Genomic DNA, 72,089 nt, shown 5'->3' on the forward strand with positions numbered 1-72,089 from the left:
CGTTCAGAATGTAAATGTATTAGATTTCTATACTTTTTTTGAAAAAGTGTACTAAAAAACTGCAAGATATTGTTGAAACACTTGTTGAATATTTTTCTCATCGTCATCCCGTTCATTGCATCGTAGCACAAATTTCTTTATGCCCTCCTAGAAGAACTCTCGCACCAGCTTCTTCCCTCCCTTCAGAACTTCTTTCTGCACCTACTCGTCCGTTGAAAGATTAATTCCATTAGTGTCTGCCTTCAGGAAGATGAAAAGATGATGATCTGAGGGCGCCAGGTCAGGAGAACATAGGGCGGTTCAAGTCATCCCAACCAAATGAGTCCAAGAGCGACTTGTTGGCTAAGGCTGTGTGGGGCGGGGTTCGTCGTGCAACAATCACACTCCTCTAGTCAGCCTTCCCCTATTTTGTTTTGAATGCTCCTTTTCAGATTTTAGGCTTTGGTGATGTAACTCTGAGGGATAAATTCTAACAAAATTATGCGTTTTTGTGCCAAAACATGGAGGCCATGACCATTTTGCGCGAATTTGTGATTTGGAACGTTTTGGCAGATGGGAAATTGATGTAAAAAAAGACTGCCTTTTTGTCTCCTCAGGGGTGTAATGAGGTACCCACATTTCATCTCCTGTCATAAGAGAGCTCAGAATATCATCTTTCAATTAAAGTCGCCCAAGAAACTTGGTGTCGCTATTGCCCTCATTTTTCTTGTGCTGCTTTATCAGCTGTTTTGGTAGCCATCTTGCGCACAGTTTCCTGTATCCCAGCGAGCTTCGTATAATAGATTTCTTAATCGGAGACCTTCAAAAATAGGTTCCTCGATATTTTCGCACCAACTCATCAGTCTAAATGGAAAGTTCTTCTCTGTTCGTCATGAAAATTTGTTCTGCCTCCATTAAACACCCTATGCGAGTTAAACACACACACTCTATTCACTTTCCCCACAGACCGTTTTTATTCGCGAAAAAAAAAATCGGTTTGTGTTATTCCTTCCGCGAGTAGAAATCAGATCACAGTACATGGTTCGCACTTCGCCAAATTTCTTCCCGAGACCTTTCATGCAGCTATACAGTACAACGTGAGGTTACGTACTATCGTGATCCTGCGATTCTGGTCCTGATCAGCCAATCCTCAAAACCCAAATAACCACAACCGTTATGGTCACAGTACACTTACTTTCTGAACATGCCTCGTACTATTCTCTTCGTGTTTATGAAACTTTGAATTTAATATTTAACAATAGTTCTATCATCTTGGTATTTTTTCTGTATTTTCAGAACTATGACGATGACTTGTGAGCTGTCGAATCTGGTCAGCTTTGCGATCAAGGTAATTATAATAGAATATGTTGTAAAAGTGTCTTTTGTCCACCTAATAAGCAACAATAAAACTCTAATGAACTCTGTTTAGGCAGCATAACATATTACCTGCAGAGAACTGCCCCCGATTTAGCACCAAGTTCATCCTAGCGTGTTCGCCGGACGTGATTAACGGAACTGCTCCAGAACAACAGATGTAGCCTGCAGTATTCACGTGACGCAAACAGCTGCCCTGCGGAGGGGGACAGCGGTAACGGCTGTCGTTAGTGTCGATTGTCAGTCTTGATTGCCGCCACAGCCGCGGCTGTCTGGGGAAAACGTTCTGAATATTCAGCCAAGTGCGCTCGCTGCAGTTGCCGCGTAATGCCGGCAACGGGCCGCCAACGCGGGTGGAATCATGCAAAGCAGGGGAATAACGCCATTACGCAACTCCGTTAATTCGTCCGCTCTGCATATGGAGGCAGCCATTCGTCACATCCCGCCCTAGTCAAACTAGGACTCGTACTGCTTGTCAAGTCCTCCGCTAGCTAGGGCAGCTAAACGAAGCCCGTGAGCCACGTTTAGCAACGAGCAAAACGATCACTGACTTCCTCGACTCGGTTTCCGCACTGACTACAGCAGTTCAACCTTCAAATCATACTCAATGTTCTTTTAGGCAGAACTATCTGGCGCTAGGATGAATAATACTTGTGGCAAAATAAATTTTAAAAAATTAAATTTCTTGATTTTTTGAAAAGAGAAAAATTTATGGATATGGAACTGTAACTTTAGAATTTTTGAAAGGCTTTTTTACGGACTGTATTGACCGGCTTGAATGTGGACAAATTCAATGGTGCGTGAAATTTGCCTGTAATAAAATTTACAATTCCATTTAACTACATTTTTGAATTCCAAGTCATTGTTGATTTAATCAGAGTTCTCACCATAGACGTAGAATGAGTCCTTCTGCCACAATATTAATCAATTAGTCGCCATCGATGTTCTTCTCTTTGTTGACCGTTTGTATCCTCCTAGGTCGGCATCGGTTCGCTTCACGAAGACGGTGGAAACCAAGGAATACAATGCTACGTCGCTTTAAATAATTCTCGTAAAACTTAGATACTTCTCAGTACTTTTTATTCACAAGACAATAAGACTTGCTCTGCTCGTCGTACAAACCATAAATACTAACAAGATGGCTGCCTTTCCGTACACACCAAAAATTACGTCCATCCCCTACAAGATAACAATCGAAAGTGTATCTTAACTCCTTCTTGGAGTATGAAACAAAAGAGAATCCAATATGAACATTAGAGAGATTTTATTCTACATCCCTCTCAATTTAATCTTTGGTGCTGCCTTTAAGGTATTGTATGTTTCTGCGTCGGCATGTGTCATTACATACTGCATCTGGTTACAAAATACGTCGTTTTTTCCCAGATATAAAATCGATATTTATTAACCTACATTACCTTGTCAATATACTGAGAATGATGATGCGTTTTCACTATATGTGGAGCTTTATTGAGGTTGGATTCTAGTGGAAATCAAGTGCTCAACGACCACAATATTAGAATTGTACACAAGAAAGTGGGCAGGATCGGTCACGACAGGTTTACAATTATTTATTACAGTAATTTGATTTCAGTCACTTAGTGATCATCTTCAGTACAAAGATTAGTGTCTTGAAGACACATGTAATAAAACCGATTATTACAAATTCAGCATGGTGTCAGTAGAGAGGGATATAGCCGCTAACGAACAACTTTTTAGTTCAAACTTTGTTCGTTAGTTGCTGTGGCCTTCTGTAATGTCATCAGGTTCACTTGTAATACGTGCCTTTATTACAGTAGTCTTTAAGCCTTTAATATTTGCACTGAATTTTATTTATTTTTTATTAATGTGTGAAATCTTATGGGACTTAACTGCTAAGGTCATCAGTCCCTAAGCTTACACACTACTTAACCTATGTTATCCGAAGGACAAACACACACACAAACCCATGCCCTAGGGAGGACTCGAACCTCCGCCGGGACCAGCCAAACAGTCCATGACTGTAGCGCCTAAGACCACTCGTCTAATCCCGCGCGGCATTTGCGCTGAAAATGGTCACACAGTGACTAAAATCAAACTGCTGTAATAAACGATTTTAGCCTTCTTACGACCAATGTTGCCAATTTTGTTGTTTGCAATACCAACCTTTAATATTTTTATTTTCCGTGATACCTTCTTCTAGATGACGAAGGAGGCCAGCGTTTTTGGTCCTGTCTGCCATCCTCCGATTTTAACTTGTGAGATACCCGAAACTGTCCGAGGAAGACTGGACAGTGGATAGGAGCTTTTCAATCTGTCCTACAGATCAATATTACGTTCAGACCCAAACGGTATTTGTTTCGAAATTTACAAGCGAGCTGGATAACTACCTTCGCATGGAAGAGTGCAAACCATAGTTCAACCCTTACCCACTTACATCGAATAGTCATCAAGTATAACACTTTCTGCAACTGTCAGAAGAAAGAAGAAATAGTAGATGTAAACCACTTACGGTTTTCCTGCAGTTTCTACCAAGCACAGTAATACCGTTTACGGCAAAACATTGAGAAATTAGTGGTGACCCATCCAGCAATCGTTCCTGTTTTATTGTGTCATGAAGATCCTCAAATGCACGAGACGTTTTTGATTTTCAACAGGATAGTAACTTGTATACATGAAATTCGGTGATGTAAGCGTGTTTGCGTAATGCAGCCATATGATTCCCAATGTCTTTCCAGCTCTCTTTTTTTATAATTTGTCCATAGTTGATATGGCAAGACCAGATGTGAAGATTCCTTAGGTACAAATATTAGATCTATGTGGAAATCGGGCAACATTAAAAAATAATTTTTCAGACTATTTACATTGTGGTTTCACTGTATACCTGGTGTCGCACCTAACCTTGCCAGCTCATATATTTTCGAAATGAAACACAATGTAGAAAGGGCAGATGGCCAGAAAAGCGCCTATCTCAGGGGCTACCACCATGTACAGGAGTGCACAACCCTTAGAAATAGCAAACATCACTTTTAACGCAAAGCTACGTTTTTCAAAAGGTACTTGTAAGTGCTTTCTGCCTAAATGAAAACTTGAGGCACAATTAGTGAATGTCTGCTCTGTCCTGAAGCCTGCTACCGGCAGCCCATGTCTGCACATTACGGCAGAAGTTGTGGCGCCGCTGCCATCCGTCAAAAGTCTACGTATTTCACAAAGTACGAGGTTTACAACAGTGAAAACAAGTCTGTTGTCACTAATTGTGCCTCCAGTTTTTATTTCTGTAGAAGAAAACATATAAACCACAGCAGCGAGTAGTTAGTTGCTGTGGTTTAGCGCGAAAGTTCCTAGTGATGATGGAACGAACATATGTTTGTACAGACTGTGCTGTTGTACGATATATGGACATGTGTGCTCGCACTACTTAGCAGCGTTACGAATGTATATAACAGCAAATGACAACGACATATAAATGTGTCAGCTTGTATAAAGTAGACATGGCTTAAAGTCAAAACATCTGCACTTGAAAATGGCCTAAGGCTCAAATTGCAATAATGGAAATAAGAAGTTTAACAGTCACTGGCGTAAACATGATGTCTTTCAATAAATTTCACACGACTGCGAATCCCAGTTATGAAAAGTTAATTACACTGGAATACGTTCAGGAAGTAATTGAGGACGTAGGTTGCATGTGCTACTCTGAGATGAAAAATTTGGTACAGGTGAGGAATTAGTGGCGTGCTGTCTACCTCAACCTTGACGACTAATAAGCCAACCCTGAGATACCAACATAGATACAGTCCAGCACTAGACCACTGTCACATCCACACGCATTCCTTTCCTAAGCCACAACCTCTTCATCTCAAAGTAGCACTTGCAACCTATGTCCTCAATTATGTGCTGGTTGTATTCCAGTCTCTGCCTTCCTCTACCTAATTTTCAACATTGTTTGTAGCACCACATCTTAGGTGCTTCGATTCTCCCCTGGCCCGGTTTTCCCACAGTCCATATTTCAATAACATATTATGCTGTGCTCCAAACACACACTCAGAAATTTCTTACTCAAATTAAGGTCTTTTTTGATACTCGTAGAATTTTCTTGGCCAGAAATGCCCTCTTTGCTGCTACTAGCTTGCTTTTTATGTCCATCTTGCTCCACCCACAATGGGTTATTTTACTGCCAGAGAAGCAGAATATTTTAACTTGGTCTACTTCGTGATCCCCAATTCTGATTATATACTTCTCGCAGTTCTCATCTTTGCTACTCCTTATTACTTTCGTCTTTCCTCTATTTACTGTAAATTCATACTCTGTACAAATTAGATTGTTCATTCCGTTCAGCAGATCGTGTAATTCTTCTTTACGTTCACTGGGGATAGCAACGCCATCAGGAAATCTTATTCTTTGACAACGAATTTTAATTAAACTCTTGAATCTTTCTTTTCTTTCCATTATTGCTCCTGCAATGTACAGTTTGAACAGTAGAGGCGGAAAACTACATCCCGGTCATACAAATTTTTTAATCTGAGCATTTCGTTTTTTGTCTTCCAGTCTTATTGGTTCCTCTTGGTTCTTCTACATATTGCATATTACGCATCTTTCTCTATAGCTTACCCCTATTTTTCCCAGAATTTCGAACACCTAGCACCATTTTACATTGCTTTTTCCTGATCGAAAAATCGTATGAACGCGTCTTGATTTTTCTTCGGTCTTATTTTCATTATCAATCGCAACGTCAGAATAGACTCTCTGTTGCTTCTAGCGTTTCTAAATGCAAATTGGTCGCCATCTAAGACATCATCAGTTTTCTAATCCATTCTTCTGTACATTACCATTGTCAGAAACTTCGATGCTCGGGCTGCTAAGCTGACATGCTATAATATTCACGGGATAAGGAGGCACCATTCAACCCCTGTCAAGTACTGATAACGCTCACACGAATATACGGCGTTTCCGTGTTCATCACAGTGTTCACTCATCATCTCAAGCTATTCTCCAACTTTAAATACTATAGGTGGCCTGGTAACGGCAATAATCACGAACTGCCCAATACTCTCCAGGGGCCGTTCTACCTGTCACAGGGAGCTGCAACTCTTAATCAGTCACACACCCACAGATGGTGTGTAAGAGTGAGGAGTTACATTGACATCCCACCATGTCTTCAGGGAGCTTCATTTTATCTGTGAGTCGGTATACATTGGCAGAAAGCTTATTCTCTTTATTAGTTCAAACCACGAATTATGCATAAAAGTGGCATAACCATCGCTTGTAGAACACAGAATGATAGGGTCTCTGAACAGTGGAATTTCTACAACTCCAATTCCCAAGATGGAAGGTGGTGACAGGTTTGTATGTTCCCGAATGAACAAGTTGAGAAGTCGTGATTGCAGAATGGTGACACGAACTGTTTACAGAAGAATGGAAACTCTGGTATAAGCCAACTTGCCAGAGGAAGGGATCGGGTGATTGAACACATGCTGAGGAGCTGAAGAAATCGTCAGTTCCTTTATAAAGGAATTTGTGTGTGTGTGTGTGTGTGTGTGTGTGTGTGTTTGTGTGTGCGTGTGTGTGTCTGTGTCTGTGTATGTTTGTGTCTGTGTTCAAAATGGTTCAAATGGCTCTGAGCACCATGGGACTTAACATCTTGGTCATCAGTCCCCTAGAACTTAGAACTACTTAAACCTAATTTACCTGCCCGAGGCAGGATTCGAACCTGCGACTGTAGCGGTGGAGCGGTTGCAGACTGAAGCGCCTAGAACCGCTCGGCCACACCGGCCGGCTGTGTGTGTGTCTAAGGGTGAGGAAGAGGGGGAATTATACAGGGAGCCCGAGGTATAAATATAGTAAAGAGGTGGGAAAGGATATGGATTGCAGTATCTATTCGCTGAGAGCGGCATCAAACCAGTCTTGGGACTGAAGGCCACAACAACAGACTGATTCTTCTCCTAGCTTGTATATCGCCCGTGTTAGTGATATGTTAAATGATGTTCAAATCGAAGAAAGCCATGGCCTGTTATGAATAAATGAATAGAAACACTTTTCACTGGCTGTTTGGCGATTTTCTATTAAATATCAAAAAGAGGGAATACGGTCGTCTCTGCCGGGAAGTTGAAGTAATATATTTTATCGTTTCCTTCCCTAATTGTAATGCACAATGCCTTTTACTCATCTGGTGATTCTTCAATAACCGGCAGTTACACCGTACGTGAGGAACCATGAGGACATCAAAACGTCAGGTACACCGTCAGGGTTGCTTATATACGGTAGTAACTGCCTGGGTTTTATATATCAATTGTCCTGTTACCCTGGTGTTGTATAATTTAGTAACTTTCTTTTGATTTCTAAGTTCAAAAAGCAGTGATGCTTCGAGAATATCGTGTTTTTAGTAGGTCTATTCGAAATTGGTTTCATATCTGAACTGGCCTTAGTGGTGCAAACTCTGTTTCCTATTTTCAGTAAAAATACAGATCTGGAAAAATAATATGGTCTTTCAACTAGGTCGTCAAACACTCAGAACAGATGACGTACTTGATCGTACACTCGTATGAGTGATGATAACAATGTAAAGTAACAGTGACACCTGAATTCGCGCATCGTTATATATGCAAAATTGATGTACAAGAACTGCGGTGAATTAAAAATTGGTTCAATTAATAAAATCATCGCAGTTGTCAGTGATAGGATTGCTTATGTACTGTGGTAACTTCTTGGTTTTTGGATGTCGTGTATTTTTTCGCCGGCCGGTGTGGCCGAGCGGTTCTAGGTGCTTCAGTCTGGACCCGCGTGGACGCTAAGCTCGCAGGTTCGAATCCTGCCTCGGGCATGGATGTGTGTGATGTCTTTAGGTTAGTTAGGTTTAAGTAGTTCTAAGTTCTAGGGGACTGATGACCTCAGATGTTAAGTCCCATAGTGCTCAGAGCCATTTGAACCATTTTGTGTTTTTTCACCCTGGTCTTGTATAAATCAGTAACTTTCTTTTGACCCTAAATTCATGCGACTTCGATGCTCTGAGAATATCGTGTCAACCTAATACATGCTGATATTTTGTGAGGACAGCCGACATTGGTCTTGCTGGTGTAAATCCTATGTTCTAATCACAGTAACAATATAGACCTGGTAAAATAATATCGCCTTTCAAATCGGTCGTTATACGTTCATAATATACGACATACTTGATCATATACTCGTATGAGTGACGACACGGTGTAAAACAACAGTTGTATATGAATTGGTGCGTCGTTATGTATACAAAATTGCTGTGTAAGAACTGCCTTGAAGGAAAAATCGTTTCATTTATAAATTCTTCGCGATTAGTAGCCCATGAAGGATCCCCACAACTGACCAGTCACTAGATCATTATTAATTTCAAGTGCACCATTTCTCACACGACTGGACGATGAAGCACGTTGCTTTAAAACATATTACATGACCATCGTAAAATTTCGAGAGTATACATGACTGAGGTTCATTCTTCTGAGTAAGTCGAAATAGGCCCATCACGTCATACAACACCAATTTACTGACGTGACAGACATAGATATAGGTATTGGGATTGGTTATAAACAACAGTTTCATTTTTAAAGTTCGATTCTGCAGGGTTTCTCAGTGACTGTTGGTGGTACCTACACCGTTAGAGCCGAATCGCTCTAAATGCACTAGAGAAGTGGACAGTGACAACGCATAAAGCAGCCACATGTTGTGGAGTCTCTGAGCTCTTCGTCCTCTTTACCCATACGGTTACAGGTTGACCGTAGCGCCACGGTTCACATTTAAATCCGAGAGGAGCTTATACGCAGCAGTTAAGCTGTAGCTGAAGTGATGAGTCTTATCCTGAGCGAACAGACCAAGCATAAACCGTATGGTACGTGAGGGACCCGGTCGGCTGTTGTGATGCAAATGATGTTCTCCGAATGAAATTAAATCCATATACAGGCCTGTCTGTGAAGCTGTGGTGTTACACATTCATGCTCGAGGAAGCAGCAAACATCCTACAAGAATTTGACATTACATTTTCCCAATAGCTCAAATAAGGCGTCAGATATATGCAGCATTAAATACTTCTACGAAAATTCATCTGAACAGAGTTTGCATTATGAATTTTTTAATATTTATAATAATTAAACAAAAGTAAATTTAGAAACAAATAATAGAAAGATAGTAAAACTGAGGGGATACAAAATTCTGGGTTCGGTAATAAGAAGATTGAGAAACGTAACATTTAAACATTTTTCATAAAAACTGGTGAATTTGATTTTTAAATAAATACAAGACGCAATGGTTAAGCCTTACCGGCCTCTAGACAGATGCCCACATATGCTTCCGCCGAAAGCCTTGCGTCTTTGTGATAAAATAAAACGAGTGAGAAACTGTTAAAACAGCGGAATTGTGCGTAATATTTGAACACGTATAACATGACCTGAAGAAAGACCACTGCATCAGAAACTGTGAGAAGTTCAGTAGTAAATATTGGGTGCAAAAGCACTAATACAGAATAAGACAAAATAATTTCACTTAAAATGCAGAAATATGTATGGATGAGGCAAAAGTAACGAAAATGTGTTTTGTAATACATCGGAAATTACTTCTAATTGTTAATAATGTGTGAAATTGTGCCGTATAGGCTCTCTTTTGAGTGAGGAGATGAAGTGTTGAAAAGAGTACAAATGTTTCTCCAGTACCGATGACAATTTTTTCAACGACTACTTTCTTCCTGTGCTGTACAGCATTATTGCGAATGTACAATCACTCATATCACAGATGGCAATACCGACTGACTCGTAAAACCATTGTAAACACAACTAAAACATTCGGTTGAAATTCCAGGTGTCTAGTAGTGATGACTTGAAATATCCGTATTCGTGTTTCGTACCAAAACTGTGAGCGGTGTAGTGGTTTCATCTTCGGTCATCTTTAAAGAACGTCGTTCTGGACCTTTGCTAACTTCACAGACACTATTCATGAAGATGGTGTCACGTTTTTTTCCTTGAGTCATAAACTATTCCAGAATGAAATTATTATTATTACATGTAGTGACATACACTGCGAAATGAAGATTTAAAAAATCTGACGAAAGAGTAAAAGAAAGAGTGTTCCCAGGACCTTACCAACGTTTGGATTTGGAAAGGACATTCTACCGCAATGCCGGCCGCGGAGGCCGAGCGGTTCTAGGCGCTACAGTCTGGAACCGCGCGACCCCTACGGTCGCAGGTTCGAATCCGGCTTCGGGCATGGATGTGTGTGATGTCCTTAGGTTGGTTAGGTTTAAGTAGTTCTAAGTTTTAGGGGACTGATGACCTGAGAAGTTAAGTCCCATAGTGCTCAGAGCCATTTGAACCATTTTTTTACCGCAATGCCTGGAATGCCTAAACTAGAGAGTTATTTCAAACGGTGGCGAGTATTGTATTTTTATTTACTGTAGTCGGAAGCCGTACAAAACTCTGCATGGCACAGTTGTACAGTTTGTGGGATGTACGTAATTTACATTTCACATTCACTAAGGTGACAAAAGTCATTGGACAGCGATATGCTCATATATAATTGGCGCAAGTATCGTGTACAAAAGGCATAAAAAGGCAGTGCATTGACGGCACTATCATTTTTATTCAGGTGATACATGTGAAAATGTTTCCGACATGAAAATGGCCGTATGACGGGAATTCACACACTTCTAACGTGGAGTGGTAGCTGAAATTAGAGGAATGGGCACTTTCATTTCGAAAGTCATTAGGTAATTCAGTATTCCGAGACCCACAGTGCCAAGAGTATGGTCCTGAGACCGGAGCAGGTGATACGTGTCATGGGTGGGTAACTGTTAATGTAATTGTGCCGCTTCGTCGTCGAAGACGTGGCACTCATACACGACGTGTTCCGGGGTGCGTGGTGTGGCCCCGCAGTCACATGCTGGTGTAGCCCGCTTCCCGAACCGGCATAAGTATGCCGGGTAGGGTCCATGACCCGTAAGAAAGTGCAGCAGTCCTCTTGAAGGTTTGAAATATTTTAATTTCGGTCGCTCCCTGATACTGGGCAGTAATTCGTGTGTTCTGCGACCGGTTTCTTCATTGTCCCACTGTTCTTGTCAAAGCTCCTCCCCCCCTAATTCTGATTTCTAGTTTGTTCCGCACGTGAATCCCCATTAGTTCAATTATTTTGTCCCTATTTCCCTTTTTGACCCAGTACCATGCCGCTTGTTCTCTAATCTTCATGTCGAGTGGACAAAGCCCCCATTAGTACTGTTAGTGCTCCCGCCGGAGTTGTTCTATATGCCCCTACTGATCTCAGGAGCATGTTTCGCTGCACTCTCCTTACAGCCATGGCAGGCATGACCCTCGTGAGCCTGTGGGCCCAGGCTCCTGACCCGTATCATACAATTGATGTTAAAATACTGTTGAGATATAGTTTTATTAATTCTGGTGGCAAATGGAATCGTTTGTGTCCGATCGCTATTAGATTGTTGAGTGTTTCTAAAGATCTTTGTGTTACGGTGTCAATGTGCGATCTATAATTCCATCTCTCATCGACGACTACTCCCAAGTATCGCGCCTCGTGGCGTCGAAGAACTGGTGAGCCGTCTATTCTCACGGTCGGATTTCTAGCTAGTTGTCCCTTCAGTAGTAAGTATGTGGATTTGCTTGTTGAGATCTTCATTTTGGCCGTGTGGCACCATGTACTCAAGATTGATATGGCCCTCTCAGTTTTTGGTTCTAGGTCTTCGCGGCTACGACCGCCAACCAGCAGGGGGAGGTCGTCAGCGTAGCCTATGCCCTCCAGCACATCATCGTTGTTCTGCAGGTTGTTCAAGAGTAGTTCCTTGTTAATATCCCAGTAGAGTTGCCTCAGGACACATCCCTGTGGACACTCCTTGGTAATCTTTTTACTTATTCTCCCGCTAGGGGACGATAGCCAGACCCCCCTGTTCTCACAATAGCTCCTAAGACATACATATAGCGACCATGGGCACTCCTTCTCTCGCAACATACACAATTGTTTATGTTGAGGGCCCAATGCCACTCCCTGAACCAACCGCCGATCCTATATAGGTCTCCCCGCATTTCGCTACAATTTTCTAGCGTCGCGACTTCTCTGGAGACCACAGAATCATCTGCAAAACGACTCATGGAACTTTCGACGTTATCTACTAGTTCATTTATGTATATTGTGAAAAGTGATGTTTCCGTAACAGGTCCCCTGGGGCACGTGAAACGTTACTTTTACGTCTGAAGTCTTCCTTCCCTCCGTTCAGAAGGACATGCTGTGTTCCGTTCGAAAGGACTCTTCAGTCCAGTCACACAACTGGTCTCACACTCCATACGCTCGTATTTTGTTCATTTGGCTGCCGTGCGAGACTGTATCGAATGCTTCCTCGAAAGTCAGAGAAAGAAGCGTCTACGTGGGCACCCGTATCTACCATTTTTGGGTCTCGTGTACGAACAGAGCGCTCTGAGTTTTACATGATCGTTGTTTTCGGAACCCAGGTCCGGCAGAAGAGATTTTTTGGTCTCCAGAAACGTCATAGCACGTGAGAGATATAGGTCTGTAGTTCTGTACGTCCGTTCGTCGACCCTGTTTTAATATGGAACGCTCCTCTAGAGATCAACGATACACTGATGCTAGAAGAGAGGCACGTTTTTCGCACACTGTGTGTAGAACTGAAGCGGTATCTCATCTGGCCCAATGGCTTTTTCTCTGTTGAGCGTTTTCAGCTGATTTTCTGTATTTGCTTTCTGCCCAGATCTCTTCACAATATCCATTCGGAAACTAATGTGTTGGACCTGTATTGACTGATAATAGTAATTCTTCTTTTGTGTGAAACCGCTTATCATCATTGACAAGGTATGACACTCGTCTCCCGTTGCTCCTTATTACGACTTCTTCACAAACGCAAGTCTTGCGGCGAATTTCATGGGCACTCTTTTTGACTTGTTGGAGAGTCCTCGTTGATACACCAGTAAATCTGGTAACTTCATTGATGGTGGTGCTGATGGGCATCCCTACACGCGCAATGTCCTTACAACCATTCTGTTACGTCTCTTCGTCGAACCATCTTACTGTGCAGATACAATAAAACCGACTGGCACATACATACATACCAATTCACTGCCCCAGCTTAAATCACCTGCGGGAGGCCATGTGACCGTCTGTTACAATTTCTACACTTCCACAACGCTCTAAGCGAGCAGTGAACTCTCGTAGGGAGTGACTATTGTTTTCTTCCGCAGACGTGCACAATTTATGGGCGAGTTAGCTCGGTAGAAGTGTGGAAGCATGTTGCAAAAGGTCTCTCCTTGTTGTGCACAGAAGCTGGACGTCACATGGCTGGAGATCGGAATGAAATTTGGCTTGTCCCACAACTCGAGACAGTTACGGGAACGGTTAAAGAGAGATTGCGCTGTTCCGGTGCACTGTGATGGTCGTCTTCTTTACGAAATGGTCTGAAGACAGCATTTTGAAGATGTCACACATTGCAGAGTCATCGAGAAGCTGGAAGAAGGGCGAAGTCTGACGGAACTAACCAAGTACCGTGGGACTGCTCACAGCATTGTTTCATGCGCATGGGAGCGTTCCGAACCACAGCCACTACTGCTCAAGGAAGAGGTGCAGATAATGTAGCAGCAGAGCACCACTGCGTTGTACAACAGGCAAGAAGGCAGGCATGTGAATCTTCAGGTGCACTTGCAATCACATTAAACAGGTCTTGCAAGGCAAGCTGTCACACCCTCCACAGTGGCGCAGCTGCAGCGTGGGGGTGGTCTCTTTGTCTGACGATCAGTATGTTGTTTTTCATTGCCACCTACAGATTTGTGGCACCATTTGCGATGGTGGCAAAAGTAGAGGGACTGGTACAACCCATAGTCAGTCCGCGTGCTCTTCTGGGATGATAGGAGATTCAGTCGGAGTAGTGATGGTGGACATCGCTTGATCGGTTTGGTGGTACAGGTATCATCGAGTGGGAAGGCAAATTGTTTCATGGGTATACTGCCCACCGAATCTTTGAATGTAGCATGCTTACTTCTCAAATTTATGCTGACTCTGTTGACCTTTGTCATGAGCATCTTCAGAGGTGCATTCGGCTTTGACATCATTATTATGTATGACAACGAGTGAGTGCATTGAACAGCGGAAGTGGAGGAGCTCGTAGAACTAGAATATATTTGGTGAATGGACTGGCCTTCTCGTTTCCACAACTTAAATTCCACCGATCACGTGTGGGATGCCATGGAAGATGTACCGCAGCACTTCCACATGCACTAATGACCATCCAGCACTTAACCACGCTGGTGGAGGAATGGAACGCCCTTATACAAAAACTCTTTATCAACCATGTGGCCAACACGGGAAAACATTGCAGAGTATGCATTCATTGCCGTCTGTGGTAATTACACAACCCTCTTAAAACCCATGTTCCACCTTTATAATATCTAGGGTACCATCACAAATTGAGGTGGCCTCGTTATACACTACTGGCCATCAAAATTGCTACACCACGAAGATGACGTGCTACAGACGCGAAATTTAACCGACAGAAAGAAGATGTTCTGATATGCAAATGATTAGCTTTTCAGAACATTCACACAAGGGTGGCGCCGGTGGCGACACCTACAACGTGCTGGAATGAGAAAAGTTTCCTACCGATTTCTCATTCACAAACAGTAGTTGACCGGCGTTGCCTGGTGAAACGTTGTGATGCCTCGTTTAAGAAGCAGAAATGCGTACCTTCGTATTTCCGACTTTGATAAAGGCGGATTGTAGCCTATCGCGATTGCGGTTTATCGTATCGCGACAAGGCTGCTCGCGTTGGTCGAGATCCAGTGACTGTTAGCAGAATATGGAATCGGTGGGTTCAGGATGGTAATACGGAACGCTGTGCTGGATCCCAAAGGTCTCGTATCACTAGCAGTCGAGATGACAGGCATCTTATCCGCATGGCTGTAACGGATCGTGCAGCCACGTCTCGATCCCTGAGTCAACAGATGGGGACGTTTGCAAGACAACAACCATGTGCACGAACAGTTCGACGACGTTAGCAGCAGCATGGACTATCAGCTTGGTCACCTCTTGCCCGCATTGACGGCACATTGAACAGTGGATGTTACATTTCAGATGTGTTACGACCCGTGGCTCTACCCTTCATTCGATCCCTGCGAAACCCACATGTCAGCAGGATAATGCACGACCGCATGTTGCAGGTCCTGTACGGGCCTTTCTGGATACAGAAAATGTTCGACTGCTGCCCTGCCCAGCACATTCTCCGGATCTCTCACCAATTGGGAACGTCTGGTCAATGGTGGCTGAGCAACTGGCTCGTCACAATACGCCAGTCACTACTCTTGATGAACTGTGGTATCGTGATGAAGCTGCATCGGCAGCTGTACCTGTACACGCCATCCTATCTCTGTTTGACTCAATGCCCAGGCGTATCAAGGCCGGTATTACGGCCGGAGGTAGTTGTTCTGGGTACTGATTGCTCAAAATCTATGCACCCAAAGTGCGTGAAAATGTAATCACATGTCAGTTCTAGTATAATAGATTTGTCCAATGAATACCCGTTTATCAATTGCATTTTTTCTCGGTGTAGCAATTTTAATGGCCAGTAATGTATTGACTGTCATTGAGTAAAGGTGTCACAGCTGTTCGCGTAACTGTATATTGTAGCAGTTGCTTTCTGGACTATACCGTAGCAGTCCTATTTGTGGTCCAAGTTTTATTGAGCTATGCTACTTGGCAGTGTCACTGTATGTGAAAAATACTTTCACCCTTAAGTTCTGAAACCAGTGTACCTTTTTTCCTTCAATCTAAAACTGATACAAAATTGAAAAATGTTAGAAATAGCGGAAGGTGTCTTGGTTACTCAGGTGAAACCAACTTACGTATTTTATCACGTTGTGTGCTCTAATAGTATTCCCAAAGTCAATGAACATAATGAATGTGTAACTGATATGTTCCTTTCATAATTCGTGTTACTACTTGCAGAATGCTAATATAATTGCATATGTCATCTACGATGAAGCTAGGAACCGAATTAGGTGTTTTGTTTGCTGTTTGTGAGAAGCAGTATTTTTCTGTTTATTCAGCATAGCAGCCTATCAGAGAGAGACGTTGGAGGGACACAAGCATTCGACCTTCGCCACTGTCATAAACGTGTAGGTTCAAGTGGTCTTCAGAGTCGGTGCAGCCATCAATCTTCCCCTGACTTCCCCTGACTCAAGACTGGCCATGTTAACGTGATGGGAGGTAGAGCGCCGGACAGCGTAAATGCGCTTGTGCAGAGACGTGTGGCTTACGTGGAGGAATGCCTCCTTCACTTAAAAAAGGGGCTGTTGCAAGAACCGCAAGATACAGCGTCTCAACGGCTGCTCTCTAACGTGCCTAGAAAGACGGTTAGTTTCTGCCCATGTCCCCACCCCATGCTCTGTCGAAATCTTGAAATTTCATTGGAGGTGTTGTCGCAATCTCGGCAAAACCTGGCTAGAGACTGAATGGCGCTCGGAATCGTTACCGTCTCTGGTGGATGATTTGGAGCTTTTTCGAAAACTTGAGAGGTAAGTTAGAATTTCTGCTTAGTCGCTCTGCCTCTTGCCTCCACGAACGACGGTCGTGAAGCACCTAGCGGGCCGCTCACGTGAAGAATGCTCGTTAACGGAAAAAAATACATCTTTTATAAGCGTGCATTTTCATTCGATAGTTAGGTGCCTCCCTTAACTGAAATGTGCTGTTATGTGGTGGTTGACCTGTGTATTTCATGCATGATTGATAACTTTTAAGATTGGGTCTACCCCTGTTAAATTCAAATTTAATAAGGTGTTGTCGGTTGCACGAATGTTTCATTACCTTTTGAAAGTGACTTCACGTCATTGCATAGGAGGCTTCATTTTGTTTTATCATGGGCCAATTTAATTTTTTATCTCAGGGTTTCGGACTACTGCAACCACAACCAGCTCACAGTATGCTTCTGATATAGGAGAACTCATTGAATTAGATCAAAATTTAGGTATGTACCGACCATTCATAACACAAGAGATTTTTTTATGATTACTGGTGTATCTGCCAAGTGAACTTGCGAGCAAATGACCGTTTTGTAGAAGAGATTCACTTTGCACTTGTCACACGGATTCATTTCAGTCTCTAGCGTTGCTGTAGTGACAGATTAGTTACTAAGTCACAGTGTGTCAAAATCTTAGCAGAATGAGACCGTCCGATCCAAGTCTCGAAACAAACACAATCAGGTGATCAGAGCGGCTATCCTTTGTGCAGGGACGCAAAATCGCAATAAGTCCAAAAATGTGATATTTTCTATCAAATACATTGAAGCGCTCCCTAAATTTAACTTGTGCAAATACTCGTCACATCTGCCTTTTTCAAGGTCTCAGAACATAATGTAAGGCATAAATAATATGACTTGCCTGGAAGAAAACAAGCATTTCTCACAGAATCACTATGGAATTAAGGAAAAACCACTCCTTCGATGTATAATATATCTTGCAGACAACAGGTGAAAGTGTACAAGTAGAGTCCATCTTCCTAGGTTTCTGAAGGGCATGTACTGTACCACACAGTCACCTATTAATCATGCCGCTCGGGATTAGCCGAGCGGTCTTAGGCGCTGCAATCATGGACTGTGCGGCTGGTCCTGGCGGAGGTTCGAATCCTCCCTCGGGCATGGGTGTGTGTGTTTGTCCTTACGATAATTTAGGTTAATTAGTGTGTAAGCTTAGGGACTGATGACCTTAGCAGTTGAGTCCCATAAGATTTCACACACATTTGAACATTTTTTTTTTTTTTTTTTTTTTTTTATGAATCAAGACGCGATCAAATGGAGTATTTTCAGAAGGTGATGCGCTATCGATCGTAAACATTTGAAGAGTCATTCTTTACCACCAAGAGATGCTGATAAAACTTCTTTATTGAACTAGCAGTTTCGGCCCCTGGACCATCATCAGGTTCGTTAAATGCATTCACATCATCACACCAGAGGATATAAATCAGTGATACATATAGCACGTAGAACGCGTATGTTCGTAGCGTTAACGACTGTTGATATGGCATGAAGGAGTGTACTGTCTGGCACATTTTATGGATGACAATGAAAATTATATTACTATGTGACAACAGTGAAAAATTCATTGATTTTATTATCTGACTCCATCGTCTTTATATCCCCTCGTATGAACATGTAAACGCTTTTATTATCATGATGATAGTCCGTGGAGCGAAATTGGTTGTTCAATAAAGGAATTTTATCAGCATATCTTGCCGGTAAAGCACGACAGTCTTTGTGAGGAGCATATTATGAAATATCTGAATACCTTAAGTAATATTTGATTAATATAAATCCAGTTCATTCTACTGGATGGGAAATAAGTTGTGCAACGAAGGGCAGCCGAAGGAAGTTTGTTAGGAGCTCTAACGATCTTAATATTAAAAAAATCTCGTAGGTTTTGCAATAGTACAAGATGTTCGCTGACGATGATGTTGCTTAAGTGGTTAAATGTAACGCCAATAACAAGGAGATGGCACTCCATACTATCTGATGACAAGATAAAAGTTCAGCGTCAAGTCGTATGTATGCGAGATCTGCTCAGTTAAAGAATTATCATTTTTTTATAATATACCAGCACATTTCTTCACAATTTTGATGATACTTCTAGAAGATGCCTGCTTTGGATGCTATGTGCTTGTCCCATGTTTTCAGCCAATCTGCAAAGGTACGAGAGAAACCAATCTGCGTCTTCGTAGCCATCACTATTCCTTCAGTTGATGGAACATGTCTCACAAGAAAATGTTTCTCGAGATTATAAAATAGAAAAAAGGCACAGGACGAGAATACGGACTATAGGGAGAGGGCAGAATACGGAATGTAGGGAGGGTGTGGGATGCACTTTGCGTTTATTTTTGCAAGATATTCAGTAACATTTGCTATAAGCGGCCCTGCATTATCGTCGTGCTGTATGCAACCTGTTTCACGGATATGTGGTCTTCTGCGGCTGATATGGATTTACAAAGTTTTCAGGACATCCGCAAAATGTTGTCCAGATATTAATGCGAGTGCAGGTACATCATACTGATAAACAATTCTACGAATATAAAAAAATAGCATGATTATAGCTTTTCCCGGCAGAAACAACGTATTGCTGTTGTGGGCTTGGTTATGAAGGAAATTTCCACACTGGGCTTCGCTATTTGCTCTCAGGATCAAAATGACATAGCTACTGTCATTACCTTTGAAGGGAAATTCAGATCGTCCACTAACGTCAGCTGCAACTGTATTAAGACCTGCACATGAATATGTTCGAAAATCAGCAGTCTTGTGACCCACAGCTCACAAAAACGTCCGATCTGCAAATTTTCTTTTACCAACGTATGGATGACACCCAATGACAATTCCAGTACTTTAGATAAAGTTCCTATGATTATTCGTTGATCTTGTCTAAAACTGATCGCAATGGTGTAGATGTATACTTCCATAAAAGCAGTAACTGAAACGCCGATTCCACCTTCTTTTGAAACTGATCGTCTCCCCTCCTTAAACAACTTAAACCATCTTCGAACTGTACTGCAGGTACTAAAAAAAGCTCCACAAACCTCTTGTAACACTGCATTCGCCACAGATGCACATTTGTTCAGACGAAAGTAGAATTTCAAAGTGGCACGTTATTCATAACATGTCTCCTTCATTGTTGTGGTAGGTGATACTTAACATGTCCCAGCTTGCCCACCTCTCACAGGCAGGAATCAGGACTACCAGGAACGAAACTAGAAAATTGCACAGCGTGTTCGTTACACAGCAGGCTAATAGAACATCGTAGGATTATTTCTAGAGCAAGAAATTATGAAGTAAAAAATTTATAATCATTCCTTACTGAGAAGCCCCCTAATTTATGATCATTCTTTATTGAGAAGTACTCAAATTTAAGCTTAGTAATAACATATGATATGAAATCGATCACGCAAAATACGTAAGTATTAGGGCAGTCGATGGATAGCCTTATGTTTGTTGGAAAGGTTCTAGGAAAACGCATTGCAACTGAAACGAAATCGTTAACAAGACACAGTCCGACGAATGTAGAGTATTGTTCCATTGTTCACAGTTCTTATGCCGCAGTCATGACTTCTGATACCGAACGAATGCAAGAGCGCTTTGACGGGACCACAGGTTCGCAACAGGTTGGTATACCTTATGTGAAAATGTAACAGGAACACTCCGGGTATTTAAAGGGAAAGCCTTGGAAGGAGGAAGACGTTTTTCTTGCAAAACTTGTGTAAACTTTCAGAACCCATATTTGAAGAAGACTGTGTGAAGACTGTGCTGTTACTGTCGTATACATCGTGTAGTGATCGTGAGAAAAATACACGAGAGATTTGCAAACGTACAAAGATACACAGAAAGTATTTTTTTCTTCGCTCACCGCACGATGGCAGTGGGAAAGGAAATCGTTAATGCTGGTACGTTGTACCGTCCTTTGTGCCCTGTACAGTGGTTAACGACTATAAGTTTATTCGCTTCAGTTTTTAGGTGCTGGCGATGGCCTGTCTGGCCGCCCAGACGCCATTTTGCTTCGGTCTGTGTTCGGAGTATGAAAGGTTTCCGTCATTACACCGCACTTTGCGGTTCCTCCCACTGCAATGTCGCCATTGGCGCGCTGTGAGCTTGAAACAGTAGGAGGGGGCGGTGCTCGGTGTAGCCTAGCCTCCCCTCCCCCTTCTCCCTCCCATCCCCTCCGTGTCAGGTTACGGTAACCGAACCTCTCTCCTATCTGGCGAATGTGGGGCGAGATGCTTACCCGCATTTCGCAGCTGCTTTCGGAATCCAGTTACCAACATTTTCGTATTTTCCACTCCAGACTCACACTAACAAATTTTCGAATGACTGTGAAATGGTCATTTTATACCATATCTGTGCCTAAGATAGTAGATGTTTGCAACATTTTCATCAAATCGAACACGGGCTAAATACTTAAAACAGGATGTACATAAAGTCCGGGAACACTTTCGATTATTTATTGCACAAGAACTAAACATTGTACAGATGTCATACGTATTGCATATTGAAGAGAAACCCTGAAAGTTTTTTTTTTTTTCATATATATCACCACAGCGTAGTTTGGTAATTTGCTGATAGTCAGCACTTGTCGCAAACATGGCAAGTTCAGGTGCGCAGCGAGCTTTCTGTGTGTTGGAGTTCGACAAAAACAAGTGTGCTACAGAATGTTTAGAACCAAGTACGGTAAGAAGCCACCAACAAGGAAGACGATTTACCACTGGCACAACAAATTCGTTACGACGGGTTGCTTGTGCCGGGCAAAGAGAAACAGACGTCCCAGTGTGAGTGAAGTGAATGTGGAGCGCACGAGAGACTGGCACTGTAAATTCCTACCTGGATATGTTGCAGCAATGGCTGATGACTCAAATCCCATCGGAAGCTGCGTTCATCTTTCCGCAGGATGAGGCTCCATCCCAATTTCATCGTGAAGTTCGTGGGTACTTGATCACGGAGCTGCCGCGTCGATGGATCGGCAATGCTACAGAAGGGGACAGCCGTTTCATGAAATGTCCTCCCCGAACACCAGATCTCACACTGTGCGACTTATTTCTGTGGGAACACATTAAAGATCTGGTGTATGTACCGCCTCTACCACGTGATATAGCAGAGCTCCAGGAGAGAATACGGGAAGCGTCGACGATGCCATGCTGGGACGGGTATGGCAAGAATTCGATTACCGTATTGATGTCTGCCGGGTAACTCTTGGTTAGCATATCTAATGTTTGTAAGAACCTATCAGAGTTTCTCTTCAAAATGCAATATGTATGGCATCTGTAGAATGTTTAGTTCTTGTACAATAAATAATTGAAAGTATTTCGGACTATAAATAAAACTTAGCAAGTACGTTTATAGGTTTTCCCGGTGAATACTTCGCATGATAGTCTCTCTAGCATGCAGCCTGTTTTATTGGTCATTTCAGAAACACATCGATGAATCAACCCTGCTGCGTGTGCAACATACTTTCAAGGAAAACTTACAGTCATAAGGACCTTATTTACGCCAATTTAACTATTTCTTCACCCATTAAAAATTTAAGTATCCGCTTTCTTTCATAATGTAACGTATTTTGATGTGTAGCGCATTTAAATCTCCTAGAGAGTTAAATTGACGATACGTAGAAAATCTTAAGTTGGAACGAAATATTCTATCTTTCGGGAATAACTGGCTTGGTTTCTTGTTTTCGCGACCTTGTCAGTTCGAATACCTGAAGCACGCCAATATTGTTCGCACTAGCAAACTAAACTTCTTAAAATTAAAAAGCAAACAGATCCTGAATAATTACCACAATTCATAGCGATCTCAGTGAGACAGCCAAAATGATGGCTGAACAAACATCGCCCAAGCCGGTTATTCGCCTTCATACAATCAGACTAACCCGCACTTACTCTGTAATACCTGTCAATAACGTGTCAAGGGTACCAGTGGTACAAAATAAAATGATATGACACAATATTTGAACAAAAATAGGTGACAACCTTCACTAAAAGGAACTTACATTGATATATGCGTGTTAGCAGATCGCGACTAAGAGGAAAGGTGAAGACGGGAGTAACAACTGATTACTCCACAGTTCTTCCATGAAAGGCGTTATCAATTACATACCTCACCAAACTCAAATCCCAGCTTTCACTCGGTATTTAATGATTTTTTTCGTGTACTAGACGATAAAATCTATTTTCTCCATTACTACGTCAGTCGTTATAAGGGAAGATGAAGTGGTTTAACTCTTCGCAATTCATACTTGTACGCCTCGTAGTGTCAGATTAATTGCCTACCACAAGCAACAAATACCCGGACTCTTACCCTTCCTACACTTGTTAAAAGTACATTTCGAAAAATCTTCACACATTGTCTTCATAGATGGAGAGGTAACCAAGACGAACAAGGAAGATCATACAGTAACTGAATTGTTAGAGTTGGGATTACTTTAGCAGTGTTAAATTTTGGGATAGCATTTTTCTGTTTAGAAGAGTTCTTGGAGTTGTATTTATACTCTTATTCGCGTTAAATAATGGTCAAGATCAATATTAGCCCCCTTCCTAACTTCGACATTCGACATTTCTTTCAAGTTAGGGTATGAAACACCTCCATGATCGATTTGTAATTCCTCTATAAATGTACTGGGTGCCCGCCAATTACTTTATATAGAAGGGTTCCTTTTAAAATGTGTGATATGATTTTAACGTTAAAATTTTTGCACGTTTCAGTAAGTCTTTGATCACTTTGGTTTGTCCATTTATGCTCAGGAAATCCACCCATAGTTCTCCTTTTTTTTTTCTATTTGCCTAATTGAGCATTAAATTCGCCCATCAAAATTTTAACATGGTCTAAGGGAATTTTCCAGATGATGCTTTCTAATATTTCCCAAGATTCATTACCTTCTTTAGGTTTCTTACGGTTATCCTCGTTGCTTAGCATGTGGCCGTTACTTAAAGTGTATGCTTTATTTGCGCATTCAAGAGACATTGTCATTAGTCTATTATTAATGGGTTTCTACCCCCGTTATTAAATTTAAAATATTTCTGGAGACTTCAAAAGCTACTCTCAGATGTAGTATATTATTAATTATTCCCTTATCAGCTTTACTTTTAAAAAGACGATATTTGTCGAGATCCATGGCGTTATTGTCCGTTATTCGTGTTTCTTGAAGTGCCAACATCTGAATCTTCTGTTCTTTTAACGTATTTTCCAATTTATGAAGTATAGTTGATTGATAAGGTGTTTGTATGTTAAGTGTTGCAAAACATGAATTTGTTTACGTTTTAAGTTGGCCGGGCGACTTCGACTTCCTCGAAGTACGGTTGAATCCGATGCCTTCATTGCTGACAACTTCGCATCAACACCACGGATCATGCATCTTGTACTGCGTCATCGTTTTTGGGGACTGTAGAAAAGAGCAGGAAAAAGGACAAGGGGCACCTTGGGTTCTTGTGAAGTACTTCTAACCACTTTACCATTTAATCACATCAGTGTACAGGATCGCTGTGATAATTCTTAAGATGTCTTAGACGCAATTCCCAAAATTCGCACACTCATATATTAAAGTATTGTACGGCACGAGCTGGTACAAACGTCAAACCTGCTCTTCACATTCTGTTGCTTGCAGAAAAGTATAATTTCATTTCCGAAAATTTCAAAATTGTATTTTGTTTGCCTTTTTGCATCTTCTGACCTTCTCACGAATTACAGGTGAGATTTCTACATGCCTTCACGGCTGATGCGAATTCAGCATAAAAAAATCCCAAGTTACCCAAAAGATCTATAGGTGCAATATGTATCACTGATCCGGACGATCTTCTGAAGTCGAAGATAAATGGTTATTGTTCTTCCAGGCGTGATACAGAAACTTTGCCCTACTGAAAAAATAACTGTTTATACGCAGTGAGTTTCAATTGAAACACTTTATGTTCTGTTTCTGAAATCCTTCTCCACTAGTGCAGACATTGTTATTGTCTTTCTGAATATCCCACATTCATCACCACGTACATGAAAGTGGCCGACAAATTACGCACTCCTCCTTTGATGGATGACACAATATAAAATTTTAATTGCATCTCCCAACTTACAACTGATTCACCACTTTCTTGGAGCTAAACATGTCGCGCTTTAACAGAATCGATCTTAAATTGGCTCAGATGTTAACGCAGCTGGTAGTCACCTAAATATTAAAAAATATACGCAATGTTTCTAGCAGCTTAAAAACTTTTTCTCTATTTTTATACAGCGACCACACTTATTTAGCTTTAATCCAGCTTTGCATATTCAGTGGTACACGTAATTTAACTAGGATGTTTGTTGTTACGAAAATTCCAAAATAATGGCAAAGCTTATTGTGTGTGTTTCTAAAATTCGATGACATATGATTTTCATTATTACAGACTATAATTCAGTTCAGCTTCAACAGCTTTAACAGAACCAATAAAGCATTTTGTATACTCTACATCCTAAACTCTGCATTTAGATATATAATATAGAAAGGTAACATTTTTTGTTAATATGTATAATCTGAATTCACGTGATTCACAAGATATTGAAAGGACAATACTGGGGCGCACTTACATGTGCCACCAGAATAAGATTAGTAATAAATGAAAATTAAACTAGTGTACTATACGCAATGAAAGTCTCTGATAGGGCTGATAATTTGGATCGCTAACTGTGCACGACCACAGAGCCAAAGATACTGTACTACTATGTTGGAGTAAGAGCGCGCTGGGCATTCAGTTGTAGGTAGCTGTCTGTAAGGGAAAGACGGTGGAGTAGGCAGGCTTTGGGGTTTGGTGCGTGAAGCCACCAAGAGTTAGATTAATTTAGGTATGTCAATATTGTTGAACATGGAGGCAGAAGTCTTTATGTGAACAAGGTAAAGATTTAAATAGTTATGGTTTGTGTTTTTGCCAACGCGTTAGTGTAGATGGGTTGGCTGATAATTTGTAGTTTCTGAGTAACCCCAGAATGTACGTGAACGGTTTTGACAAAAAGGCTAGTTAGATATTTCATTTTTGTAATGCTTTTAAGATTTGTTAACAGAGCTATGTGGAATTTGATGATTTGCATCTATGTTGGGTTAATGAAGTTACTGTTTAAATCTCACTGTTTGTGACTCAATTGTGAGTAATGTAACTTCAACTGTCAGATGTTTTTGAAAAAGCCAAACTTAACTTGCAATATAATTTTGCTAAAAAAAAAAAAAGAGAAAAACTGAAAGTAATTCACCATAATCAGTACAGCCTTCCAGTCCAGGTCGTATATTTTTCAAAGTTGGATTTTCTTAAAGGTTCTCATTTATCAGCCAAATGAATTTCGTATGCATTTCAAATATTATGGAAAGCATTGCACACCGCTGAGCCTGTAGCTAGCATTCACATTTTTCAGGAGAGACCAGAATATATCACATTACTACTTTGCTGCTTTAGAGGTAAGACAATTCAATTTATTGTTACGTGCGCAGGGACCAACGTCATCGGTTTTGAACAGCGTCAGACGATTCAGTGCCTGAGGGGCTGAATGTATTTTGCGGTGCCTGTATTTCTTTATTGGTATTGGGAGTTGCATTGCCCAATCGATTCTTAAAGTTTTGCTAACGATAACACAGAGTAAGCACACCACTTGCAGTTACAACACGCCACATGACAGTTCGAGTTCTGTATCCTTTCCACAGTTCATACATTCATTTAACATAATCGTAAAGTTTATTATTACATTATGTTAAAGTAATTTACAATATTACAAATATTCCTATCTTCTACGAATTTAATTAGTATTTCACTAATTAGACAAGATGTAGTAATCGTTTAAGATTTACAAGCCTTAGCGACAAATAGTTTTTTAAGCTTTTTAAAATTTGAGATTTGATTATAGTTATGATCGCAGACAAGTTTGTAACTGTCATGCGGAAGACAACATTTCTCTTTCGAAAATATTCAGAAAAAGTATTCACCTGTCAATGAATATATGCCGCAAGGATGATGTGTTTTTACGTATTTTCTAATATTTAAGCATAAAAGACATTTTAAACTGGCCGATATCCAGCCTATTTCGTCATAATCGTCAAAAATGCTTGACAACTATATCTAAACACGTGTTGTGTATTCCCAGTGGTATCCTCGATACGACGAAACATATACTTCCGTACCTGACTTTGGTAAACTTGTACAATGTGTGATTGATAGGTCAGTAATTCAAATAAATTTTCACAGTTTCCTCTCCTGATACTGATGACGCTTCTGTCGAGAAAGATGAATATGTAGTTAATAAGTGTGCTTCAAAGCCTGTACAGGCAGTCTGATTTTGTTAGGTGTCCATGTTACCCAAAATTTGCCAGATGGTACCGTCAACTGGTTCGAATCTCCACAATATATGTGCACTGTCAAAAATGGGGATGGATTATAAGGTTAAGACTCAACCCGTCCAAAACCTAAGCGGTGCTGATTGGTCATTATAGTCTCATTAGCCCGAATTATACAGAATCCCTACCACCTTTAATCCTAAACGGTACAAAAATCAACTTTTCTTCTCAGCTAAGAGTCTTGGAATAACACTAGACTGGGCTGAGCATGTCACTGCAATGTGCAAGAACGAACTCCCCACGCCCTACAAAAACATAAAAAGCTCTTCCTTCTTGTCCCGAAGAAGAAACTTGTGGAAACACTTGTACTTCCAATTGTCGGCCACAGCTATGTTACCCTGCAAGGCTATTCTCAGGAAAGCGCAAGGCGCAATGTCTATATTCTTTATACCTGTGTTGTTCGACTCTTTGATCATATTTTATAATCATATGCACAGCTATCCTAGATGCGTGCGGAAAACCGTGGAGATTTCCATATCCTCTGTCTTCTCTGCCATCTTATCAACGTACACTGTCCCCCTATATCCCCCCCGACCTTAATATTCTTGTCAGAACAACATGGCAGACACACCCGTTTCCATCAGGTCAAAATCCTTTCCGTCCCACTCCATCGCTCAACGGCTCTCTCGAATGCCTCCTCAGCAGCTTCATTAAGAGGTAATGGGGAGACAAAGCGGTAAAGACGCTAAACTTGCGTTCAGAACGAGAGCCGTTCTGTTACTAGTCAGGACGCTGGAATAACCTCCAGTATACTATTATAGAACAGAGTAACATCACCAGATTCATTATACATTTAGTGACATACCTGCTAAGGCAACGATACGGATTACCACTGTCCCTGTACACACTCGTTACCCCAGTACATCCTTTTTTCCAACTTATATCTTCCACACTTTCCAATATTCTTAGTTGGTGCAGTCTCCTGAAATATCCTGTCCCCGGAACTCGCTGTATCAGAAAACATCTATCACGTAAACCTAAAAATTCTTTTTATATCTGCCACTATCATCATCATTATTGTTGTTGTTGTTTTTGTCATTATTATTATTACTATTAGTGGCAGCAGCAGCAGTAGTGGAAATACAGCTACTATTAACTTTATTAGTTCGCAGACAGTATTATGTACTAACGTTGTCTCTATAGACACTAAAATCATTTTAATACAATTTATCATACTAAAACTGTTATTTCTTAGGTAACCATAAAGTAAAGAAGGTACCGTATGTGAGAAATCCTGGTCCAATGTAAGAGAGGGTCAGAAGGACCCAATCAGAGATTAAGTAAATAACTAAATAGATTTGTAACCTAACGCTGTCTATCGTTGGTTTTTTAGGAGCTTGCTGTGTTCAGAGTTTTCACTGAATTGTGATCTGTCAAATCATTCAAAAAATCCTTAATGATACGCTTAAGACTCAAAAATATTTCCAACTTTTCAAATCAGTTCGGTAGCCGCTGTGTATTGTTAGCACCTATTCCGTAAGGCAATCATAATTAAAACGAAATTTATGAAGAACAGAAGGTAAGACAGATAGATTTCGAACGACAGACGTATCTTTTGGCCAAAATGGAACCATTTAGAGCTCATAACGTTTGAATCAACAACAGTTTCTTAAGTCACACTAACTTTGTACGTGACAGAAAATTATTAGCATATGCAGGAATCCAATGTAATTAAGCCCAAGGAAGGAAGCTGTATTAAGTACAGCACCTATCGGCGATGTTGAGCATTGTGATGTCTCAATCACCCGTTTAAATACTGCAGAATGTGTGACAGAAAATCATTACTCATCTTAACCTACAAATTTATGTTTTATGTATCACTCATTTTTTTGTGAAGATAGATAAACTACTTATCGTCAGACATATAAAAAGCTTGAGTCGTTGTGACGCGGTAATAGTTAATACTGTTCCAGAATAACAACGGATATTCCTAAAACAAGATCCATTGGGCTCAGATAAAATAACGCTAAGGAGATTTGATGTAAATAGCAGATTATGTATCATTGAGGATTTAATTAATTACTCAGTAAGAGCGCTCTACTTTTTTTTTGCGATCCTTAGGATGTAATGAGGAGGCACAGCGGTAATGACGCTGAATTTGCGTTGTTCAGAAGGAGAGCCGTTCTGTTCCTCGTCAGGTAGTCCCTATACAGTATAGGTTGACCTGTGCATTCCTTAAATTACTTCAGGCTTTAACTTGATGATTTTCCCTACAAGGCTTACGGTTATATTTTATAGATAAAGCTATGCTAACCAGTAGTGGAAAAGCTATGCTGATTTCGCGTTCAAGATGTCCAGCGGAGATACGGGTAGTGAAATACACAGAAGAGTCAAAGAAACAGGTAAACCCGCGTAATATCGTGGTGAGCCCCGGCGAGCACGCCGAAGTACCGCAGCAGGACGTGTCATGGACTCAGCTAATGTCTGAAGTAGTGCTGGAGGAAACTGACACCATGAATTCTGCAGCACTGTCCATAGATCCGTAAGTTTACGAGGGATGGAAGTATCTTCTGAACAGCACGGTTGCAAGGCATCCCAGATATGCACAATAATATGCTGGGGAGTTTGGTGGCCAGCAGAAGTTTTTAAAATCAGAAGAGTGTTCTTGAAGCCACTCTGCAGCAATTCTAAAGTGTGGGGTGTCGCATTGCCCTTCTGGAGTTGACCAAGTCCGCCGGAGTGCACAACGGTCATGAATGGATGCAGGTGATCAGGCAGGATGATTACGTACGTTTCATCTGTCAGAGTCGTATCTAGATATGTCAGGTGTCCTATATCACTGCAACTGCACACGCCCCACACCATTACAGAGCCTCCACCAGCTTGAACAGTGCCCTGCTGACATGCTGAGTTCATGGATTCATGAGGCTGTCTCCGTACCCGTACAAGTCCATCCGCTCAATACAATTTGAAACGAGACACTCCGACCAGGCAACATGTTTCCAGTCATCAATAGTCCACTTTCGGTGTTGACGCGCCCAGGCGAGACTTAAAGCTTTGTGTTGTGCAGCCGTCAAGAGTGTACGAGTTGGCCTTCGGCTCCGAGAGTCCATATCGATGATGTTTCGTTGAATGGTCAGCACGCTGACACTTATTGATGGTCCATCATTGAAATCTGCAGCAGTCTGCGGAAGTGTTCAACTTTTGTCACGTTGAACTATTCTCCACAATCGTCGTTGGTCCCGTTCTTGCAGGATCATTTTCCGGCCGCAGCGATGTCGGAGATTTGAAGTTTCACCGGATTCCTGATATTCAGGGCACACTCTTGAAATGGTCGTACAAGAAAATGCCCACTTCATCGCTTCCCCGGAGGTGCTGTGCTCCATCGCTCGTGCGCCTACTGTAACACCACGTTCACACTCACTTAAATCTTGATAATCTGCCATTCTAGCTGTAGTAACCGATCTAACAGCTGCGCCAGACACTTGTTGTCGTACGTAGGCGTTGGGAACCGCAGCGCCGTATTCTACCTGTATTTCAATACGCATGCCTATACCAGTTTCTTTGGCGTTTCAGTTTCTGAGTATCTGCTTGAGAAATCGATGGCGGCTGACATCACTAATTTTATGCATGTGTTCCACAAAAGAAAGAGTTAACGAACAATGGTTAATGAATCTTTGCATTCATGTAAAGGCAATTGCTGAAATTCTGTCCTATGTTGTGGACGCTGTGCATTATTTGTTTATTATGATTGGTAAAATTTGATGTTCTGGTCTCTGAAAACGCCAGTTTCAGAAGTAATTTTTGTGCACCTCATCTGTATGCAATGTCAGTGTGTGAGGGACAGCTGTCAAGCGCGTCCAGTTCATACACATAAAACAAGTAGCTGTCGCTGAGTGTACAGGCACCTGCCACTGGCTGTCGGTTGGGGGAGACGACAGTCCGAAAATTCGGTAAATATGCGACGGTATTTTTGAACATGTAGGGAGTGTCTTCCAGCTGACCCTGTATGTTGCATGAATGTCGCGAGATACACGAACTCCACAGACACAATGATGGATATGTTTTAGTGTAAACCAATCGTGAGCATGTAAGACAAGCGCACACGTCACTGTACACTTGCTGTTTCTCCTATAGTGTTTTTGATATGATTTCAAGTAGCAACAAACATTTCAAACTGTAAAACTACTTAATTTGGATAATCTGACTGTGAACGATATGTTACCACTGGTACGTTGTTTACGTTATGTAGATTAACATATGCGTTGTGTAATTAATATTGTAAGGTTGTCACGTCATTTGGTTTTTGTATGTCACCGATGTGCTCATCAGAGAGAGGGAGCAACTCATGTTACCGTTAATCAGTCTTTGCTCTGGTCGTGGTACAGTCTTTGTCTCTGCGCAGCGTGATACATTTTTAGTTGAAGTGTGTTAGGTGATGGACGTATTTAGCAGTGCTATGTGGATTTGAGATTGTATCCGTTTGATGAAGAAACGACAGCAAGGGTGAATGTCGTGTACTCATTAAAATGTGAAAGGAATATTTATTCTGAATACTGTCATTATTTTGTAAGAAAAGAAGTTTGAGGTAAAACTGCAGCACTGCGCAGCTGGAAGTGACAATTGTGACCTAGTTAACTTGCTCGGAGCTGAGAGGAAGACCGCCCCACTTCCCTGAGTGATGGATTTGGGTATTAATTAATTAAGCTGTTTTATTTTTATAGATATTGTCTGTTCACTTTGTACCCTTGTTAAATCATTGTTCATTTTTTAAGCATAGCATCGTTCAGGCCATTGTTGTGAGGGAAGATATACCGAAGTTTTACGCTGTCTTTCTGAATACATACTTCATTCTAAAATCGTTGTCTTGCAATATCATTTCTTAGGAATAGTAACTCTCCCTACCCCCTGTTTATCATTACGCATTACCACATCCAACAGTTTGAACATGTATTTAGAAGCAGAAATCTAGTTTAACCCCTGCCTGCCAGTCATTCGCTGTTGTGCTTTCGAGAAATCTGCAACAATGTTTTCAAGACGCGAGGCAAGTGGAAATTTTAATTAGGGCCAGATGATTGTTTTACTTCCGTTGCGCATTTGACACAAAGTCAAGCTGCATTCAGATCAGTTATACTTCAATTCATATTAGGTTCTGTAAAAGTGGGCTACATTTCAGGCAGAAACATATATAGAGAGCAACTTATAATGTCTAAGAGGCAAACTAGGCAGATTAGGGGTAGCACTTACTTGAGGAGAAGTTGGAAAGATGCAATAAGTAGGTAGTATACAAGAAAGGGAGAGACACCTAGCTTCTCAGCAGGATAGGTATCTATGACGCAGTCATGAGGGGACTGAAAAGAAATGGTTCAATATGTAGGGTGTCTCCCCTAAGAGTTGTGAGGCGCATTTTCGCCAGTTTTTCCGCAGATATTTGCAATTCCGTTTTTGTAATGTGTAGCTGGAGTCATCCCAAACAACTGTTCAGCACGTCTTCACAACCTCTTTCATACTACGCCGAGCGTCGACGGAAAGCGTCGGTTTGTTTCTCGTTACAAACAAAATGAGATTCTTAGTGGAATTTTACGTGCCCATTCGACGGAACAGTCCCACATTAGTCTAGGGCGCTACCCATTTGGTCGGTGTGTATAAACAGGGACAATAAAACACGAAGAATAACCAGTACTACAGCAGCGTCAGCAGCTGCATGGCACGCCCTGCTGCCGCCATGCCGAAGCGCAGTTCGGTCACTGCCCGGCATTCTTCGTGTTTTACTGTTCCTGCTAAAACACATCGATAAAACGATTAACACACTGGACCAATTTGTGGGCCGCTCTGTCGAATGGCCACGTAAAATTACGATTTAAAATTCATTTTGTTCATAATGAGAAACAAACCGACGCTTTCCGTCGATGCTGGGCGTTGTATGCAAGACATGACGGGCAGAATTTTGTTTGGCTGATTCCAGGTATCTATTGCAAAAACGAAATGACAAACACCCACCTAAACGCCAAAGAAAATGCGCATGACATCCCACTGGAAAGACGCCCATTATATTGGCTTTCTTAATTTCCTATTACCATGCTGTCATTTTGAAACTTCTATGTCGCCACCAATTGCATGTGTGTCTGAGGGAATGGCAAATGCAACAAACGTTGGTCACCCTCTTAGTATGCTTACGACCATCGGCTGTACATCAACACAGATAATCGTACAGTCAGTTATGTTAGTTTCTTAAAAGGAAAAGACGAGAGAAAAGTTGCGGCAGTACACCAGTTAAGTGGACTTGTGAATTTCATTTCTTAGCCTGATTCGCATTACCTGTGTTACTTTCCTTGCACGGTCCTTAAGTGAACTGAGAATGCTACAATTTAATATTTCTGATGAACGGAAACTATTTCGACGGTTTTGTTCAGAGTGATTCATTTGCTGATTGAAGTAGTGCGACACTACCGTAATGATACTATCATACAGTACATTAAATGTATGCAGTATGTACGTGTACCGGTTTCCGGTTCAGGAGCGAAATGGCGTACTATCAGCACCATTTATTTTTTTCTCAAAAGTTGGTATTATTACTCCTGAGTCGATATTATTATTGCTCAGGATGTTTCGTATGAGATGATGTGCAGGCTAACAGCAAAATACAGAATACTGTGAAGTAGCATAGAACTGATTTGAATGTTTATCTCACTAATAACACAGAAAATACGATACTAATCTCAAAAGTAAGATCTCCTATTTTTTACAAGTACATACACCTGTTTATTTCTACAATGGTTTACATGAGTTTACAGCTTGAACATTTAGCTATTTTTCGACGTAATCACCATTTCTGTTGATGCCTTTTTATTGACGCTGTGGCAGTTTTTGTATGCCCATGACATACCAACTCGCCGCCATGTTGTTCAGAAAGTTATGAACCTCTTATTTCACCTCGTCGTCGGAGCAGAGTCGCTTTCCGGCCAAATGCTCTCTTAACTTAGGGAACAGGTGATAGTCACTGGGCGCCAAGCTGGGTGGGGTTGCAGGAGAGCAACGGTTTGCCGAGCGATGTGTGGGCGTGCGTTTTCATGGAGAATGTGTACGCCCTTGGTCAACATTCTTCTTCTCCTGTTCTGAATTGCCCGTTTGAGTTTTTTCAGAGTCTCACAGTACCTGTCAGCGTTAATTGTGGTCCCAGTGGACATAAAGTCGACCAACAATTCCCCTTCCCGATCCGAAAAACGGTTGTCCTGACTTTACCGGCAGACTGTGTTTGTTTGAATTTCCGTGGCTTTGGCGAAGAAAGATGCCGGCTCTGGCGTGATTGTTGCTTGGTTTCAGGTGTAAAGTGGTGTGCCCAGGTTTCGTCACCCATGAAAACTGTGTCCAGAAAGTTGTCCTGTACGGCTGCAAGGCGGTGAAGAAATGCGCGGGAAGCATCAACTCGTTTGCGCATGTGGTCCTGAGTCAGCATGCGTGGCACCCATCTTGCGCACACCTTCCGGTAGTTCAATGATTCCATTAAAATTCTGTGAGCGGTGCTTCGGGAAACTTCATGAACCAACGTGCGGAGATCATCCAGAGTGACCCGCCGATCTTCACGCGTGCTTTGCTCAACCTTCAACACTGTCTCCTAAGAAACTTACGGTCTTCCGCTCCTTTGTTCGTCGTGAATTTCGGTCCCACCAGCTGCAAACTGTCTACACCACTTAGGAACATTTTTGACATATATGGACGACTCACCATATACTTCAGTCAATTGGCAATGGATTTCAATCGGCGCAGTACCCTTTACGTTCAAAAACCGAATAACTGCGCACAATTCGCACTTGGCGGTAACATCCAACGGGAGCTCCATTCTCAACGGCTGCCAAGCCAAGACTGAGCGCCTCAGCGCGGCGTGCGCGTGTGTAAACAGAGAACGTGAAGCACTCTTCATAACAGTGTGACCAACTGCCACACAGAGTTCTGTACTTATGAACAAATAGGAGACCTTACTTTTAGGATTACCCTCGTACATACTTCTTCCAAATTGATAGAACAATATTTTCTTTTATGTGAAGATTTCTGCTAGCTACTTAGTCTCACTGGTTAGGCAGCATCAGTTAAGAACATTATTGTTAGCTTTATTTGATCCTTTTGGTAAGAGAAGTTGCAGCAACGTTGACTACAGAATAGTTTAAATTATTTTTAAGTTCCTATTTTTGATTGGTGACATACTGTGTTAAGTAACATATAGTCCAGAGCTTATGTTTTGCTTCTGTGTGACTGTAACATTGATTAAGCCTTGTCTGTTTTCAATGAAATATCATAACAGTCATGTGGTATAAAACGGGAAGGGTAAATTCATGTTGAAAAATCTGGTTCACTAACAGCGTTACTGAACTCAGAGTGCTATAAAATCGATCTATAAATTTTGGTAGTCCATAGACTCTCCTGATGATACAAAGCAATAAAGAAAAACAAGTAAGTTACTAGACCATGAACTATAAAAACTTAGAAAGTAAGAGAAATACAGCGTCTCACTCAGTATCACGCATGCGCTCTATCGTTGGCGCTTGTCAGTATTAGCGTGTTAGGGTGCTGAACAGTATGGTAAATCAACCTTTGTTGACACGAGAGAAAAAGGAATAATGCTTTACTCGGTGACAGATAACCAGTGAAACAAAATATAAGTGTGAAACAAGACTTGAATGATAGTGAAACCTTCCAAGTGTGCATTCCCGTTCAGCATAGCTCGATGTGTCTTTCACTTGCTGCCCTACACGGGCTAGTTCTTCTCACAAACGTGTAAGGTCATATGGTGTAACAGAGTGAATAACGTCTGTGATCCTGTATTTAAAACAATCACTGTCGTTCATACGTTCACTTCACGTAATCCCAAAAGTGAAAGCCTAGTGTCGTTCTAGTCCGGGGAATGTGCTGGCCAAGACTTGAAACCAACCCTTCCTGTCCATCATTGGAGAATTCTGTGTTCAGAAACTCGCAAACATTGCTGGAGTAGTGTTGAGGAGCTCCGTCTTGTTGAAAGATGACGCGTTCTGGTAATATTGGCACTGCTTACAATTGCTGCACGTCGAGGTAGCTGTTTGTCGTCCAGGTTTGATTGTGCAGCTTAAGGTAGCTGTTTGTCGTCAAGGTTTGATTGTGCAGCTTACGGGTGTTACGTTCATACTCACTGTAGCCACAAGGATTTTCAGAATCCCGTAGCGATGATCACGACCGCAGACATGGAATGTGGTCACATCGCTAAAAACTATCATTTTCCACAAATCGTTCGTCATAGTCGATTTCATTAAGCATATTAGTTCCAACCCGAATCTTTTGGGCCTATCAGTTAGCAGCGTGTATCAACTGCAACTTTAAACCCCGAAAACCGTAGACGTTTAGTTTAAACGTTATAAACTATAGGCTCTCTTAGGCCTAATTGTCGAGCACTCGCAGGCTCTGATTTTTTAGGGCTCCTTAGGTAGCTACACCGTATAGCTTCTACAGACTCACCACATATCAAAGGCTTACCAGAAATGGCGTTTGCTAACAAACTGCAGGTATGCTTTAACTACTTATTCACCAGTTAATGTTATTTCCATGTTGCTGCCTCTTTGTTGAACGTGCGACGGTACTGACGTCGACCACTGGCCACGGATTCGGATTAGCAAGCCACAGAACACATGGTATTTTCCTCTGTACCGTCCATATCTCGACTGACGTGGCCTGATATGCTACTGCTGCACGGTTCGTTGTGTTGCGTGATCACCTGCACGTGCACACCATTGAACATCATACTACAGAAGCTCTTTGTGATAATGTCCCACGTAGTCCCAGTTTCAACCTTTCGTTTCGTTTCTGTTAGCCACAGGAAGCGTTCATAGCTGCACCTTGATTCATTGTATGTATTCACTACGGTCTGATCTAAATCGTGTTGTGAGCGCCAAAGTCGAACTTTGTCCATGTAGGCCTGCCGAGGTTCTAGGCGCTACAGTCTAGAACCACGCGACCGCTACGGTCGTAGGTTCGAATCCAGCAGCGGGCATGGATGTGTGTGATGTCCTTAGGTTAGTTAGGTTTAAGTAGTCCTAAGTTCTAGGGGACTGATGACCTCAGAAGTTAAGTCCCATAGTGCTCAGAACCATTTGAACCATTTTGTCCAGGTATGTTCTGCATACTTTCTCTAAAGATTATCTCATCGGAAAAAAATATTAGCCATCGCATTAAAAGAGCACAGCAGTCACTTGCTGTTGCAGATCTAGAACAGGTATCAGGAGCTCATGTGACATTCCAGCGCTGACGCAAATCATGACAGTGAAGTAGTACGAACGTACCGTCCGATGGCTTGGAAACAACTCTTTAAGTCTGATTGTATGGAGACGTGGCACAATGGCACACATAAACTGTGTGTACAACTCAGACTGTACAACAAGTCTACAACGAAAAGTGTATCATTGCTGTCATGTAACAAGGCACAAAAACAGTAGTCGTGAAAAGATCCTACCCGATAGTGACCGAAGCCGAATTTTACGCTTGATCACTGAATTGTCGTTTTCAAAGCAGACATTAGCCCCATCTCAATCATTTTACTACTGAGCGTTCGGAAGAGTATTGCTTGCAGTCGGCGTTTCAAGTTGAGTACATTGCAAAACCCTCTTCGTTTCTATTGACATAATTTAAATAAAAAGATACTAACAATTTTGGAATTCTCTGCCTTATTTAACACATTTTTGACGTTCCAGCTGTAATAGCACTGCCCAACACACCTCGCGAATTATTGTAGTTTACGATACATCAAACGGTAAAGTATTTACTTTCTTAATACATCATTTACATAGCAGTTTGGTTTCTTATGATCACTCAAAGCGATAATTCATAATGAAATGTTGAGTGTGTCTGTATCTCTTTGGAAATAATAATTTTTATCATCTAGATACTGTGAAGAAGCATTCGTAACATGAAAGGTCTATGTATTCAAATATCACTGAACTGTAACGGCACGTAGCACTTCACTTGTTGATTTGTGTGTGTAGCAAGCAGTTGTGAGTTGTTGGTAGTGATGTGGCGGCGTAGTAGATTGGACTCTGTGATCTGGTGCCGTCTAGTTACGGTCGAATGAGATGCAAACAGTCATGATGCGCTGTACAGAATACTGGTTTTTGTAAATCTTTTCTCCGAACTGTGCAAAATGTTTTGAGCACCGTGATGTGAATGAATCGACACAACATTACGAAAGTAAAGTGAAATCTGTTGTGTACTAATTTGTGGTGGTGGTGGTAAATTCCGAGGGACCAAACTGCTGAGTTCATCAGTCCCTTGGCTTACGCACTACTTAGTCTAACGTAAACTGAGTTGCGCTAAGGAGCACACTCACACCCATGCCCGATGGAGGCCTCGAGCCTCCGACGGGGGAAGCTGCGCGAACCGTGCAAGGCGCCCTACGCCGCGCGGCTACAGTTCGTACACAATGGTAAGGAGAGTTGGACTACAGAATGGTGCAGCAGCTGTCGTTGTAGGGAAGCAGGACAGGAGCAGAAATGATTAGCAAACACGTATATTCAGTAAACAGAAGTTTCACTTCACTTGTAGCTTTCTACAAGCGTTGTGAAGAAACTTTACAAAACAACAATAAAGCCCAGGTATTACAGGAAGCGAAGGAGCGAGCAAACTGGCGAAGACTGACTCACACTGAAGACTGTCGAAGACTGCGATTGAGACTGGGCCATGTAGCAGCCGCCGGTCATCCTGTATGGCGTCGGCAGGGGGCGCTCCTAGTGGGAGCAACTGGGAGCGTGACTCAGCAGGCGCGCATCGTCGAATCCGCCAGGTGCCAACCCGGCCGCGATCGGCGTCTGTCGGAAACGTGCGTTTCCTTAGCCAGCTGTGAGAAGCCAGTGCCGGTGGTATCGATCTATGACACCGCTCCTATACGAAAGCAACAAGCTTAAGAAGGGAAGACCATCGAACTGGACAATCTGTCAACGAAGAATTCCAAGTCACTTGGACCAAAGTTAAGTAATTAACAGTTTTTAATAAGCATTCGGTCATTTTATAATTATTACTCGAAATAGACGCATTGTTAATAAATGCACTGCTTTCCAACTCTTTGTTGGTTATACGATAAGTGAAGCCAACAGAGCCGCGCGGGATTAGCCGAGCGGTCTCATGCGCCGCAGTCATGGACGGTGCAGCTGGTCGCGGCGGAGGTTCGAATCCTCCCTCGGGCATGGGGGTGTGTGTTTGTCCTTAGGATAATTTAGGTTAAGTAGTGTGTAAGCTTAGGGACCGATGACCTTAGCAGTTAAGTCCCATAAGATTTCACACACATTTGAACATTTTTTTGAAGCCAACATAGCGGGAAGACATAAGAAGCAGTCCATTCATTCCCATCAACAAACTGAGAGCCGGCCGCTGTGGCCGCGCAGTTGTAGGCGCTTCAGTCCAGAACCATGCGGCTGCTGCGGTCGCAGGGTCGAATCCTGCCTCGGTCATGGATGTATGTGATGTCCTTAGGTTAGTTAGGTTTAAGTAGTTCTAAGTCGAGGGGACTGATGACCTCAGATGCTAAGTCCCATAGTACTTACAGCCATTTGAGCTATTTTGAACAAACTGAGATCTGAGAAGGTTGAAGCACAATCAGTAACTAAATTTTTGCTATATAACCACTCTACAACCATCGTCGTTTCTGTATCGTGCACCTCTGTGCATACACAGTCATTTTCCGACCTGATGTTTGTATAGTCAAGAACCCTCCCCGCCCCCCTCGCCTATTTCAGCCAAAATTATTAGTGTGGTTTTCTTCAATGTTCAACTGCAGTTTCAACGCTGAAAATATATGTTGCTGTAACTTGGTTAGCTACCTGTTCTGTACATCATTTGAACGATTCTTCTATCGGAATGAGTGGAACGAGACAGTCTACAGTATATATTGTTGATGTCTCTCCAGATCGCCAAGCGCATTTTCTCCGATGTTTTGGCAGATTTTATAGTTTCTGTGCATGTAGCGGGTGTCAGTCCAAACAAATTCTGCTCATCAAGCTTTTCATAAGACACCCAGCGTGGACGGAATGCGTCGTTTTTTTTTCCCTGTTTCAAACAAAATGATTTTTGAATCGGTATTTGAAGTGCCCATTCGATAGACCACCACCAGATCTGGTCAACATACTTATGCCTGCTAGCTGCAGTGAGCGCGGGCCATGGCGGTCCTGTCGTTGCTGGAGTTCCGGTTGTTCTTCTCGTTGTTCTGTCCCATTTACTGCATATGGATACTATGAAAAAGACGCTAGACTAATTTTGCTCCGCTTTGACGAACGGGCACGTGAAATGCACTTCAAAAATCGTTTTGTTTGTAAACGAAAACAAACTGGCGCGTTCCATCGACGCTAGTCGCCGTATGAAATACGTGATGAGCAGCATTTGTTTGGGCTGACTCCTGCCACACGTTGCAAAACACAAAGTTGGAAATATCTGCCAAAACACCAGAGGAAATGCTCCTGTCGACTCTTGAGAGAGGCGCAATGAAAGCTGGCCGTTTTCATTTGTTTTCCTGGGTTAAAGCTGTTTGGTTGGTTGGTTGGTTGACTTGGCGGAGGGGACCAAAGAACGAAGTTATCGGTCCTTTCGGATTAGGCAAGGATGGGGAAGAAATTCAGCCGTGCCATTTCAAAGAAAACATCCCTGCATTTGCCTGAAGCAGTTTAGAGAACACAACACGAAAAACAAAAATCAGGATGGCCGGACGCAAATCTGAACGCCGTCCTCACGAATACGAGTCCAGTGTGCAAACCACTGCGTCACATCGCTCGGTGTAAAAGTTAAAGATGATCTAATAAGAAACCTGAATCTCTAGCTTGCTAAATGCTAACTGTTGGGAACAAAAATTCACCTGCGAGAGTGCAGATATAAATCTATGTGCGACAATCTTAAGTAAATAATACGCTTGGAAATATCGGTCAGGGAACACAACACGGAAAACAAAAATCAGGATGGCCGGACGCAAATCTGAACGCCGTCCTCCCGAATGCGAGTCCAGTGTGCAAGCCACTGCGCCACATCTCTCGGTGTGAAAGCTAAAGATGATCTAAAAAAAAATCTGAATATATAGGTAGCTAAACGCAAACTGTTGGTAACAAAAATTCAGCTGCGACATTGCAGAGTGCAGAGATAAATCTATCTGCGAGAATCTGAAGTAAATAATACGCTTGTAAGTAATAGATTTCAGCTATCAGTCGTCCTTTTTAAATTTTATTGGCAGATCTAGATTTCAGTTGGAAACGAGTCCCTGAATTTACTGCCCTCCAGGAAGCGTGTGGCGCGCAAATTATTCTCGGGACTGAGAACTGGCTGAACCCTGAGATAGGAAGTTCTGAAATATTTAGTGAGGGTTAGAACGTGTATCGGAAAGACAGATTAGACACCGTAGGAGGTGGTGTCTTAATTGCAGTTAACAAAAATATTGTGTCTACTGAGGTTGAAGTAGAGTGTCATTGTGCACTTATCAGGACACGTTTAACAGGGCTAGGGGAAATAAAGTTAATTGTGGGGTATTATTACCGCCCACCAGGTTCCCCCGTGAAAGTTCTAGAATCATTCAAAGGGAGTCTACATTCTGTATCGCAGAAGTAGCCGGATCATGCTGTATTAGTCGGAGGCGACTTCAACCTACCTAGTATAGACTGGGATGTCTATGGATTCGTTACAGGTGGTACAGACAAGCCGTCGTGTGAATTACTTTTGAACACATTATCCGAAAACTCTCTTGAGCAGCTAAATCGACAGTCAACGCGTAATGGAAATATTTTAGATCTGGTAGCCATGAACAGACCAGACCTCATCGACGGTGTCAGTGTTGACACAGGGATTAGTGATTATGATGTTGTCATTACGACTATGGTTACGAAAGTTAAAAAGTCGGTGAAGAAGGCTAGGAGAGTACTGTTACTAGAAAGAGCAGATAAGCAGTTGTTAGCATCCCACTTAGTAAACGAATCGACTTCATTTACTTCCGGTACGGTGGACATGGAACAATTATGGGCAAATTTTAAACACATTGTAAATCACGCATTGTACAAGTCTGTGCCGAAAAAGTGGGTTACGGACAGAAAAGACAAACCGTGGTTTAACAGCGCAATTCGGAGAATGCTCGGGAAGCAAAGGCAGTCGCACTCGCGGTACAAGGAAGACCGGGAGAATGAGGACAGGCAAAAGTTAGTAGAGATTCGTGCTGCTGTAAAAAGAGCGATGCACGAAGCATTCAACCACTACCACCGTCATTCGTTAGCAAAAGATCTTGCTGAATACCCAAGGAAATTCTGGTCTTACGTAAATTCGGTAAGCGGGTCGAGGGCTTCTATCCAGTCACTCACTGATCAGTCTGGCCTGGCAACGGAAGACAGCAAAACGAATGCTGAAATTTTAAATTTAGCATTTGAGAAACCTTTCACGCTGGAGGATCGTACAAACATACCGCCGTTTGAGTCTCGTACAGATTCCCGTATGTAGGACATAGTGATAGACATCCCTGGGGTTATGAAGCAGCTGAATGGGTTGAAAATAAATAAATCGCCAGGTCCTGATGGGATTCCAATTCGGTTTTACAGAGAGTACTCTACTGCATTGGCTCCTAACTTAGCTTACATTTATCGCGAATCTCTTGCCAATGTAAAGTCCCGAGCGACTGGAAAAAAGCGCAGCTGTATATAAGAAGAGTGGAAGGACGGATCCTCAGAATTACAGACCTAGATTCTTAACATCGGTTTGTTGGAGGATTCTCGAACACATTCTCAGTTCGAATATAATGAATTTCCTTGAGACAGAGAAGTTGCTGTCCATGCATCAGCACGGGTTTAGAAAGCATCGCTCCTGCGAAACGCAACTCGCCCTTTTTTCACATGATATCTTGCGAACCATGGATGAAGGCTATCAGACGGATGCCATATTCCTTGACTTCCGGAAATCGTTTGACTCCGTGCCCCACTGCAGACTCCTAACTAAGGCACGAGCATATGGTATTGGCTCCCAAGTATGTGAGTGGCTCGAAGACTACTTAAGTAATAGAACCCAGTACGTTGTCGTCGATGGTGAGTGTTCATCGGAGGTGAGGGTATCATCTGGAGTGCCCCAGGGAAGTGTGATAGGTCTGCTGTTGCTTTCTATCTACATAAATGATCTTTTGGATAGGGTGGATAGCAATGTGCGGCTGTTTGCTGATGATGGTGTGGTGTACGGGAAGGTGTCGTCGTTGAGTGAGTGGAGGAGGATACAAGATGACTTGGACAGGATTTGTGATTGGTGTAAAGAATGGCATCTAACTCTAAATATAGATAAATGTAAATTAATGCAGATGAATAGGAAAAAGAATCCTGTAATATTTGAATACTCCATTAGTAGTGTAGCGCTTGACACAGTCACGTAGATTAAATATTTGCGCGTAACATTGCAGAGCGATATGAAGAATATTGGGAAGATTTGGTTCATCTGTAAAGGAGACCGCTTCTAAAACACTAATACGACCTATTCTTGAGTACTACTCTAGCGTTTGGGATCCCTATCAGATCGGATTCTGGGAAGACGTAGAAGCAATTCAGAGGCGGACTGCTAGATTTGTTACTGGTAGGTTTGATGATCACACGAGAGTTACGGAAATGCTTCAGGAAGTCGGGTGGGAGTCTCTAGAGGAAAGGAGGCGTTCTTTTCGTGAATCGCTACTGAGGAAATTTAGAGAACCAGCATTTGAGGCTGACTGCAGTACAATTTTACTGCCGCCGACTTACATATCGCGGAAAGACCACAAAGATAAGATAAGAGAGATTACGGCTCGTACAGAGGCATATAGGCAGTCGTTTCTCCCTCGTTCTGTTTGGGAGTGGAACAGGGAGAGAAGATGCTGGTTGTGGTACTAGGTACCCTCCGCCACGCACCGTATGGTGGATTGCGGAGTATGTATGTAGATGTATATGTAGATGTAGATTCTCAATGCACTATCATTTTTGATCGATGCATGTAATGCATGTTGGTTGGGCTTCAGCCACAGTTCATTCATGAAATTGAAACCGGCTCTCGTAAAATTTAGTTAAGTGATGAATCAATTCTCTACACAGTTTGTCTCACCTCGGTGCAAACTGCTCTCGTACCTGTAGAGCTCTCGATAACATAGTTACACGATCTACCTACAGAGATACGAAGAGGTACAATGCGCACTCTAAAAGCATTGCTCCCATTCCTTGTTCATAATTTTTTGATAATGGCTTGTAAACAAATTGAAAATTAACTGACTCTTGGAATGTGGACAATGACTCTGGTTTAAATGAACTCAAATTCAGTTTCATATTCATTGACTTAGTAACATCTAACGAAATTTCCAAAAGCAGTTAAGCTTTCTATGAAATCACCTAACAATTACTCAAGAATTTCAAATATTGAACTTCACAGGTATAGTCTAGCCGTAAACAAAATTCCAAAATTTATATCTTAAATCCATTTATCTCTCAGTGATCGATGAATCCTAACAAAAAATCAGAAGCAAAAAGATATCTGATATTGGTATCTGACGAATCAAGAATGCTGCATTATCAAACCTCTGCCGCAAATTAAACAAACTTAATCACTACCTGTAACACGTTCTTGAAAAACATAATCGCATCAACGTGATATCAATTATTTCTACTGATTCATATCAAAATTCCAAAAATGTCCATTGTTTATCCATTGCTGCTACTCGTATATTTAATTGATCCAAATACAACTTACTTTATACTGTGACAGCTGTTACAAATTTTATGTTGATTAGAGCCCCTACCAGTGCGCCTTTACTGTGGGCATTTATTCTGAAGTACGCTAAATGTAATCTGGCTGTTACCAAAAGCCATTGCACGTGATAATTCTCATTTTTATGTCAGTTGTTATGTATGACAAGAGTCGCTCGGCTTCAGCTAATCTTAAGTACCAACATGTGAAGTAACAATGCCCACTCCTTCTGAAGAAGATATTTTTACAAATATTGAAACATAAGTCAAGGGCTAGTAAACCTGCCAACTGGTTGGCTGATTTTTTCGACCTCTTCATAAATCTGGCGCTCATCCTCGCAGAGCAAAGGTCAGTCTGACTCATCTCTGTGCGGCGCAGAATCTCTGTCGAGGCTGCGAGCGTGTCTCTAAGCAATTCAAACCTTACGAGCGTGATTCCAGACAGCTGAAATAAGCAAAAATTTTACGTACACCTTTCAGCCTCATCTACATTATTAACGTTCATAATAATGAACACACTTCTTGGTTGTGCTCATGCAACAACACTTAAAAATATTTTTTGTAGGTTATCAATCCATGGAATACGAGTTGTAAATGGAGAAATGATTTTAGGTTAAATCTAAAGTTTTCCTTGTTACCTGTCAGATACTTCACATTATTGTCCAGGTGATCAAAGATTTTTGTTGCTGCATATTAAATATCTGTCTGAGCCACTGACAACTTCAATAAAAATGGTTCAAATGGCTCTGAGGACTATGGGACTTAATGGGGTCATCAGTCCCCTAGAACGTAGAACTACTTAAACCTAACTAACCTAAGAACATATCCAAGACCGAGGCAGGATTAGAAACTGCGACCGTAGCAGAAGCGCGGTTCCGGACTGAAGCGCCTAGAACCGCTCGGCCACCGCGGTCGGTCAACTTTAATAGATGGTAATAAAGGTCATTTTCCCTCCAGTGTTGTAGGTATGGATCTCACTCACTGTTCGTCTCAATATGTCTAACTCCTTGAACAGTTAGCTACATAACGTCTGTGGGTGAACATCGCGTAGTATTATGTAAAGCATTCTCTGACTTCTTGCTGCGTCAATTAAGGAAAAAGCTTCGAGCTTTCGGCGATTACCTCGACCGCCTTCGTCAGGAACAGCTGACTGTCAAAGCTCCTGCTGTGGTGGTCTTGTACAGCCCAAAGACAGCTTCTGATTGGTCGGTCACTATGTCATGCTGTCACATATGGTGTCGACGTCTGCGGTGGTGGCGCCAACGTTCACACTGTAGCGTAAACATTGCGACGAATATTTCTGGCTCTTTTCTGCATCGAGAGCTCGCTTCAATGTACCGCTAATATTATACCCTCCGTCAAGATTGAAGCTTTTACAGCCTCTTTAATTACAGAATCCAAGTATTTAGGAGCCTAGGGAAAACTTTTGTTTCATCGGACGATATTTCATGTTTGTTTGTGAGGCTGTGCTCTGCAACTTCAGATTTTTACAGCTCTCTTTTTTAAACATGACGCTGATGTTCTGAGCAGTTTACCATCCAGAAAGAAATTGAGGAAAGACTGCCATTTTTAGATATGTTGGTACAAAGAAAGTCGGATGGACGTGTCTGCTACTCAGTGTGCTTCAAGCCGATGCCCACGGATATGTATCTTAACAGCTAGAACTTTCACCATAACTATGCAGTTGCTGAGCACAGTTCACAAACAAACATTAAATACAGTTTAACAAAACAAACGTTATGTCTCAGGCTCCTACATACTGGGATTCTGTGGTTAAACAAGCTGTAGAAATAAGAATACGAGAGGAAATCTTCAACCGTGACAGCTGATATAATCTTAGCGGTGCATGGAGGCGATCTGTCAATGCAGAGAAGAGCGAGAGATGTTCGTCACAACGTTTTCGCCACGGCGGGATCGGTGACGCCTACAGCGCAGACGTTGACATCATCTGCGATAGCTTGACGTAATTACCAACCATTCATAAACCGTCTTTGTGTAGTACAAGGCCACTACAGCAGCAGTTTGACAGGCTGTTATGACAGGCTGTTACTCTTAACGAAGACAATGGAGGTTATCGTCGAAAGCTCGACGTTTTACCCTGAATTGACGCGGCAAGAAGCCTGAGATTGTTTCAGACAACAGTGCCGTCGCGAAATACTTCGATCTCATACCATGTAGTATTTATACAGCTTACTTTTTTGCCATCAAAACTTTCTTTCCAAGTGAAGAGTTACCACAGAAAATTATTCCATTAGACATTAGTGAGTGGACACACTCAACATATGTCAGGATATTAATCATTTTGTTTCCAGCGTTAACATTTATACGATGAGCCCAAGTAGCCAAACTTAATTGTTTGAAAGCTCAGTAATATGCTTCTTCCGGTTAAAGTTTTCATAAATATGTACCCCAACAGGAGCTGCTCTTGGTCATGGGTACATTAATCGTTGGTATGGCTGCTTGTTGTAAAGGACTGAAACTAGAGTGTTTTTCCAAAATTTAGGCTGAGTCCATTTTCTGAGAACCACTAAATAATTTTTCTGGGGAATATAGTTTACGGTATCTTACGTTTCTTCGTCTGTTATCGAATTTATTATTACACTAGAAACGTCTCACAAAGTACCTACCAGCTTGTTGAGGTTTTAATGGGAGGTCATTTATATATACCATATAAAGAATAGGAGTGGATCCAAAACTTAACCCTGTGGGTCACTCTTTGTGATTTCTCTCCCGTAACAAAAATGTTCTACCCTCCTGGCATTGTTTGCATTATTAACCGCAATATTTTTACCTTTGTTTGTTAAGGAGGAGTCTTACTACTTGCGTAATGCCATCAGTTCCATGAGACTTGAATTTTTTCAGGAGAGTAACGGGATCTGCACAGTCAAGTGCCTTCGAAAGACCACAAAAAATTCCAACTTGTGGAACTGTATAAATGACACTCTCAGCTGAACAAACCTCCTGGAATCCAAACAGTGATAAACTAAGTACATTATTTCTACTTAGGTGTAAGACTACTCTTGAGAGCTTAACTTTCCCAATAAGGCAATTGGAGGACAATTACTTAAGCCTTCCTAGCAAGTTTTCTTATGAAGAGGTTTAACAACTGCACATTTTAACTTGTGTGAAAAAATTCCCAAAGCCAGTGATGAATTATATATATTACTGAGACAATAATTATTAAGTTGCAACAACTTCCCAGGTTTCTGATTTAAATTCAACCAAAGCCAGAGGAACTTTTGCTTTCTGCAATTTTTATAATTCTGTTAATATCAATGAAGGATTTTGGTGCTACTTCTAGTTGATAAAGGTTTGTGGAATGTCATCTTTAATATATTCTCTTGTTTCTTTAACTCACCTATTTATTTCTATTTATAATGTGTTTGCTAAAAGTAGCAGAAATCTGTGAATTGTCAATTATAGTATTGCCATTTTGTGTAACTGTTATGGAATCTTGTATACTGGCTGGTTGTCCTGTCACATCACCCCACATAGTTTTAACTTTCTCATCTGCAGTATTAAATGCTGTTTGGACGTAGCTTAATTTATCTACTAGGGTGAGATTTAAATGTGGCCGTAGAAAGGGAAAATGAAAAATTCGAAATCTAATTAATTTATGATCTTTCTTTTACATCCATATTCCGCTGAGGATGACATATAAAACAAGCAAAGCAGCCATACAGCTTCAAGGGAAATTTTTGTGGGACATTGGAAATTAATTTTCATTAAATCTGACATCCAGAATGTCGTGTTTGATCTCCAACTTACACTGAAGCTATACGATACCAACACAGCACATAAAGCCGCACAAGACCTGAGATATTAGTCAGTTTTCTATTTCCTTTAAATTGCTTAGATTGCCAAATAGCCCGCTACAGAATTTTACAAAACATTCAGGGTGGTGTTACAAAAGCAAAACTTACCAAGCCTGTGGTTTAGTGACTAAAATAATAAGCTAACACTTAGCAGCAAAGAAATTGTCCACATCTAGCTAATTACTTGGAAAACCTCTTCAACTGTGAAGAGCACATAGAAGGGCTAATATTTCAATAGCCTGAATATGAGAAATCCGCAACACCCAGTCCTAAGAAATAAAAAGAAAAAAAGCCTCAGAAGAAAACAGAATAAACATAGAAATTAGAAAATCCACAAGTTCAGAGTTAAATTTTTTGGGGGAATAAGGGGAATTAGAAATATTCAGTAATACATTCACCTGAAATTATGGAAGACAAAACAGACCCTAGTAACTCATAGTATCCTACTCGATGGTATATCAGGCAGTTTAGGAAACCAGTTTGATGAGCAGCCACTGCTTCCACCGCAACTCAGTACTCAGACAATACTCAATAACGAAACCAAGTTACGGCAGTTCCAGAAAAATGTGACTCCATAGACTAATTAATCCTATTTTCCAAGCTCTTTGTAATGAAATTAGGTTAACAAACGATAATCTTAAACAAACAATCCCCCACAAATTACAAATGTACGAGTACACTGAAGTTTCTGCGCAAAATATCGTCATTGCGCAAAATCAAAAGAAAAGCCAACTAGGAGACACAATATCACCCGTGGCCATTATCCGCCGTTTTAGGACAAGGCAGACACTGAGACAACGGGTTTACCGATTGGCGTTCGCAGGTGACCAAGCCATTTACGCTAAGAATACAAACACAAATATCTTTTTAATTCATAATTTGAGAAAAAACTGTAAAGTAAATAATCCTTAACTATCCACATAGTGCACACTTAACAACATTTTCTAAATACTCATACCACCATTGTTGTAGACTACTTTAGGAAAACAACAATGAAGTGTAGCAGTTACTTTGGGATGGCAGGTGCAAACTTTGGAAATACCGAAAACGACACTGCATACAATTACTGCAGGAAACACACAAAAGTAAAAATTCGATATATTAATTTTAAATCCCTTGATTCTCAGTGCCACATCTTACACTTCAAGGCTCAAATTAGGGCAGCAGAGCGAATGGGGGTAAATTAAGAACGTGTCTTCGACCTGCTCTTGGATCGAGAATGGGTACAAATAGCAGCCAGCGTGTAAGTAGCAACAAAAGTATCCACAAGAGTACAACTTACTTGTACACCTTAAAAAATGGAGAACACAGATAAGCCTAACAACTTCTTTTCATTATTTCAACAACAAGAAAAACAGTAAACTGGTCAATGACAACAAAAATATGCAGACAAGATAGCTATATCTAATATAGATTTTCATAGCAGAGAAAGCCTCAAAACAAGACGCACTGCGCTACTGAGGAGCAAAGAAGATAACAGAGTGAAGGAATGAAAACATGTTGGGAAAGACTGTATATAGAACTGCTCGTGATTCATTGGTTTTCGGGGTCAAGAGGTAAACAGATTCGACTCAAGAAAGACGTAGTTGCTACAGATTTAATTTTTGACAGTGGCCCAAAACACTGAGCATCTAATACTTGTACTACCACTCTTCACCTGGCTAATTTGCTAAGTTTTTCACCGCTATGAAATATGGGTACCAACTGATGCCAAATTTCGATGCCGATTCATCATCGGTACTAACAGAACTATGACCAAAGCCAAAACCACAAAACTGACATCATATTAGGCATCATCATCATCACTCATGTCAGAAACAAAAACCTAACCATACCCGAATTATTTAAATCATGCTTCTTGCAATATATACACTTGTTAATTTGAATATGCAAATTTACTATTATGCATCCGACTCTGATTCCTCAGGAATTAGATAGGCTACGTCCTGGCACCACACAAGAAAAAAAAGGAATGAAAATTAATAAAAGAACTTCTAAAAAAAAAGGTGACCACGAGAATGTAAGTTATTTTTTGCACACTTTGCATTCAGTCATTATCTTCAACAGTCGTATTTGCAGATATGTAGAACCCAGTCCTGTGACTAAATTATTAAATTATTCGACTTCCTTTTGAATGTGTTGCTTACTCATTATATCAGTTCTTTTGTTATTCAATTTTAGTCCGACTTTCAGTATTGGTGTATAAAAATACACCATGTATGTGTAAGGGTTATCAGAACCAGGGTGGATATAATACAGTGTCGTCAACAAAAAGAAGATGGTTCAGACAATCTAATCATTCGTCTACACCTACATGATTACCTAATATATTGTCTACATCTAAGTCTATGTGATTACTCGGCAATTTAGATTTAAGTAACAGAGAGTTCACCGAATAGCGCACAGGAAGAAAACGAACACTTAAATCTCACCATGTGAGTTCCGATTTCCTTTATTTTATAACCATAATCAATTCTTCCCTTGCAGGTGGTGCGACAACAAAGTATTTCCAGATTTGGAACAGAAGGTTGAGGCGTCATGAAAAGATCTCTCCACAATAAAATAAATGTTTTAATGGTACCTTGATTACTGCCTTGGATAAGGATCTCATACCGCAAAGCAATACTGTAGCAGAGGACCGACATTGTCAGTGAAGGCAGTCCATTTAGTGAATTTGTTGCATGTTCTAAGTGTTTAGCCCACAAAACGCAGTCTCCAGTTCTCCTTACCCACAACATTTTTTGTGTAATTGTTCCAGTTTAAGTTCTTCGTAATTTTAAATCCGTTGGTATTTAACTGAACAGACAAACTTTGGATATCTGCGAGTTATTGCGTAACAAAAAAATTTAGTGCTCATGTGGATGACTCACACATTTCTTTACTTAGAGTGAACTGCCATCATATACATTTCATGTTTAAACCATTTTGCAGTTGGTGTTGATCTTCTAGTGAAAATGACAGTATTATCTGCAAACAAGCTAAGAGGAGAGCTCATATTGTCTCCTAATTACTTATGAACACTGCGCAGGGTTTCAAAGAGACATTTTTCTTAACCCCGTCATTTTTCCCCACTGCGACGCAGAAGTTTTAGATGTGGCTCAAAGGTGCCCATAACCTTCTTCTGTAATCGCGCAAACGACACCCTCGGGATCTGCGATACCTGAAATAGCAAGGTCGGAGCACAGAAGTTCTTGTGAGCTGTAAGGTAAGGTTGTATGGTCTCATTGGCACCAAAAATCATCACAATTTTCCCCAACGCCTCCGCTGCCACGCCACTTGATTATGAAAAGAACGTCACACTCACTGTCAACCACATCCCACCTCTTCTCCAGACGCTTCTGTGATGGCGGTAAGAACTGCGACTCCCAGCACTAAAATCACTCGATTTTCTTATGAATGGTCGAGGAAAACATTTCAGACACGCCGTCGATCATAATCTACAAGAAAAGTCATCAGGAAGTGGGTAAAGAGAGTCAATGAAGCCACCCGTTCAGTTGGGGCGTCCATTTACACACATTTCGTGGTCGAAAACGGTAGTTAGCAGCGCGATGTGCCATAGAACGACGTTCTGACACACTCTGATACTGAAGAGAGCACTCGACCGATTCAAGTGCTTCTCTAAGGACATCGTAAGGCTGGATTCACATTGACATTATATGACCACTTTCGAGTGTAGCATGGCCGCAAGTTTAGCTTCGAAATACAAGATAGAACTACTAGGGACCGTTCAAAACCATCAACTTAACTTTTGCAGCCCTTTTGTTTCGCGCCCCATTGCGGTTTTATCATGCGAGGGTGCGACATTCACACGTATGTGAATAAAACAGCAAAAGGGTCCCCTAAGACCTGCCCTTCCGAAGTTCGGCAACACACTCGGTGTCACCCGTGATCTTCACAAATATACCTGTATGCAGACTATCTTTGCAAATCCTATGCACCAGCAGACGGGCGACCTCACTGACACCCCTCAGTCTCCGCATGCCTGCGACCAGGTGCTAGAGCGGTATTTTAGCGCCACTATGGTATAGGGTGCCTAGGAATCAGTAAAAGGTTTCCTCTACAGATGTACCTTTTCAAAGCACTGGACAAATGTGTGTCGGTTGAACCAGGGTGTTGTCAAACTGCAGGGCCTTAAAAGAACCCTATGGAATTTTATTCATGCACATGTTAATATCGCACACCTGCGATCACGCCCAGAGAAGGCATGAAACGAGAGGGCAGGAAAAATCCTAAATACTCTTCGCCCCTTTGGATGACTTTCAGATTGCATCGAATGGTTTTGAACGGTCTCTAGCGGTTCCATACTGAATAAGACAGCAAAAACTTCAGTCGTGTTATGTTGCTAAAAGGTCACATGATGTTCAACGAGGCTGCAGCCCTAAGGATTCCTTAGAGAAAGTGTCAACAATTCGGAGGCTGTCAGTTGTGTCAACGTTGGTCAGGGACCCTGGGCTGTTGCACATCACTTCTAAAACCGCTAAATGTTGTAGGACGTCGTGGTCTCCTGACCTTCAGTGCTTACATATTCCGCCCTCACAATCATGTTCCGCACATCAAGACGCTTCATTCGAACCCAAACTCGATACGATAAAGTCAGTGTTGTATAAATTCATGCAAACGATATGCAATTGACAAGTGAGCGCACCGTCGTTGAAATACTTGAGGCTGGCGTGCACACATACATTCCAGACATGACGGTCACAGAGGCTTTTAGTTCGGGAGAGAGGCTGCGCAACAGGACGCCAGGCCCTTCAGAGGACGACCCAGCCCATGTCGGCCGGTGACCGCCCGTAGCGGACAGCATGGGCTCGAGTGGAAAGGGGGGAACAACCCCGTGTTTGGCTTAAAAGCAAATTCCGCTACATTGTGTGGGAGCGGCGAGCCTACGCATTCTTTACACATAGCACGCAGTTTCGGAGATTTTCACAGGGAGACAGCAAATGCCAAACGCCAAAGCTACAAGTTTCCAGATTGGTCGCCTTAAACGAAACGTCATTCTCCCGTTTTAGAAGAGCAGTGCTGATTGGCAGACGATATTTCTGATGCCTTGAGCTGAAGGAATAATGGAAGAGACTGAAAGATATACCCCTTCACATCTGGCGTGGAGAGGCGCCGTTCCGTTCGCCGCTCTTGGAGTGAGGAACAAGTCTCTCCTCAGTACTTCACTGGGAGAGCACCTTTGTCGAGAGCAAATCGAAATGCTACTCTAGATTGAGTCCTTGCGATTGAGCGTTGTTCACTGTGTTGGCCGACACACTTATTGTGCGGTGTGAATGGACAGAGTTAAAGTTAAATGCCTGCGAGCGAATTTTGAGTGGCATCGCAGTGGACTGGTTATCTGACCGGTGTACCATGCCAATAGTTAGACTAGGGGCGAATAGGAATCCTTGACTTCATCAAGGCATAGGGAGAGTTCGATTGGCAAAGGTCAATCCAGATAGAATGAGAGTTTTCTTATTTGTCAGCAGCGAGCGGCGCAGACAGCAGTCATTGCTGCTTACGGTTTTGTGCACTACAGCTCTTACGAGCCCCATATTTCCTCCACAACAGCACACTTCACTGCATTTCACATGTGACTGCCTCGACCGTACCTAGCAACATTCTAAAGGATAATTATTCAAGTTGAGTAGGCGCACCTCTTAGCCATTCTGCCAAGTCAACAATCATCTTAAACTTTGTATAGAAATTTCATTAGCGAATCCTATCCTTGAGAGGTAATTTCACATCCCGAAAAGAACCTGGATATAGCTTGTTCAATTCATAAGTAAAACTGCCATTGTGATTTCTAAGAATTTTAGCAAAATAAATAATAACTTTCGTTAGTTTCATGTTTTTCTTACACTAACTAGCACTACTCCAGTACCCATGTATCCCACTAGTTACATAAGAAATTTTGTGAATTTTTGTGCCATTTCCTTACAGCGGATGACTCCAGAAGATATTTATTGCGGAAAGTTTTTCGGGCATTTCTCTTTAGAACGTTAGGAGCGTCTGTCTGAATTCTGTAGTAGTGTGGGGGTGGAAATTGCATCTTGCGGGAGCCAAAGGGTAAAGGGTACATCTCAGATTAATCCGTTGCGCAGAATAACAGAATAATAGATCAACCCCATACATCAGTATGTGTGTAAATTAAAGCGCCAAGGGATGGGAATTCACTTACTTTCTGGATGCCTCCTCCTGACGGGTTTACATGTTGATTCTGAGCGGCGGTGTGTCTCAAACGTTTTCCTCAGCCACTCGTAAGAAATCCGCGTGACTTTAACATTGGGTGTCGTGGTTGTGACATCCATCACAGAGGCGCCAAGAGAAGAGACAACATGTAATTAAGGTATAGACGCTGAATTAAGGTATAATTGCTGAACAGTTCAAACAAAACTTGAGTCTCATATCAAATAGGCACATCGTCCGTGGTGGCCGAGCGGTTCTAGGCGCTACAGTCTGGAACCGCGCTGCTGCTACGTTCGCAGGTTCAAATCCTGCCTCGGGCACAGATGTGTGTGTTGTCCTTAGGTTAGTTAGGTTTAAGTAGTTCTAAGTTCAAGGGACTGATGACTTCAGACGTTAAGTCCCATAATGCTCAGAGCCATTTGAACCATTTTTGAAGCAAACAGGCACCCCACTCATACAATCATAGTCGGGGGTGACTTTAATCTATCCTCTATATGCAGGAAAAATTATACATTAAGGCCGACAGCAGGTATAAAACGTCATCCGAAGTTATACTGAACGCTTTCTAAGAAAATTATTTTGAACAATTAGTTCATGAGCCCATTTGAAGGGTAAATGGTTGCGACAGCATAATTGACCTCTTAGCAACAAATAATCCTGGACAAAGAGGGAGTATCATGGCGAATACAGGGATTAGCGACCACAAGGCAGTAGTTGCTAGGCTGAATAGCGTAACTCCTACAACTATCAAAAAGAAATGCAAGGTATATCTATTTAAAAAAGCTGATACGAATGCTCTTAATACCGTTTTAAGAGAGAGCCTGCACTCCTTCCGATCTCATCATGTAAGCGTAGAAAAGTTGTGCAATGATTTCAAATACATAGTATCGACAGCTGTTCCAGAAGCAGCGAAACGAGCATGCCAAAGTTAAAAGAACGCAAAATCCCCAAGACATGCAAAGTGTTGCAGAAGTTCGAAATATATCGCATACTTCAATACGAGATGCTTTCAATAATTTCCACAACGAAAAGTCACTGATGACAGCGTCACTAAAGCAGAGTTATTAAACACGGTTTTCCGAAACTCCTTCACCAAAGAAGACGAAGTAAATATTTTTGAAGTGCAATCAAGAACAACTGCCAAGATGAGAAACATAGAAATAGATATCATCGGTTCGCAATGCAGCTTAAATTACTTAATAAAGGCAAGGCTTTCGGCCCAGATTGTATACCAGTCAGGTTCTTCTCAGAGTACGTTGATACAATAGCTCCATATTTAGCAATTATATACAACCGCTCGCTCACAGAAAGATCCGTACCTGAAGACTGGAAAATTGCTGAAGTACACCAATACCCAGAAAGGGAATTAGGAGAAATTCGCTGAATTACAGGCCCATATCACTAACGTCGATTTGCAGTAGGGTTTTGGAACATATACTGTATTCGAATATTATGAAGTACCTCGGAGAAAACGATTTACTGACACACGGTAAGAACGGATTCAGAAAATGTCATTCTTGCGAAACACAACTACCTCTTTATACTCATGAAGTAATGAGTGCTATCCACAGTAGCTGTCAAATTGTTTTCATCTTTTTAGATTTCCTCACAAGCGTCTTCTAACCAAACTGCGTGCCTACGGAGTATCGCCTCAGTTGTGCGACTGGATTCGTGATTTCCTGTTACAAAGGTCACAGTTCGTATTAATAGACGGAAAGTCATCTAGTAAAACAGAAGCAAAATCCGGCGTTCCCCAAGGAAGTGTTATAGGCCCCCTATGGTTTCTGATCTATATTGACGACATAGGACAGAATGTCAGTAGCCGTCTTAGACTGTTTGCAGATGATGCTGTCATTTACTGCCTTGTAAAGTCATCAGATGAGCAAAACGAATTGCAAAATGGTTTAGATAAGATTGAAACGTCCCCTCAGAAAAATTAATGAATTACTGTGCTGATAAGGCTCTTACGTTATTTGATTTTCAAACAGCTGAGCAGAACTGAACGTAAGCAGACATTTCGCTCTTTACTTATTCTGATCAACACTAAACTGACACACAATATTTTTAGCGCAACGCAATCTGACTTTCAACAATCTCTACAAAAGAATGGCCCTGGCTAACAATAACCTATACCTTTCATGAATCACTTACCTCACAAAAGCCTTCGTTACTCGAATTACTGCAATACTGCCAGCTAACTACTCAAACTACTGAAGGCACAAACTACTGATAGGCATACTTAGCAAATGAAAGATTTTGTTAGAGAACAAACAATGTATTTAGCTTAATAGTGTTCAAAAGTCATTATATATATATATATATATATCAGTTCATGACATCCAGTCTTACAAATGTACTGTCTCTGATGGACACACGTCCAGATCATCCGCTCTCAAAACTCCGCCATCTCTCCCCCCACATCCACCACTGCTGGCGGCTCACCTCCAACTGCGCAACGCTGCGCGCTGTTCACATCCAGCTGCCCAACACTACAATAGCGAATATTTCAACATTGCCAACCAGTCACAGACTACACACAGCACAGCCATTGATTTTCATACAGAGCGCTACGCAGCATTACCAATATAAAAACCTAAACAGCCTACTTACAAGATATCTGTATGGCGCGAAAAGTGGCATTTGACCCTGAATAAAGAAACGTGTAAAGTTATTCACACGCGATCTAAAAGAAATCCGCTAAAGCCGGCCGAAGTGGCCGTGCGGTTAAAGGCGCTGCAGTCTGGAACCGCAAGACCGCTACGGTCGCAGGTTCGAATCCTGCCTCGGGCATGGATGTTTGTGATGTCCTTAGGTTAGTTAGGTTTAACTAGTTCTAAGTTCTAGGGGACTAATGACCTCAGCAGTTGAGTCCCATAGTGCTCAGAGCCAGCCAAATCCGCTAAATTTCGATTACGCGATAAGTCACACAAATCTGAAGGCTGTAAATTCAGCTAAATACTTAGGGATTACAATTACAAACAACCTAAATTGGCACGATCACATAGATAATGTTGTGGGTAGAGCAAACCAAAGACTGCGATTCGTTGGCAGAACACTTAGAAGGCGCAACAGGTCTACTAAAGAGACTGCTTACACCACGCTTATCCGCCCTATTCTGGAGTATTGCTGTGCGGTGTGGGATCCGCATCAGGTGGGACTGACGGATGACATCTAAAAAGTACAAAGAAGGGCAATTCGTTTTGTATGATCGCGAAATAGGGGAGATAGTGTCATAGAAATGATACGTGAATTGGAGTGGCGATAATTAAAACTAAGGTATTTTTCGTTGCGACGGGATCTTCTCATGAAATTTCAATTACCAATATTCTCCTCCGATTGCGAAAACATTGAGATGTCATCCATCTATATATGGAGAAATGATCACCACTATAAAATAAGAGAAATCAGGTTTCGCACAGAAAAATTTAAGGGTTCGTTTTTCCCGCGCGCCGTTCAAGAGTGAAACGGTAAAGAGACCACTTGACGGTGGTTCATTAAACCATCTGCCAGGCACTTTATTGCGAATAGCAGAGTAATCACGTAGATATAGATGCAGATGTAAGGAGAGGGGTGTGAGTTGACGACTTTCCCCTGGTATTACACTTCCACGGTTGCACTGGGCAGTATTGCGGAGAAATATGGCGACAATGGACAATGCCAACGTTACAGACATCTCATATGATCTGAGCTCTGGGCTTTTTTTGTCATGCGTCGACACCTTGCTGTTTAATCGTCGCCGATCTTCAGATGAGGCAGCAGGGCGCCATGCTCTAGAAGGAGTAAGCGTAAGGTGCAGTTCTTTCGTCGGGCGAGTGGTTGTGTATGACTGGTAAGTGTGGAGCTAGCAACCTAAATGGTAGGTAATCTGGATAGGAAGACCTGCCTTTATTAATTGATTTGAGTTTTTTTGCCTCTCCTACAACCTTTCGTCGTTTTTACGATTTCATTACCTAAGAACTTCCTCTAGACCCATTGAAAACAATGTTGATGTTATGAACTCTCCCTGCCCGAGTCCGCAGCTCGAGGTCGTGTGTTAGCGTTCTCGCTTGCCACGCCCGGGTTCCCGGGTTCGATTCCCGGCAGGGTCAAGGATGTTCTCTGCCTCGTGATGACTGGGTGTTGTTCTAAGTTCTAGGGGACTGATGACCATAGATGTTAAGTCCCATAGTGCTCAGAGCCATTTTTCCCTGCCCGACTTCAGATCAGAATTCCTCACTATGAAGAGTGTTTTAATGGCAGATAAAATATTTACATACATTTTTTTCACTGTAGCAACACGGGTTAATGAATGAATAGTTTTTTCTAAATTTCTGTCGGTGTTGATCCCACTGAAACATACTCAAACGTTTTCTGATATCTGTACATTGTAGCAGCTGTAATATTTTTACACTTCCCAGTTCTGAAGAAACTCCATTCGACGTCTTTTTAAGTGGTTGATAATAATTTTATACTTTACAGAGAGTAGTATTTTATATCTTTTCCGACTCTTTTTCTTTCATTTCGTTTCGCCCTACTAGGGACCACGGGGCTCATCTTAACTCTCAGCTAGGGTCTTCTGCTTTTTCTTGGCCCAGTATGCCTTCATCTTCTGGCTGTGGGCCTGCTTCCTCTCGTCTGTCCACGTAAATCTGGTGGTAGCTGTACAATTCTCGCTTGTGAGAGACAGTGGGAAGACTCCCTGCAGGATGGCCCGTCGGTATTGAATTCGGTTCTCAGTTGTCTTTAATGGGATCTGCGGTTCCTCTAAGTCTGATTAAACAGACGTGATCCACTTGGATTTGGACGCCATTCCCCTACTTGTCACTGTGAGGATCCTGTTGGTGAGCCTGGACTGATTCAGGCGGGTCATGTGCCCATGGAAGGTAAGTCGCCTTTTCCTCGTACATGTGACTATGTCTTCCTGATCTTCGTAGAGCTCGTTATTGTGCCTGCTTCTGAAGATACCGTCTTCCTCCCTCATGGGTCCTAGTATTCTCCTCAGGATCTTCCACTTTTAAAGTTCTAGTTTCGTGAGTGGGCCCTTTCGATTCATCAGGTGGCCCTCAGAGGCATAGAGTGCCTCTTATACATAAAATACCTCGTTTCTCTCGTTTTCAAAAATTGTCTTCCTACGAAGGTGTTCAATACACGTCCTTGCAAATTCCTTTACTATTACTTTTCCAGTAAATTTAATAATTTCTGTTGTAGACCCATCATCTCTAGGTGTTTTTCCGTTCCTCACAAATCGAATGGACTTACGTACCTTGTTTGATAATAATTCCCGAATGTCTGCATTTTCGTCATTTGCTGTGTTAGCCATTCTTCTCTTGCGCCAAACGAAAATTTAAGTGTTACAGAGACAGAAAAATAAATAACAATAAGATTTAAAGATTAATTCGAATGTTAGAAAGGTTTATTCTCTGTTGCTAGTTGCTGTGCCGTCCGCTATCTGTTAAACTTCGGATGTTCCTATCGTATGTTAATGTGTTCTTTTCTTGAGCACTCATATAGTACTACACCAGTTTTCTTGTGTCGAATTCATATTCTCTTAAAGGAATTCAGGAACAACTTTATTCAATTCAGCGTACTTTGTCATGTTACTATATTAGTTTGCTCTGGCTTTCCCTTTAATAACCGTTTTGTTTCATTTGACGTTGTTGTTTCCCTCGTTTCTTCATATCAGCAATGGTTTTTACTATTTCCACAAGTTCCTTCATTAAATAACTGCTGAAACTATTGCTTTACTTACTGTGGTATACATGTTCTTGTTCTTGTGTACTTCACTCCGAAGATAGGATTGATGTAGCTCTCCGTGACAGCCTATTCTTTGCAAGCCTCTTCACCAGCGCATTGGTACTGGAATATATTCTTTTTAGCCTCATTAATGTGTTCAAGCCTTTATCTCAAGCCTTTATTTCCCCCTATAACTTTGCCCCAGCCCACGCACTTACCCAACCAAGATTTCTTGCTGCCTCAGTATGTGTATAACCAGCCAACCCGTTCTTCAAATCAAGTTGCGCTATAAACTGTTTTTCTCACAAGCTGGATTCGTTATCTCTTCGTCAGCTGTCCTATCTGCCCGTCTAAACTTCTTCGGTAGCACTGTACTTTCGAATCTTCTGTTTCCTTCTTGTCTGAACTGTTTGTAATCCACTACTCACTTCTGTAGAAGGCTACAAAATTCTTCCTAACTTTTTTAATTTGTATTCAGTAGTAACAAATTTATTTTTTCCAGAAATACTTATTTTTGCAATTAGCAAATTTATATCACCTCTTTTAAGGCCATCTTCAGCTACTTTGCGGACCAAAAATCAGACCTCATCTACCACATCTAGTATCCCATTCCCCGCTCTATTTTCCTAAGAATCGTTTGATTAAATGCAGTTACGTTCCATTAACCTTATTTCACTTTTGCTGATATTTCTAATATCTTTTGAAGACCCCATCCGTTCTGTTCAACTATTTTTCCACTTGATGTAATTATTTGATGCATGTATTATGCCTCTGTATCGTCAGCTCTTCTACAGTCTCTTCACTATAAGAAAAAAATGAATCACTTTAATGTTCAGTTTCATTTGTTTTTGTGAAGTCCATTTTATATTAGATTTCTTCTGCAGTAGTGTTCTAGAAACGGATATGTTCTTTGCAGGGAGAGAAAGAGAGATAGATAGAGAGAGAGAGAGAGAGAGAGAGAGAGAGAGAGAGAGAGAGTCAGACAGACAGACGACAACGAGCGAGCATCTACATCTACCTACACACTATCAAATGCATGGCGGAGAGCATTTAGGATGGTACTGGATGTAGGTATGGAGTGCGGGAAGAATAACCGCTTAAATGTTTCTTGCGTAATGTAATTACTGTAACTCTTCCTTGATGGTTCCTACGGGAACTACAGAGCAGGCTGAAGTCTAATTGCATATTCATTACCTAATATTTGTTCTAGACATTTTGTAAGTAGGCTTTTGCAGGATATTTTGCGTGTGTCCACATGAGTCTGCCAAAGACCTTTTTTAAACACTTCCGTGACTCTCTCTCGCGAGCGAAACTGATCTGTGTCCGTTTAGGCCGCCCCACAGTGGGTCAGAATCCCAAAAAACTGGTCAAAATATAAGTAGTTGTTCAATTTGTACCAAACTTAGTATGTAAGGGTTTACGGAGTTTCAGATTAAGAATATGATATGAAAAAGTGAAAAAAAACAAAATGGCAGACCCAAGGTGGCAGGTTCTATGTACACTACTATCATTTTTTACGTATAAAGGTAATTTTTAGGGAATTATCGAGGTTACTGATGAAGACAGAGTTCAAAAAATTTAAAAATGGTTGATCCAAGATGGCTGTCAAAATCTATGTCTTTTTATTTATTTATATTTATATATTTTTATTCATATGAAAGTCAGTATTTAGGGGTTATTGTATTTAATGCTTAAAAAAAACCAAATAGTGGAAAACTCGAAGAAAGGACCAAATACAAGTTACAAGATGGTGTAAAATATTACAAAAAATTACTTCATTTTGATTACAATTATTTATTTTTTTAATTTTTTATAGCTTAATTTACACGTTTTCATTTTCTTATTCTTTTTCATCTTCTGCTTCAACTGAATCGTCATCATCCTCAAACACTGTTTCCTCATTATCTGCATCTGCATCTGAAACTTCATAGTCTTCCGCCACAGGAACTAAGAGGGCAACGGCTTCTGGCGACAAACTCTTCAGTTTCTTCGGCGAAGATTTGCGTAAGGAAGAAACGTAGGGGTCTGTCGTTGCCAACAATCTCCTGAACACGTCTTCCATAGTCTTAACTCTTGAAAACTTTCGAGAAAAACTTATTGGTTGATTCCTGAGCATCCTCCGATAGTTGACCGATGGGTAAAATGGGCGAAGAAATAATGTCTGGACCGTGAATCAACAATCTATGGATTGCTGTTGGCATGTTGTACTAGGGGTATTCTTTCACGTAGTGCCTGGCAGTTGGTAAGGCGTATGCTCGGAACTTTTCAACGTCGATCTGACGTCCGCTCGAAATCGTCTGCAAAATTATATGGAAACGGTGGATTAGTTCTTCGGAAACTCCAGTTATCAGCGCTGATGTTGGAGTGTTTTCAAAAAAACGTCGAGCGGTGTTTCCGTCATTCGTACTGCCAAACCCTTGTTTCGGCATGTCAATTACAATTCCAAGCCGCTCTTTGAAAGCTTTTTGAATGTTGGCTTTCAGTATTGCTTTTTCCTCTTTATCTTCTGCTTTACGTGCCTGCCACTTTTTTGTTTTCATTTGGTATGCCAAATGAATACAACATTCAAAACATCGAATCCAGGCGTGAAGAGTTGATAGTCCGTACTGCAGATAATCGGCGGAAACTTGTTTTTTCAAAACATCGTCAATGTTATTAAACTGGGCAGACGTAGCCTTGCAGAGATGGCACCGTTGCGCAGATTTCGTGTTGGTGATAGCATTGCACACTTTACCATCTACCATGGTCATGCTTAAATTGTATTTAATGGAAATGTCTTTCCCATGAATAACTGTTTCGAATGACTGGAGTTGTTCGATCTGTTTGTCTTAATACGCTTTCACATTTAAAGACGTTTGGTCTGTTTCCTCTGTAAATTATAACTTCAGTGGTGTGCAAAAGAGGGTTGAAGAAGGCTTCGGATTAATCCATAAGATCTTTTCTTCTTTAGTTTCTTCATTTACACCTGCAAGTTTCAGTGGAACAAGCGAAGTGAAAAATAAAGTTGCACCTGAAGTACTCGAATCTGAAATCTTCATTTTATACATGCTTTGCCCGGAGGTTCCGTCAAAGCCCCACTTACAAATAAGGGTCATATTAGGTATTTCCGAATCACTCATATGTAAAATATCGTCTCGTTTCAGCAGTAGAACACGTTGAACAGTGTGGTCTAACAAAGCTTGTAACCGTACCTCAGCTTTTGATTCGGTAAAAGTGAGGGTTACGTCTGGAGGACAGCGAGCTTTTTTTGCTACCAAAACAGCTGAATACGGTGGATATACTGTGTTTAAGCCCTTTCCTTTAGCCCCATTTCTTAAATGCTGGTAAGATTCTTTTGACAATTTCAAGTCGAAAAGGAGTGCTAGACCTTCATTTGCATCATATGAGGATGGCGATGATGCTGAAAATCGCAAGCCTGCCTTGTATTTTTTCACCTTGGATGGACTTGAGAGTGTGACGTCTTTCACAATCTTCGCAGCATCTGGGTGCCCCGAAGATCGAAGACTCATTTGCGCGGCGAACGATAATTCGACAGGACTGAACTTCGTACGAACCCCTCAGTTCTCCTTCTTTTAGACCTATCAGATAATGTTTCAAATTTTGTGACAGGTCGGCCTGTTGATTTAGTCGCACTTGCAGGTTTCGAATCAATCGGAATATATACTATTGTATTTAACCAGGTTTCGTTCTTCTTGAAAAAATATCCTTGTCGCCGAGTTGCTTCCTTATACTAGCTTCTTAACTTTGTTAACAAAATCGAAATAGTAGGCCTCATATCATAGGGAATTTTAATTGTATGTCCACTTTTTTCTGTCAACGACCTTTCCAAATGTTCAACGACCCCTTCCAAACCATTTGACAAACACTCTTTTGTTATTAGAAAAATATCTTTCTTCGAAAATCCGAATCTGGAATACGCTAGATCAGATGAAACTGAAATTTAAAAAAAAAAATCTGTGTTACACTTTTCGTCATTTTTCTAATTATTTTATTCTTTACAATGCTTCTACGTGTCGATTGTAATTTAAATTGTACAAATAAAACTCATAATTAATTGATTCTACTGTCATTTTTGAAGATGTCTGAACAATGACATTTTGCAAGTGCCGCTTAAAACGTGGCTCAAAGCCAGAGTCGCAAGTAGTCGCAGGATTTGAAGCTTAATTTACAAAGGTAATAATATATACTTGTGTACACAGCGCAAAAGAAAGCGGAATGTCGTGGAATTCGTAACTTATCTCTATTTTTTAAGCGCATTTTACGATTTTGTCATTCATTTCCCTGTAGTACGTTAATTGAAATGTAAACGGGCATAATTGATGATTTAATAGTGATATATGTGTTTTTTCACTAGTACATACCTCCTGGAATACATTCCATATTGAAAGTATTGGTTTCACTTGCACAAAACATAAATAATTTCCTACAACAACACGACTGTTTTTGTAGCCTGGCCAGCTGCGCGCACGCTAACAATGAACTGCCGCGTTTGACCTGAGATATTACCGAACAAATGAACATCAGGTCGTCCGCACAGCCGGCATTCAGTTGTCCCAGCATTGCTGCTGCCAACCTGATAGTCCAAAATCCCCATCTTTAAACTTTTTTTTTTCCTTTTTGGCCACGTTTTCAAGATTCTGGCCCACTGTGCGCCCTTCTGTGTACACGCTCTGAATCCCGTGGTAGAGGGTTCGTTACACTCGAGCTACATTCAACGATGGTGCCCACAAGCGATTCGTAAGCTGTCTCATTTACAGACTGATTACATTTCCCAAGTATCTTGCTTATGAATCGAGGTGTGCCTTCTGCCAAATAAGCTGTTTCGAAAATGATAATTTTGCATAGATTACACAATAGTATATCATCCACCATGTATATAGCGTAGTGACCAGGATAATAAGGCTCGATTGTGTAGATTGCAACCTTAGGACTCAAATGTGTTGTCTCCAAATGAAAATTGACATTATCAAACGAGCGTGCGCTCTATATAACAAAGCTACGTCTTACAACTCTAATAATTCATCATTAGAACCAATATCTTGTTACGGAAGTAACTCGTCTTTATCTAGTAATCATCATGGTCACCTGCAATCAATATGATGTGTTACTTTCGAAACAAGATATTGGCTCTGCCGATGACTCCTTAGAGTCGAAACTAGTTATCGGTCGGAAATCCGTCAAATGCTGACTAAATGCGCAAACACAATTGGACAGTGAATGGTTACTACCATTATTGAGTGTGCTTTGCCCAGAATCTCACACTTGATTGTGAAGCTTATATATGGCGTGAAAATAGCGTCAGTAGTGGCACTTTAAAACTGGCTTCGCAACTAAAGTGCAATGTGATACGAAGGTGGTTTTGAGTGGAAGGATACTGGGCCACAAATTTATTAACATATTTATTAAAAACACAAACGAATCTATTAAAACATAGAAAATGATATAAGACAATCTGAGCAGCTACCCCCGGAATTAATTAAATTAATTTCCTATAACACAAAAATTGTTAGATGTTACATACCTTTCAGAAAGATTGACTGAAATAGTTTATTTTTTTTTTTGAGAAAAACATTAAGTTAGAAACATGTGCTAGATGCTTAGCACAGAAGTCTAATCAGATCAAAAGTCTATACAATTAATCTGCATATTGCACATTACATGTTTCAAAAACATACTGAAAATAGCTAACAGTTCATTAACATCAACCATCCTCTATCACGTGACTGCAGATACGTTGAAGGAAGACCACTGGTTGCAAGCAAACGGAATAACATGACGACATTAAATGCGAAGTGTGATACAAGTGCGAGTTGCAGAGCCAATAAATTTCTTTTTCTTCATGTAAGTGTGGATGGCGATTGCCACTAAAGAGGCAGACACTCTCAGTAACGGCATTTATCGTACAAAGGTCTCTTTGGCTGAACCCAAAATATAAACAACAGATACAAAAGGCGAACGTTGCGCATTAAGCAACTGGTTCAAAAGTGAACAACAAACTTTTATTATAGATACAGCCAAACTAAGCCATGCAGCTCGTGCATCACTAGATTAGGCTCGCACACTCACAGAAATGTAATCTGAGTGAGATCATTTAAAGTATTTGTGACTGAAGATGTTACAGATCACAATGAAACCAAGATGGGGAGTTAGAATAATCACGCACACGATAACAGGATGCTCACGCAAGTTGATAACCGCTAAACTAAGAGCTGCCACCAAATAGGTGTTGTGACAAGTTGCTAAGAATCAGGAACCAACGGGTGCTATTCACCATGTACCCCTGCAGACGCTTCATGAAACTAGCTGATAGGAACCCAACCCGGCATCAGTGTGGTGACAGGCTTCTTGCAAATTCCAACGCCGAGAACAAGACGGGTCCGTGCGGCGAACAGAGATAGCTTTTTCAACAGGCAGTCTTCACGGCCACAGCCGACACTCAATCTCATCGAAACTGCAGTAACGAAAACTCAACTTTAAAGCGGGCCAAGGATACCGTCGGCCACGACTCGACGTCATGGCGTTTACCCCAGCCGCTGTCAAACACAGTGCTCAACAACCCATCAGTTTGAGAGCGCCTCCTGTCTGCAGCAGCACAGCGCTTAAATGTTAGCCCACACACCTGCCCTCTCCAGGCTCGAGAAGCTATTGCGGCCAGAGAAGCCAACAACGAACGGAAACTATCGATACCAAAACATGCACGTGCGGCACATAAAGCTTATTTAAATTACCATACGCTTTCGCTATATTCATTTAAAACAGAGTAACTGTGCTGGAATAAAAGATATTTACAATGTTGGATCGTTTTTAGGTCTAAAACAATTTGTTACAGCAGATATTCACGTGGGACTTTTATTTACAGCGTTTCCAATTTCTGCTAATATCTGGATGTGTTACTGCACGTTACTGTTAATGGCACTAATGGTTTTGGCATAATGTCATGTTGGTTTGCAGCAGAAGACATTTATTTTTCCTAAAATACAACGAAATGTAGCTGCACTAGTCATTATGTGCATTCACGTGGCAAAACGTGTTTCTGTGAGTTTTCATGTGCGTAGTGTTGCCAACTTAACAGGTTTGTTACTTTCATCTTGAAGATGGAGTTCTCACTTGTGTCTGTGTTTGTTTGTAAATGAATTTATTTCTAGATAGGTTCCGTCTTGAGCAACTAATTTTTTTTTGTACTCTTCTACACATACATCTATCGCTGACGTTAGAGTATCATCAATGATCTTTTTATTTTCTTTCATTAAATAACATATAAATTGCTCTTAACTATCTGCATATATACAGTTTCAGTTTGTAAGAGAAGTAGTCGCAAATTTTAAAAACAGATAGATACACTTTTTTAACATACGCTGTAGTTTTTGTGGCTCTCTGTATTTTGTGTCATTTCTGTTTTTCTTTTTTTTTCTTTTTTTTTTCACGGTTTGTTATCTGGAACCTCAGATGAATTCGTACAGAAATTATACTCATCGAAAATTTACGACTGGTAACGGTAGACCATTGCGGTTAACATTATTTGATTCCGTGTGAAAAATTCAGTGTCTGTATGTGCTTGTGTTTGTATACGCAAAATTTCTTCCCCTACTGTCACATTTTTCCCCCACTATCTTCATTGTGAAAAAGCTCTTTTAAACATCCACTCCGTCACTTCTTACAGAATTCTCTATAGTTACAGATACAAACTGCGAAAGAATATCCGACGTACCACAACGAAAATAAAAAATCCCACTGATGATACTGAATTTCAGCGAATCATCTCTGGAGAGAAAAGTAGAAAGATGTGGTCACTTAAGGCGCATCCTAACCAGAAACAGATTTTACGGATCTTTCTTACAATGGTCTTGTGATGTGCGGCATGTCATATGTACAGTATGACGTTTTATTTTTTTTTTTTCCAAGCGTGTTTATTTAATATGCAAGTTCAAATGGTGCAAATGGCTCTGAGCACTATGGGACTCAACATCGTAGGTCATAAGTCCCCTAGAACTTAGAACTACTTAAACCTAACTAACCTAAACACATCACACACACCCATGCCCGAGGCAGGATTCAACCTGCGACCGTAGCAGTCCCGCGGTTCCAGACTGCAGCGCCAGAACCGCACGGCCACCGCGGCCGGCAATATGCAAGTCGCAGGCTGGAGACATTCCGTCAGACTTTCAGAAAATGACGTACATACAGTCCTGAAGACGGATGGGGAATGTACGTGGGAGGACTCCAGCAGCATCAGCTTAACACCTCGTTCATTCAAGTCGCTAACAAGAATAATATACAGAACAATGGATAACAAAATTGAGGATTTCTTAGATGACGACCAGTCTGAGTTTCGGAAGGATATTAACACCTCGGAGGCAGTTCTGACGTTGAGGTGCATAATAACAGCAAGACCTAATAAAATCAAGATACTTTCATAGGATACGTCAACCTTGAAATGGTGTTCGATGTTGTAGAATGGTGCAACCTGTTCGCAGATCTGTGTAAAATAGGCGTAAGCTAAAGGGAGACACGACTAATACACAATATGTATATGAATCAAGAAGGAAAAATAATGTAAGACTAGGTTAGAAGTGCTGCTGTTCAGTCTATAAATCGGTGTAGTAATGCAAGATTTGTACAAGACTGAGATGAAATTACGTCAGTGCTAATATCCGCTGAAAACACTGCTATGCTCAGTCAAAGTAAGAATGAATTGCAAGGCTTGATGAATGAAAAGAATAGGCTAATTAATACATTATGGACTGAGAGTAAACCAAAGAATGACGAAAGCAATGAGGAATAGGACATGTGATTAGCGATAAACTTAACACACAGTTTCTGGATCACGAGGTCGTCGAAGGGAAAGAGTTCTGCTACCTTGGAAACTAAATTTAAGGGGTAGTCAAACGAAAACCGAACATTCGTCTCAACGGGACAATGAAATCGCTTCACGTTTATCCCACTGCGAGACGAGATGATCAATTCCTGTTTCGTAGGACGCGGTCGACCGCTGACTGATCTGAAATCTTACCCACTCTTGCACCTCCTCGTCCGATTGGAACCGATGTCAATCTCACTTGGTCACACCTAATGGTTCCTTTTGCTGGTAACTTTAGGAAGTGGGCTATGACAGGTTAAATTGATAACAGTTATGGCGGGTGGTTGAACGTACGATTTATTACAGAAATGTTACATTCACGTCCTGTATTCCACAATGTAACACTGAACCTTCGAGACCATTAGAATGCGTCGAGAACAATTCAAGTTAATCTGGTGAGAGGACTCCGTCAGATTCCTCTCATGTCTTTCTACCGTACCGAAATTTTTAATTGCTTTGCCACTAACTACGCGTTTGCGAAGGTGGTAAACCTCTCGGAAGGGAGTGTATATCCGTATTCTTCTGCTTTTCATGACACGAGCCCGCATTCCTTACTCTTTCCCAAGCCAGTTAATGTGACATTACAGTCCTTCAACGGGAAACAAATAAATTAATAAACTGAACTTAGGAGGATGCAGTAATATGTCTCACTATTGAACATTGAGTGAGAGATCCTCTTGAATTGATAAACCATCGTTTAAGATTCATTTCAGCCAGTTATTTCATTATAAACCTAAGTAGATATAAGTTAAGGGGGATGTAACGGAAAATGTAAACATTTTTGTAAGAAATCATTACAGCCATATTTATTAATGTACAAGTCAAAAATTTTTCATGTGGTAAGCAAACGAGCTGTGCTTCAACGGAAAAATATAAAGAAATAATCAGCATTAATATTTTGCCAGAAATTTGAATTTTTAATTTTTGTATTGTCTTTTTTATAGAAAGCCATAAATAAAATTCTAATCATACAATTAAGCTGAAAATTTTATTTTAGTGTCCTGAGAATGTTATAAGACCACTGAACTACAGTTATTAATTTATGTTACAAATTGTATCACTGACAGAGTTTTTAATTTTGCACATCCAAAATCTATTTCTTTTTTTCATACAATCGTCTAAAAATCAGAATGTAATTGCAGAATCTCGTATTTTTTAGTTCCAGGGAGACAGCAAGACGTTGCAAACAGTTCCTGAAAATTTCATAGCATTAGCGCATGTACTTTTGGGAAAAGGCTTCTAATAACGTAAAAAATGTAAAACATAGGAAATGAGGTTCAAATATTTTCTTCTCGTACTTCCACATGTAAAAAGCTTACCTAAATTTTAAAATTCTCCTTACTGATACTCGTCACCCACCAGGATTCTCTTCACTCCTCTTCGAATTTGCCTGGCCTGTATTTGCAGGTAAGACACTGATCTGTTAGCTTTCTTGACGCCGCTCTCGTCGATGGTGTAAAATGCTTTTGCTGTAAACGCACCAGGATCTATACTAACTCTCTTCAGTACTTCAATTCCGCCATTATTTCCGGATTATAACATAAAACTGCATTATAAACACCTATTTTGAGTACTTCAAGTTCACAGAATGTCCTTTTTGAGCATGTAATCGAAATTCAATTATTGAGGCTTTCATTTGCGTTTTGTGTCTTTCCTTGAAGACACTTCCTCAAAAAATCAGGGTTTGCAAGAAACCTGAATGTGGGCTTAACTGCATTCATAACAGGTCCTGGTAATGAGTCTTTATGTGAATACGTCTCATTTCTGTTGCTGAACTTACACCAATCGTCTTTAGGACACTGACTGTGCGTTGATGTTTGGTCAGTGGATAGTTTGTGGAAAAAAAATTGCCCACGCAGCACGCCTCACTACCTCTACATTCTGTGTGTTTCTCCTGATAGCTCTCCCATAAAATAGCTGAAGAAAATCAATTTACTTCAGAGTAAGCCTGCCCTTTCCTCATAGCGGTTTTCCATCCTTAAGTACTTCACCTTTCTTCTCTTACAGCTAGCGATGAAGCCTACACCAAGCCTCTTTTGAATGTGGCCAAGACATTCCAACTTTTCTGTTGCTGTCTTGTGCGGATTTTTATCTGTTACAGCTTTGAACGAAGAGGAGTCCTCATCACCAAGGTATTTAGTACATCAAACACCACACTGGCCCTCAGATCCAGAGAACATCCTGACGACTTCAGCCGCCTCCATGCCCTCACTTGAGCCACTATAATTTTTAGTGCATGCTACTGCATGCTTTGCTTGCCACAGTTTCTCACTGTCTTCATTGTTGGACATTTTCCTTGATGCACAGTGGTGGCAGTATTAGGCATAATTTCTACGTCTAAAACTTTTTTCCGAGTCGACACCAGTTGCGGATACATTTGGGGTGCACGCTGGGCGTCCCCCCCCCCCCCCCACCCGCACCCCTCAACGGGGTCGACCGCATTGCCACCCGCGCCACCCCCGCCAGTCAGCCAGCACGCTATTCGTTCGTTTCTTTCGTCAGTCTACTCGACTCAATCGAGTTATCGAGTAGTTGTACTTTCCTCTGCAGCACACGAGTCCGCGTCATCGTCTTGTATACGTGTATAATCAGTTTAAATAAAACTTTCTCAATATTTGCAGGTGACTGGATTATTTTTTATCACAGTAAAAGTAAAGGTGGCTCAGGATATCTTTAG

The sequence above is a fragment of the Schistocerca americana genome, chromosome 7 (genome assembly GCF_021461395.2).
Source record: "Schistocerca americana isolate TAMUIC-IGC-003095 chromosome 7, iqSchAmer2.1, whole genome shotgun sequence".
Classification (NCBI taxonomy): domain Eukaryota; kingdom Metazoa; phylum Arthropoda; class Insecta; order Orthoptera; family Acrididae; genus Schistocerca; species Schistocerca americana.